We start from the raw sequence: 72,089 nt of genomic DNA, 5'->3' as shown, positions 1-72,089 counted from the left end.
TTCACTCTTATAATATGTTTTAATAATTAAATATATATTTATATTGTCTTTTATAATTATAAAATAATGTAATATATAACATTTAATTTAATTTAATTTAAATATAAAATGAAATGAAATAAATGTTATTAATAATTAATTTGGTAAATTATTAAAGTTTTTATTAAAATATGTATACCTTTTGTTTTATACTTTTTAATATATTTCATTTTTATATAAATTCTATAATATTAATATAGTTTTAGTAATGTAATTTTCAAAACTTATAATTAGAAAATGATTATTTTTAAAATAATATTATATTTTATATTAATAATTAGGAAATAATTAAAAGGTAATAAGTATATATTAATTAGAACTAAAATTAAAATAAAATAAAATAAATATAGTAATTGTTTGTTATACCTTATCTCTTTTATCCTGCTTTTTTATGTTATTAAATCTTAATAAAAGTAAAAGGGTCAAGATAATATTTTAATAAAGAAGTATGATACTTAAAAATGATTATAATATGAAGTGGAGGATGGAGAAAGTGTTGAGACTGAGAACTATGTTGGATTGAGGAATGCAAAATAATCAATTGGATATGTCGTAAATAAAGTGATTTGTTTGGACTCCAATTTAGTTTATAAGTTTCTTAAGCTTTAATTTTAAAAGTATGTGCAAAATTTAGAAGATCAGTGCAATAGATAAATATAAATTCAATATAAAAATAAGAAAGGTTAGGAACTTTTTAATTGGAGTTAAGAGTTTAATTAGTTGGAGATTTTAATTAAATTAAACTTGTTAAACTTCACCATAAAATTAAATAAAATTAAAAGATTATAATAAGAGTTTAACGTGTTTATAAATAATTTTGATTATACGGTTTTATTCGATTTTACACCTAAAAATACAAATTTATATATTATAAATTAAAATTTATATATTATTTATTCAAATAAACTAATTAATATAATTAATTTTGTAAATATAACTTTGCAATTTCCTTATTGTTATTTTTAATTAATTTTATATTTAAATATTTTTTTTTTTTGTTAATTGTTAATGTGTAAAATACATAATTATATGTATAAATAATTATATTTAATTATTTTTTTTAAAGTTAAAACTTAAAATAAACTCTCATTTTTTTTACTAATTTATAACTAAACCAACTATTTTAAAGTAAATCTGACTTTAATCAAATGAATATTTGATTGTTTGCAATATAAATGCCTAATAGTACAAAATATCTTATATTTATTCTACTTGTATAGCAGTAAAGAGAAAATATTTTTTAAAATATAAACTATTTGTTGATTACCATTTTGTTTAAGAAGGTAACAAATTTACAGGAAAAAAGAACCCAAAAAATATATTCCGGATCAAGTCAAGATAGTATTTGTCAATAGTTTTCAAAAGTGTCAAAATATAATATCAAAACAAACATGAAGAAAAAATGCAACCAAACACCACAAAATGTTTATGGTATTTCTTCTAGCATAAACAAGCATCAATTCGAATCGTTTATGTCCTTGTAACTATATCATCTCATTGCTTCGCACACAAAACATTGTTAAAAATGAACTATATTCATATCCAATTTATCAAATCTATTTGCATCTAACTAGTGTCCAATACAAATATTAATTTATATATATATGGTTTAAATAACCAGATCACACTCAACCTATATAACATTTATGGAAACCTAATTTGATAAGTTATCTTTCAAAGTGAAAGGTCTCTTTCCATGATGCTTTAGACTTTGGTGTAATAATGAAGCAAACTCTATGCTTAAAAAACAGGTGACCATGAAACACAAGAAGTAGCTTTAATTGGGTGCATGCATGTGTGCTGAAAAAGCTCAAACAACAAATTAGATAAAGGATCTCTTTCCAAGATTTGATGGAACAACTCTGGGCCAAATCTCTATTCATCAATGTAACGAAAGAATAAGTCAAGAAATGAAGTAACTAAGCCGAAAATTAGTTGGTTCAGCGCATCTTATTGTTCAGGGTGGGGTAGTCTGGTAGACACTCAATTTTTATTAATCCAATTTGATAAAATTTTAATAAATTTTTAAATAATATTTTGTTTAATAAACTATCTGATTAAAACAAATAAATGGCCATATTCATAAATATAAAATAATTAAATACAAATTAAATAAATATTTTGGTTAAATGATTGAACTCGTTTAAACCTAAAAGAATTAAATTGAAGAATTAATTAATTAAATAATTATTATAACTATTTAAATCTCAAAATAATTAAAAATAATGTTCTAAAATACATAGAAATAATAAAATAGACAAAATATAATTTTGATGTTGAATTGATGTATTTTACCGATTAAAATAAAAGACAAAAGGATGAGAGAAAAATAATCCAAACAAAAAAATGTTGCAACATACTAGACAATCATTAAATGATTATCCACCCATCATCCAACAGACTTCGGCCTACAGCGTTATCCGCTACAACGGAAGCATCCGCGCCTAACCAGATCAGCAGACGACAGTCTAACGTCCGACACGTGGAACATTCGTGGCTGAAGGAACGCATACAGAACGCCGAGACGTCCGCGCCTAAACCAAAAACGACGTTGTTTCAAAACTCACCCAACACTCAAACGTGGAAAAATCAACCGACGTTTCTTACCTAGTTCGTTTTCTTCCTCGTGACATCAAATAAGAACAGCAGTGAAGTTTGATTTTTTTTCAATCTTCATGATTATTTGATTAAACGACAAAATTCAAAAAGTCAAATCATCACCCTAGCCTAGTGATCATTTCACATATGATAGATCGAATGATAACCTAAATACGTAAGGATAAATCGAACAAGACAAAAGTCATTAATAGCTTTCGTTCTTAATTCAATCCACTTGGTCGACGAACCAACTTAACTCAGCTATAAATAGCTCCCCAGCCAAGACGAAGGAAGAGGGTCAAGATTTAACGCATAAATCAAGCTCTAAAGAAGATATGCCAACTAAATTTTTAAGTTTTTCAAGTTTTTTTAAATCTTGTACGCTTCAAAGCTTGGTTCTAATTTATCCAAAATTTTGGTAGGAGTGTTCTATAACTCAATGTAAACTTCTAGTAATGTTGCAATTCATAAACAAAACTTGAAATTTTTAAATTTGTGTTTAAATGTTCTTCAACAACAAAATTCTTTGATTTCTAATCTAAAATTAATCATGACATCATTTACAAGTTATCCATTGAAGTGGAATCAAACAAATCAAACTACTTTCAATTGGTCGACTACACACCTAGCTTTCATTTCCTCTTTTCTATCGAGCTAAATCAGAAAAAAAAAAATTAAAAATTCTAAAAACAGGTCTTTGGTTCTTGAGCCTTAACTCAAAGAACAATTACTACATATTAAAGGGTAATAATACATTTTAAACTATATTAAGAATATTTCCAGATTAATTCCGTAGTAAACAAGACATGTTTATCTAAAATTAAAAACATCAAAATAAATTTTGAAATTTCGAATTTAAATATGGCTAAAACATGTATCCCGTTATGATTTTATGAATTGATTCGATTATATTAAACATAGAAAAGCTTTTGGGATCATCAAATCCTACTAAATCTTTTAAAATCCTATTTTTAGACATGTTTCTGTTGGAGCTCCGTCAACCTCTTTCCCGGTTGAATGACACCTCAAGAAGATGGTAGTTAAGTTCTAAATTGTGTGACACCTCAAGAAAATGGTAGTTAAGTTCTAAATTGTGTGACGAAGCTCCCCATATCTTCAAAATCGCAATTCAAGTCATCTAGCCAAAGACGTTTTGGTCTTGTCTAAAGGTTGAACACAACCTTCATTCGGCCAAAACTCGACCCTTACATCTGAATGGACCACGCGTCCCTTGTTCTACGCACTGTTGGATTTTGGATTTAAATATATATGTAGAACATATTATTAGATTAAAGTCATGGGCTTAATGATTATGAAATGAATAATTGTAGATACCCGTTTAGTATTTGTTTATTTGGTGACGTGACAAAACAAGTATTAATAATATGGTGGGTCTTCTAATATTGTGGGCTTTAACAATATATGGGCTTCAACTAGGGTTAGGTCCCTAAGATAAGTATTATTTAAGAAACGGGAGAGGGAGATTCAAAGAAGAACTCTCACGTCTTCTCTCTCTCAACCCTCCTCCGTTTTCTTGTCCTTTGATTTCTCCCATCAATATCAGAGGAGAATAGATAATACTTAGTCTTGGAAGACCTAGCCATTCCTTTCAAGAACAGATCAATCCAGATCTACAATGGGATCATCTTCAGGTACGCTTCCGTTGCGTTATAATTATAGTCTATATTCATGATTAGGATAATGATAAACATTCTATCACGCACTTCTCGGCTCCCTTGACCAGCGGTTAAACCACGTTAACCTTGACCCAATTCATGCATTATCCAGCCTAGTGCGCTCCTGATTGGCTTCTACAAATTGGTGGTGGCCCTATATTCTTATCATGTGGGTTTTAAATATTTTTAACATTTAAAGCTTAAATTTTTTTTTAAAGCTAAAATATAAAAAATATTTTAAAATATTTTTAGAATACTTTAATAAAAAATGGTTTGTTTGGATTTATTTATTTTTAAAATGAAAATAGAAAGTTAATTGGAAAACTTTCGGTTTTTCTTCCGAGGGAAAAATCGAGACATATATGGAAATCTCTCGGTTTTTCTCTATGAAGAAAAACCGAAAGCTTTCCAATTAACTTTCGGTTTTTCTCTCGGGTATCTAAACTAAAAACTCTACGATATCTCTCGATAAACGCCCAATTATATTTACCGAAAGTGTCAATACCGAGGAATGCCGTGAGTCACCCAAACTTTCAGTATTAGGTCTATACCGAAAGATATAAGGTCATTACCGAGAGTTTATACTCTCAATTTTGACCCCTTTTTTACCAGTGTTTAATTGATATTTTCATATACCATTTTTTATAATTTTCGACATCAATAGAAATAGTAGGTATTAATGTTTATTTAATATTTTAAATTTAAATATATACCTAAATTATAAGAAATAAACTAAATAAATAAAATATAAGGATACAACTTTTTAAATAAAAGTAAAATTTTATAAGGTAGAGACCGTTCTTTAACGCGTGCGGATGTTATAACGCGAAAACTATTTTCCGAGTATCACTAAATATCGAACCCAACAAGATTATCGGATGAAATTACATTTATATACATGTAAAATAAATCTATTTTTTTTGTTAGGTGACAACTCTTTAAAATTGGTTATTAATTTAATTTTGAATCAAAATTATTATGTCATTCTCTCCTAACATTTAAAATTAAAGAATATATAAGTTATGAAATTGTATGGTCAATAAAAAAAAAGTATTTATAAATTATCTGGTAAATTAACTAATTTTTTTAACTGCTATTTCTTATCTACTGGGGTGTTCGGTCGTTAAAGGGTACTATTGAAATTATTGTTTATCATCTTTATTGAAAAATCATTAATGAAAGTAGTTTTACGTCCTAAAAACAACCGACAGGAATCTAACAACAACAATGATTTCCCCTTATTTAAGATTGTACAAATTGCTATTTTAGGTTCGAATGTTGTCATTTTTTTTTATTAAATCAGTCTCAAATTATTTTCCTAAATGATAAAATCATTTTTCTTTTCTTATTCTAATGTATATCTTTGTTTTCTAATAAAAATTTTCGTTGTTAAATAAAATAATATTTACATATGTTTTGGACGTGTTTGTTTTTTAAATTAAGTACTAAATATTGAAATCTACAAATTTTAAATTGTTAAATGTGATTTGGGTGACTAAAAAATGTTTGATTTAAGAAACATTTTTAAAAAAATTCAAAAAAAATAAATTTGATATTTATTTTTTATAAAATTTCGAAACGACATAATTTTAAAGTAAGATCTATCAATTTAACTTGTTTTTTTGTTTGTATTGATTTTTATTTTGATATATACATGTTTTAAACCATTGAATGCAATTTGAATGTCTTCCAATAATGTGTGTTGTGGGAGAATAATTAGAAGAAAAGAAGAGAATTGTTATTTTTTTACAAAATTTAGTATATTAATTAGAAAAAATAAAATACTACATTAAAAAAATATGTGAATTCGAGTTTATAACAAAACTTTAAATAACTAAAATTATTATAGTTCAAACAATATATAACACAAATAAATAAGTTAACTTCATTTAATAAAAAAAATGACACAAGTTTTAGTCACAACTAGCAATTCAGTTTTGAAAGATTTTTTTTTTATTACCTAACAAATAAAAGGTTAATGTTTTGAGGGATATAAATTACATTTCAATTTAAGTTATTTTAAGTTCTGGTTCGGATTGGGTTATTCTAATAACTTAGAGGGGGAAAATAAATAATTGGTGATAATTTTAAGGTAGTGAGAATATTTTTGATAAAAATTACTTAAAGTATTGAAAATAATAATAAAATAATAAATAGTAATTTAAAATAGAGGGTATTTTAGTATTTGGAGTAATGAATTAAGTGATATAATTAATAAGAAGGGGAGTGAAATGATATTTGAGTGGGTTGGGTTATTTAAATAACCCTAACCGAACAAGGCCTAAGAGTATGGTTGAGTCATGAACTTTGAACAACAAAAAAAAAAAAAAAAAAAAAAATGACACACTAATAATTTGAAATAGAAAGGATTAATTATTGAAATGAAATGTTATTAATTAATACAATGGAGAAGAAAATAAATACAGATTTCCAAGATTATCTATATTCAAACTATGGGTGATGATGATGATGGGGCTGCTGGTGATTTCTAGGTCTATGAGCTCCAACAATCGAAAGATGAGAATCACATACTTGAGGTTTGAACTTACACCCAAACTTCTTCGCAAGCAATCCCTGTTTCCCTCCTCCTCCTCCACTTGTATTATTATTATTATTATTATTATTAGATGGCCCCATATTCTGAATCACCTTCTTCATCGTTGAACACTCTCTCTCTAACTCATGAACACGAGTCCTCATGCTATTCATGTCTACCTGATTCTCCTGTACAATCGCCGGCGACCTCCACCTCCTACCTACACCACCGCCACCGCCGGACCCATCAGGGGTCCCGACCGAGATCACTTGTCGGAGCTGCAACTGCTCGAAGAAGAGAACCTGAACTATTACTCGAACAGGAAGTCGCTCATTCTGAGCTGCATGATTGCACGCTTCTAGAGTTAGTTTCTCACAGTCCATTACTTCACATATCTTCTCTCTCTCTGCCTCTGACAGCCATGGATGTGCCTGCACTTAATTTCAACTTTCATATTCTTTCCATATAAATCTTATTTAACTATCTTAATTTGAAAAAATACAAAATAAAAATTATTAATAAATAATCATAGATTCATATGTATATATATATATATATATAAAAGTTATAATTAAATATTTAAATTTTAATTTGTTTGGGAGTTATTCGAATTCATTTTATCTTGTTTATGATAAGTTTTGCCATGTTATTGACTTGAATGAGACTTGTCACTTCTGTCTAGATCAAACATAAGAACAAATCAATCAGTAATATATTTATTCATATTTTATAATTATTTTAAGTATATTTATTATAATATTAATTTTTAATATATTAATTTATATTAAACATGATTCTCTCTTGTTGGTCAAAAGGTTACAAATATTATTAAGATTTTTGTATTTTAATCAATTATTTGATAATTTTATAGAGTGTAAAAATAATAAAAAGGGTTAAAACTGTTAATTAGCTAATTTAAAAAACAGCTAATTCGTTTTAAATTAGTTTATTAATTTTCATTTGTCATGAAACTCCTATTTTAAATTAATTTATTAATTTTCATTTGTCATAAAACTCCTATATAATTTGTTTTTGTATAATAACTTCAATAATAATAAATCTTTATGGAGAGGATATGAGTATATAAAATTTTACATTATTTTATTAAATTTTGAATGATTTGGTTAGTTAGGTAAAAAAAATTAAATTATAATGTATTTTTTTTTAGTAAAGTATAAAAAATATTTCTGTATTTGATTTAGATACTTAGACAAATGTTTATTTTGTCTTAATACTGAAATTTTTTTATTTTTTTTTAAATGTGATAAAAAATGAAAATATTAAAAGAAAAATTAGAATTAATAATTTTATTGTCTATTTCAAAAATAAAAATATGTTTTCTCTTAATTATTATTATTATTATTATTATTATTATTTTTATTTTTATTTTTATTTTTTATCTAAATCGCTTTCAGTTTCAGAAGACAGCACAAGAAGGTTGAATAATGGTGTACCTTGAAATAGACGTCTATGGCTCTGTAAAGACCATCGTCAAAAACCCTAGCTTGTTCTGGCAAAGAAACGGCCAGTTGATAGAATTTCTCCGGCTTCAAATTTGCATCGGAAGCAATTTCCGATAAGTAACCGTCCAACAATTTTCCGACGAGCATCACATTAGCCACCGCCTCCGTCTGTCTTTCCTCCATTAATTCATCCAAAAAGCATCCCAAAATCCTCTCAACACAGTAAACATCGTATAACGTTTCATTTAGATACGAATAACTCGGGATTAGTAAATCATCAAGAGAAGCTTGTTCAAGTTGCGATCCGATCTTCCTTTCAATAGTCACTCTACAAGTTTCCGACGAGTTGAGAATGATCGCCGCTCTCAATAATCCAAATAGAATTCTAGTTGTCGTTGACGATTTGATGGTGTTTTCAATTGGAAGATTAGCGATTACACTTTCCAGAATCTCTCTCTGTTCGCTTTGAGATATTGTTGGTGAAGACGACAGCGATTTCCGATTTCCTCGAGTGATTCCTGGAATATTCAATCTCGCGTAATGGATCACGCAATTCTCGATTACATCAGTTTTCAGATCTCGTGTTTTCATAGCGAATATTAACCGATTGAAAATTGGCAGTGTCAGATTTGCTAGATCGTTAATCCATTCCTCTTCTGATTTTCGTCTACTAAGGATTTTCCGTTCGAGTTGAGATGAATCTTCATGAGGCGAAGCTTTATCGGCTATCGAATCGATGAATTTCTGAATAATGCCGAGTGTTTCAGACAGAGGAGTTAAAGTTTGGCAGGATTGCAATGCTCTGATGGAATCCTTAATGCTGTTCATCAACATCTGAGATATGAACAACTCGGTTTTGGAGATCAAATTTCCGTCAGAATATTCATCAGTCATTCCGAGAATCTCTCCTGCACATCGTAGGGGACCGACGTTTGAAGAAGATAACTCGATCTTCATACCATAGCAAAACTTAACCGCTAATTCAAACACCTCAGCTCCGCCTGGGAATTCCGGAAAGGAAATGTAACAATCTTCTTCTTCATCTTGTTCTTCCTCTTCGTGCTTCGTTATCAGGTCGTGAATCGTTCTGCTTCTGGACATAAGTGGAAACTGAACAGATAACCGTTAGCAAATTAACGGTGAAGAAATGAGAGAAGATTTTGTTGAGTTTCTTCTATCTATCTAACCTTGTGGAGATGGAAAGTCATGGAGTCGATTTCAATTACGATGTCACTCGGCAAGCCAGTGGTGCAAAACCTATTACATTTTACAATGAACATGCATATTATAAGAAATGAATGATGAGAAAAGTGAAGAAACTAGAAATGAAATACAGTTACCATGATTGGCCGCCATTGGAGATGGAACTATGATCAGCCATATTGTTGTTGATGAAAGAGAGAGAAAGAGAATTGAGATGAATGAAAGTGAAATTCTATTATCATTATCAGGAAAGAGGAGAAGTGTATATAGATATCATTTTTGATTTAGCAAATATATGAGAGTGATTAACTTATAAGCTTGATAATTAAATATATGATATAAGTTTATAATTTCATCACTTTAAAATATTTGTATTTATTTATTTTATCATTTTATATAATATAACATTTTTATTAATATTATATAATATAATATTTTTATAAAAAGTTATAAATATATGTACACAAAGTAAACAAATTATTTCTAATAATATTTTATAATATAAAACTTTTATAAAGTATTATTTATTTTAATAATTTATTATTATTTTATTATATTATATTATTTTTAAAAAAATTATTAAACATTTTTAATATATATGTATATATTTTTTATAATATATTTATATTAAATATATTTAAAATTATATATTTATATAAATTCATATATTTATATCATTTATTTTAAAATATATTATTTATTAATTTAAATAATTTATTAATATTTAAAATTATATATTAATAAAATTTTATAAAAATTAATATATTAATATAATTTATTTAAAATATATTATTTTTTAATTTAAATCATTTATTAATATTTAAAATTAAATTAAAAACATATATATAAAATATTAATTATTAAATAATATTATAAATAAAAAATGGAATAATTTGATGTTAAAAAATATAAATAAGTTGAAATCAAACTAACTCTAGATGAGTTAAAATGAAACTGCAGGTGGGGAAATGGTGAGTGGTATGTCTTTGGGAATATATACACAACAGACAAAATGAAGAATTCCCTCTCTAAAAGTGACGGTATTTTCTTATTTTAGCAATGTACAATATGTTATTATTACACTACTTGTAGTTTTTTTAATGATTTTTCTTTTTAAAATTAAATATAGTCAAATTAGACTAGGCTTTTCACTTTTGTTTGATTAGAGATTAATTTTAATCACGGGAGTTTCAATAGAGTAAGAATAAGGTACTTCATTTTTTTTTTCTCACATTTTAGTGAGGGATAATGTTTTATATCACATTGCTACAAATTACTACACATTAGTGATAATGTTTTATATAATATTCTCCTTTTCTATTTAAAAAAAAAAACTAATCTCTAAACACTTAAAATAAACTTGAAAAATCATTCTCTCCATAAATTTTTTTTGGATGACTTTTTTAGTATTGGAGAATATATTATTTTTAGTAAGATATATATTAGTTGAAATGGATTTGTAGTTTCGAATTACTGAATTTGTAGTAATACTTTCAATTTTTTATGGGAGGTACTCTTTCATTGTATTAATGATCATTTATTGAGTTCGTATTTGTCTCATTATTTGCAACAAAAAAGATAGTGTTAACAGATTTTGAATTAATTTTTATTTTTTTAATAAAGAGTTTTTGAGAGTTTATATTTCATTTAGATGTGTTTTTATATGTATTATCTAATAATTTGTATAGATTTTTCACTATTTTGACTATATTTGTCCTATGTCAAAAACTAAATCAGCATTGTTATCAATCGGACAAAGAAATATTTATTTGAAAGTCATAATTTTGTGTAGAGATTCTTCACACTGATTAGTTGATATTTTGGATTGCTCTAATTCATTACTAATTGTTATGAAATTCACATCCGCTCATCTTTGTTTTTTACAAATATTTATTATTTAACATTTTTTATTTTTATTATTTGTAAATTAATGTTTTATTTGTAACTTCTTAAATAATTTAATAAAAATAAATTTCTTGTAAAATAAATAAATTAAATTATAATTATTTTCTCCTAATTAAGATGGTTTGAAGTTCAAATAAGACATTTGTCTATATTTTAACTTAAACTGTTCTCAATAAAAAAAAAAAAATCAATGACTTTTGATACGATTTTATCACTTAAACTATGATAATAATTAATTAATAATTTAATAAATTAATTAGACATTTGGACTCAATTATTTTTCAAAAAAGTTATTTAAAAAATTCAGTTTGAAGACAATTTAATTTTTCTTTTCTTTAAATGAGATTTGTAGAAACATAATTTGTAATAAATTTATATAAAATTGTCCTATATTGTTTTTTTAAGTATAAAAACAGTAAAAGAAAAATAACTCTAAAAACAGTACAGAATTTGTACAAATTCTGTTAAAATTGTTTATACAAGACTAAAAATATATATTAATATTTACAATCAATTAATACACAAGACTTTGCAATAATATTTTTTTTAAGATTGTGTATATTCATACTTTGTTGTTTTTAGTCATTCATAGACTGTAACAACATAATTTGTAACAATTTAAAATTATTTTTTTGAGTTTTTGTTTTCTCAAGTCGATGTGTTTTCCTTGGGAAATAATAGGAAGTCTAGCAATTAAATTTGAAGTCGTGAAAACGTCTAAGTTTAATGATACGTTACACGACCAATTTTGATCAAATGTATGTATTGAGCGTGTGAATATATATTTGTCTCTCTTTTTTTCATTCTTATATAACAATCACATGTCACTTGTCAATAAACTTTCCCACCGTTATCAATCTTAAGGTGAAGATATTTTTATTTATTTTCCATTAAGACTTATACAGTAGAGATTCTCGGACACTGATAGATCCTACTTAATTACGTTGTTTTTGTTCATTTTTAGGTTTTGAAGTTTGCACATTATAATCAAATTGTTGATTTTTTTTGTAATCATGGTATGTACCGACAATATAGTTTTGTTGGTTTAACGTTGTTTCTCAATTGTCCAACGGTGATTAGTTTAATACGCGTGCATCATACATTTCTTCTTGATGGTTGATTTCCATTATAGCTAGCTTGGAGGTGCATTGTATGTCATGGTTTTGTTATTTATTTTTAAGACTTTTATGTATTGTGATGACTTTGAAGTCTAGTTAGTACTTAAATAGTTTGTATGAAACTACAGTTCTAAAAATGAATTGTAGTAGGACATGATCATGATAAGTTGTTTGTCACTATACATGAGTTGTATAATTATAAAAAATCAATTATTGAATGGCAATAAGCCCAAATTGTGTGTCGTCATTTTGCGATCAGTGAGAACTGATTGAGGGCAAGGGCAAGGACATAGAGAGGGCCACCTTTGGTGTTCCAGTTTTTGGAACCATTTGTTTCTTCTTCTTCTTTACAAAGTTAAAGTTTTTTTTTTTTTAGTGATGAAGTTGCTGCAAATTACGTTTTGTTACAAACAAAAATGAATTATCAAGGGCGGAATTAGGATTTAAAATCTATCGGTTAAAGAAGTTTTAAAAAATTTATCCGAACTAAATTTTTTCATAAAATCTACCCGAACTATAATAATATAGTAACACGCAAACAACAAAATATATAATTAAAAAAGTTATTTAATTATATACCCACTGAATTAGAACCCTCGTAAGGGTAGATTCTCCCTACATGAGAATGAGATAATAAACTTAGGATCCCTTGGGACCAAAATGGTCTATGTGCCGTGTGCCCTCTCACAGGGACTGGAGTTTGATGTGACTAAAAAACAATAATTCCGAAATAATTACATCTGGTTTGTAAAATAATTGTGATTCAACTATTTCTTTTTCTTATATGAAGTGTTATATGTTTGAGTTTTGACTATCAGCCAAATTTATAAATTAAAATACAATTTATAAATTAAAATCAATTTTCAGTTACACTTGTTTACATCAAATATAACTAGAAATACATTCAAAAATTATTTCTCGAGAGACTCAAACTCCAGACTCACAATTGTTTTCAAACAGGCCCATATTTTTTATTTTTATTTTTAAGTAACACTTTTCATTAGTCTTCGATAATGGAATTAATTATTTACATTTAGGGTTGAATTAAATCAAATAAACACAAATTATGAGAGTGTTTATGATCATACATTTTTCTGTTTTAAAGAATAAAATCATTTGACTTATCTGCAATTTTATTAAAATCGATCAAAAAATTGTGGTGAAAAATAGTTTATCAAAAATATTATTGATCAAGTTAGGCAACCAGGTTTGTCTGCTACCAAAGGTTGTCTGCTCCCCTGTTCCTTCTCAAAGGAAGGGGGCAAAAGTGTAAATATGCTCTATTTTTTCTTTTTTTTGTGTGTTAAAAGTCATTTTTACCCTCTACATGTGAGAGGCAACAGGAGGAACATGGGATTTTTAGTAATAGAGGATCCGGCCCCGTTAGGACATGATGTGTACATAATGAATTCTCAAATGTATCAATGATATTTTAAATTAGACATCAAGAAAGTTTAAAAAATTCTAAAACTTTGCTGTGGTCAATCTAAGTTTCAAGATTCGTCCAAGATCTGGAATATTTTTGGATGTGATGCTCTAAAAGGAAAACTCTAATGAAGATGTCAATTGGAGTGGAGTAAGTTTAGATACAAGCTTAAGAAACACTAGGAAACCGAGTTTGAATAGACAAATATTATTAAATTTATTAATATATACAACATATTATTTTATTTAAATTAATATCCCAATAAATATTAAAAAAAAATGGTTTGCCCAACCCCCAAATCGAGCTTCAACGTTTTCAAATTGTACAAAGATAAAAAAAAACTTCCCATCATAATAAAGAATAAAGAAGGAAAATTAGATCTTAGGCCTTGTTCGGATTGGAGTTATTGTAATAACCTAAAGGGAAAAATGAGTAATGATTGGTGATAATTTTGAGGAGATGAAAATATTTTTGGTAAAATTATTTAATGGGTATTGATATATAATAATAAAATAATAAATAGTAATTTAAAATAAAGGGTATTTTAGTATTTTGGGTAATAAATTGTGTGATATGATTGATGAGAGGGGAGTGAAAAGATGTTTGAGTGAGTTGAGTTATTTAAATAACCCCAACCGAACAAGGCCTTTGACAAAGATGAGAAATTACTTTGTTTGAAGAGTGTTTGTGGCTTTTTGATGTATTGTTTTTTTTTAGATTTGTTAGGATTTTGTTCAAAACTCAATTATCATTCTATTCGTTATTTCAACTATTTAATCATTTCTTTTATATATTTAAATAATAAAATTGTTTTTTATTTAATTATATAAAATTAATTTATCTTTAAAAAATAAATGATAATTTTGATTTTTAACTATAATTTTTTTTTTTAAATTTATTCATACATGATTTTTTTAGAAATGTTTTAAGAAAAAAGATCTAGAAAAACTAAAATAACAAAGGATAAAACTAGTCATTGGGGATATAAAATCTAGACTAGGGAAGGATCAGTTGACTAGGTGATGTAGAAATGTCATGATAATTGATATGGATTTATGGAAGAAGAATCCGTCCCATATTTAGGCTAAGCGAATTTATTTTAAGGTGTGTTTGACGAGGGGAATTGGAATTGGAATTGGCATTAGAATTCTAATTCCATGAGAATTGGCATTGAATTACAATTCAATTCCTATGTTTGAAAAAAATGATATAATTGTAATTCAATTCCAATTCTTATGATAGGGAAAATGATAGAATTGTAATTCAATTCTAATTCAAATGTTTGTAAAATAAAATATCGGTTCAAAATGTTAACTTTTAAAATATGTTTTCACGTTTTAGCACGTTTAATACGGTTTTGACATTTTTTCACATTTTCACACGTTTTCATGTTTTTCACACGTTTTTCACATTTTCACACGTTTTCACATTTTTCACACGTTTTTCATACGTTTTTCACGTTTTTACACGTTTTTCACGTTTTCAAACGTTTTTCGCGTTTTTCACGTTTTTCACGTTTTCACATTTTTCACACGTTTTAACACGTTTTTCACGTTTTCAAACGTTTTAACACGTTTTTTACACGTTTTAACACGTTTTCACGTTTTTCACACATTCTAACACGTTTTTCACGTTTTCACACATGTTTCACGTTTTCACACGTTTTTCACGTTTTCACGCTTTACACACGTTTTAACACGTTTTTCACGTTTTTCACGTTTTTCACACGTTTTAACACGTTTTTCACGTTTTTTTACACATTTTAACACGTTTTCCACATTTTTCACACGTTTTAACATGTTTTCACGTTTTCACACATCTTTCATGTTTTTTTACACGTTTTCACACGTTTTAACACGTTTTTCACAGTTTTCACATGTTTTTTACACGTTTTTCATGTTTTCACACGTTTTCACGTTTTTTCACACGTTTTCACATTTTTGGCACATTTAATATGTTTTTGACCTTTTTAATATGTTTAACATGTTTTTCACACGTTTTGATAGGTTTAAAACGTGTTAAACCTATCAAAAGTGTAAAAACGTGTTAAACGTATCAAAAATGTGTTAAATGTGTCAAATAAGTGAAAAACTTGTTAAACGTGCCAAAACGTGAAAAACGTGTTAAACGTGTTTAAACGTGTTAAATGTGTTTAAAATGTATCAAACGTGTCAAAAACGTAAAAAACATGTGAACCGTGTCAACAACGTGTTAAAAATGTTTTAAACGTGTTAAAAATATGAAAACGTGTCAAAAACGTGTTAAATGTTCCAAACATGTGAAAAACTTGTTAAACATGCCAAAACGTGTCAAAAATGTGGTAAACGTGTCAAAAACGTAAAAAAAGTGTTAAATGTGTTAAAAACGTGAAAACATGTTAAACGTGTCAAAACGTAAAAAAATGTGTTAAATGTGTCAAAAACGTAAAAAAGTGTTAAACGTGTCAAAAACGTGTTAAATATGTGAAAAACTTGTTAAACGTGTCAAAAACGTGTTAAATATGTGAAAAACTTGTTAAACGTGCCAAAACGTGTTAAACGTGTCAAAAACATAAAAAAAAAATGTGTTAAATGTGTCAAAAACGTGTTAAACGTGTCAAAAACGTGTTAAATATGTGAAAAACTTGTTAAACGTGCCAAAACGTGAAAAACGTGTAAAACGTGTCAAAAATGTGGTAAACGTGTCAAAAACGTAAAAAAAACGTGTTAAATGTGTCAAAAACGTGAAAACGCGTTAAACATGTCAAAAACGTGAAAACGCGTTAAACATGTCAAAAACGTAAAAAAACGTGTTAAATGTGTCAAAAACGTGAAAACGTGTTAAACGCGTCAAAAACGTGTTAAATATGTGAAAAACTTGTTAAACGTGCCAAAACGTGCAAAATGTGCCAAAATATAAAAAAACGTGTTAAACGTGTCAAAAACGTGTTAAAAACGTGAAAATCATGTTAAACGTGTCAAAAACATGTTAAACGTGTCAAAGACGTGAAAAACGTGTTAAATGTGTCAAAAACGTGTTAAACATGTCAAGGACGTGAAAAACGTGTTAAATGTGTCAAAACATGTTAAACGTGTCAAAAACGTGTTAAACGTGACAAAAACGTGTTAAACGTGCCAAAAACGTGTTAAAAACGTGAAAATCATGTTAAACGTGTCAAAAACGTGTTAGACGTGTCAAGGACGTGAAAATGTGTTAAATGTGTCAAAAACGTGTTAAATGTGCCAAAAACGTGTTAAACGTGCCAAAATATGAAAATATGTTAAACGTGTAAAAAAACGTGTTTAAAACGTGTAAAACGTGTTTAATGTGTGAAAAACGTGTTAATTTGGAATTACAATTCCGACCTAAAAAGATAGAAATTGAGAACTATCAAATTACACTATATTGAATTCCATTGGAATTCTAATTCCAATTCCAATTCTTAATATTAAAGTGTCAAAAAATATTAATGTTTTTTTTTTCTATAACATTGTGGGATCATATTTCTATCATGAATAATATTATCCATTTTTAAGCACAAATTGGCTTAGTACTGTGATGTAAGTTGCATTTTATTTGTTTTCTTTTTGTCAAATATTGAATTAATTTATATTTGCTGATCAAAATATATATAGATACTGTCTTTCACAATTTACTAAAAGAGGTTAAATAATTAGCTTTCACAAATCAACAATTTACTAAAAGTTGTTAGATAAATCAAACAAGAAAGAAATGAAAGAAATGAGAGAGACTTGCTCAATCTTTTCTCTTTTACTTGAAGTTGAACACATGGAGTATCCTGCAATGTTTATATTCTTTGTACATAAGAATAATGTTTATATTCTTTGTACATAAGAATCTTCCCATTAATTTATAATATTAGGTTTTGTAATTTGAGATTGTATATAATATTTGTGTGTGTGTGGGTTGAAATAATTTATGTTAGCTCAATATAGTTGTATTATACAAAATTAATATATTAATCTCTTTTTGTTAAAGTTTTGTCTTTAAATAACAGTGTTACAAGAAAATTTAAATAAAGTAAAATGTAACATGAACAAAATTACCGATTTGAGAGGTTGATTCAATACATTTGCTTAAAACGTTTCCCTTAAAACAATTCAACTGTCTCTGATTGTGCTGGATTTGATTGTGCTAGAGTTTATCGTAGATGGTTATCTCTTAGGGTACAACGAATTTAGTAATGATTCAGCACTGGAATCACTACGCAACAAACTTGACAATGTACTTGAATTGATCACCAGGTTTTAACGTAAATACGTCGAGTCAAGAACTCAAAAAACACTCAATTAAGTGAAAAATTGAAGAACACTAAAAAACAAACACTAGTAAAAAAAAGCCTCTATACCGATCAGTAATACTTGATTACAATCGGTATAAGGAAATACCAATTGGATTTAATTTGATCGTCACCGATTGTTAGAACCTCTCTCAGTAATACGAATTGAAGGAACACTAATTGGTGAATAACCAATCGGTATAGGGACACCGAGAAATACTGATTGGTTATTTACCAATCGGTTTGGGCACACTGAAAAATAGCGATAACCAATCTGTATAGGTCACACTGAGAAACACTGATTGGTTGCTAACCAATCGATATAGGCAAGCAATTAAAAAATATTTATTTAATAAAATTACAAACCCTAAAATAGAAAAATAATTAAATTATAAACAAAATTAAAATATGAAATTGAACCAAAATGAAACCATATTAAAAATCTTATAACAATAATTGTTTAGTACTATACCAAAATTTGAATTCTAATTGTACATAACAAATGTTCTTAAACAAACACAAAATAATAATCATAATTACTTTATTTAAGATGCGTCTTCTTCTCCAGAATCATCGTCGTATTGTTGTTGTTGTGGCTGCATAGGTGGAATTGTCGTGGATGAACCTTGGCCCGATGATTGACCGATATTAGTAAATTTTGCAAACATTGTAGGATCGATTGATGAACCGCCAAATATAAATTATGACATAAGATGCATCATCTTGGCTCTCTCCTCCCTCATATTGTCTTCCATATATGCATGTTCTTTCTGCATCTTATCTTCCATTTCTGCCATCATCATTTCTTCAAAATCATCGAGTTTTCGTTGCATTGTCAAATTATCCCGGCGGAGTTATATTTTGAAATGCGGTGGCCCTCGAACTTGAAAAGATGAAAAAGATCACATCCCAATGATTTTTTTATTGTCTTGAGGGACAAAAACTTCTTCAACTAAATTGATATTAGAAATGTCGGGACATTCAACTCGCATATATCTCAGCTCATCCTACAACAAAATATGTTAATTACAATAATAGATAAAATGTAAAGTAAACATATTTTATACTTACCATTTTCTCCAGTACGTTTGGATCAACAAATTTATCATTTTTGGTCCTAGTCGCCAAAAAGAAATCTTCATAATTTGGAGTTGCTCCATTTTGCAGTTTCTAAGATTGAAAGTTCAATTTTAATTTATTTGAAAACAAAGTTAAAATATAAGTTTTACCATTTCTCGTTGTAGTTGTGTGAATGCTTTGCTACCAAACCGATGTATATATTTTTTTTGTTTTCTATGCTGGTAGCGCTTCGTTTTTGCAATTAATATATATAACGTTAGATTAAATTTGTTATATTAAGTACAAAATTTGAAAGAAGAAAAACTTGAAATTTATCAATAAAGTAGTGGTTCTCAAGCAGTCACTCAATAATTGTATAGACATAAAGTCTTTCGCTTAATAATATCAATATATCATTTGATAACAACATGATATTTCGTGTAGTGCAATTCACATCCTTAATGATTTAAGTTCGCCTCCATAGAACTCTACAGTTACACCTACTTGTTCATTTTTATCGTAATTTTCAATGATAAAAATATCGTACTAAAAGACACGTAAAGAAATAACAATTTTCATTGTCTTAATGATATACCCCAACTATCATATTCATTGACTAAAATTCACTTAAAATTATAATATGATCATTTTTTTATGTTATTATTATAAAGTTGGTTGTAAGTCATACAAAAACTTTATAAGTCAATTCTTATTAATCTATTTAATAAAATCTATTTTGAAGATATTAATTTCTTTAAATTTGTATGAAAATAATGTCAAATAAAATGAATCTTTTGATTTCAAAAACCTCAATTTTAAAAGACCAATTTGAGCACCAACTAAGCAAATACAAACACAATATTTTCTTGTCATTTTATTTTTCCTTGTTAAATTGCGCAACTTATCTTTTGTAAAGGACATATTTCTCTAACAATATATTATATTTTTATTTATCATAATATACACAATAATTTTTGTATTATTATCAATAAAAATATTTGCTCTCATATTTGTGTTGGTACCCTTTAAAATCACACACATCTGTGTGAATTAAATCAAAAGTTTTCTAATCAAAAGATTGCCACACAAATCTTTCGTTATACTTATCATTAAATTAATAAGATAACTATTATTGTGATTATTTAGTTAAATAAATCATTCATATATAATTTATATATAAGAGATTATAATGTTTATTCATATTTAAATTATTTTTCACATAATCTCTATATAAGAGAAATTATAATGTTGAATCAATTAAAATATTTATTTTAACATATTATTTTTATCAAATAAATATTCATCATCATGTCACATAATTTCTAAAAAAACATCATGTTTCAAGCATCTTTGGCCGAAGTCGCTTGCACATTTTTTTATGGTTTCACGTTTGCATCCGATGATGTTGGCATAAATACTGCATCGTTTCTCAAATTAATTAATATTTTTCCTTGTAAAGCTAGATCAAACAAGGTCTTATTATTGAAATTCAGAACCAAGTAGGCCATCATCTACTAGTGTCGCATAATTATGAATCTCTTTTTTTTGTTTCAAATTCAAGCTAAATAACTTTTTCAACTTCTTAATTTCCAACTTTAATCTTTCTATTATTATTACGACCTTCTATTTTATTTAACTCAACTCTGTCAACAAATTAAAATATTACACATTAAAAAAGATAATTTATCATAACCAAAATGTAATATATAAAACAGTCTATATATAAATAGACTATATATTTTTAGTTAACAATCACCCTATCATATTCTTATTAATTACTAACATTTTATAATTTGATATATATATATATATATTTGTAACCCCGAAAATCTCTTATCCCGAAAATGCTTAAGGTTTGAGAAATTTCAACATTGGTTTGAATGTTGAGAATATTTATTCATAAAAGCATTATTTGAAAAGATTTATAAAGATATGTCCCTGCATTTTGATATTAATTATAATAATAATTATTTTTTTTTATCAAATTTTAAATAATCTTTCAGATTTAAGATGATCAAATTATAATTTGATTAAGGGATATTTGTATTTAAATTAATTTAAAATAATTAATTTAAAAGATCATTTATTTGATGAAAGAATCGCTAATTGATTTTTTTTAAATGAAAATATTTTATATACGTATACAAACATATATTCTTTTGAATTCGATGTTTGGTGATATTCGGGAAAGGGTTTTCGCACTATATTCTTTATATCCGTTAAAGAATAGTCTCTACTTTATAAAGTCTTGACTTTGAAAAATTGGGTTTATAAAATATTATTTATCCAATTATTCTTCAGGTCTTAGACATGCATGTAGTTTTCTTACATTTAAAATTGTATAGTAATATTTAAATATTGGTATCTACGATTGATGTCGACGATTGTTGAGGAAAATATCTGGAAAATATCAGTTTAAGCCATTAAAATTTAAAAACAAATCTCAAACAGCCCCTTCTAAAAATATATTTTTATAAAAATATTCTTAAAATATTTTGAAATTGTTTTCTATTTTTTTTAGATATTTAGAAAATAGTTTGGGCTCCAATTTTTTTTTAAATATAAAAATCTCAACCAAACATGCCATATGAATGGTCCTTTTAGTCTATGGTGTCGATCTATCGGTCTCGGGCTAAAACCCTCAGTCTTAGGTCGAGACCTCTCGGTCGAGGTGTGGGATCTATCGGTCAAGGTGTGAGAGGCTCTTGGTCGAGGTGTGGGAAACTCACGATCCTGGGCTAGAGATCCTCGGACGGGTGCTAGGGGTCCTTAGTCGAGGTGTAGGGAGCTCTTATTTGGGGGAGAAATTCCTCGATCGTGGTGCGATGAGCTTTCAATCCTAGGTTAGGGATCCTTGATCGGGTGCGAATGGTCCTAGGCTAGGAGTTCTTGGTTAGGTGTGAGGAGTTCTTGGTCGGGTGAGAAATTCCTAGTTTGGGTGCGAGGAATTCTTAGTCATAGGCTAGATTTCATTGGTCGGGGTTATAAATTCTCAGTCGGAAATTGAACCCAGGTTAGACCCTCGGTCGATCGTTAAGAATGTCAAACTTCATGTTTGATGATTTTGATTGGGACCTGATCTGTTGATCCAAAGGCATGGGGAGCTTTGCCCAGTCTCATGGATCATTTATAACATCATGTAGATGCATTATTCAATCGGGATGATGTTCCATTCAAATCAAACCATCCTTGAAGAAAAGAAATAGGTTTTTCATTTTTATGGTTAGATGAAGCGTAAAGAGCTTGTCAATAGCCTTATTATACTTCATATGACTAGATGAAACCAAAACATGAACACTTACTGTTCATTTTGACCATTCAAAACTAAAATTTTATTTTTATAAAAAAAATTAATTTTTGATAAAAAATGATCGGATTACTTGGAATCAATCTGGATATACTTCTAACATCCTTCGAAACATGTTGGAAAGACTTTTTGGTTGTTGTTCTTGAGTTATAACCCAAGAACAGAAACCCAATTTTCAAAATTTTCAAAATTAAATTTGGGTACATTTGATTATATTGATTGATTTAGTTTTGTTTCGATAAAAAGCTTGTAAATGATATTAGGATCGTTTTCCAATCAAGAAATTGAACAATTAGACAGTATATAAGATCGATCGAATTTAAATGTACAAATTTCAATTTTAACTTGTAAATCGAATTACAACACGATTGAAAGCTTACTATGAGTTGGAGAACACTCCTGAACTCTTTTAGAAGTTTTATGAATTCTTAGATTCTAACTTTACAGCCTTACACGGAGATTCAAATTCTGTAAGAAACGCTTGGAAATTTTAATGGCGGATTTCATTTAGGATTGATTGAGGGCTTAAGATTGGATGCATTGCCTTCGGTTTGCCTAGAGGAGACTATTTATAGTCTCACAATGTCGGTTGATCGACGAAGTGAATCAAATTTCAATAATAAATCATCAATAAGTTTTGTCTATTCTTCATCCAACTTGATCGTTCAGGCCATGATGATGCCTATGATCGTAAGTGAAATGATCACTATGGTAGGGTGATCATTTTAGTTTTCGAATCTGTCAATTTGGTGAACTAGCAACGGAGTTCCATCTTTGAGAAATCAATGATTTCAGTTGTTGATCATGTCGTTCTCCGCGAGGAAGAAGACAAACAGAGGCAAAACGATGTCGTTTTAGGTTGAAATGCGAGCGCTCGGGCGTTCCATCAACGTCTGGGCGTTCTGTTGCGTCTAGGATAATGACATTGAGGCACACATTGTTTGATCCATTGTTGCGCGGAAGCACTTTTCTTTCATTGCAACGGGCTACGCGATCCACTATTGTTCGTTGGATGAAGCATGAAAGTTCATCTGATGGCTATAGAGTCTTTTGCACGAATCATTTATAGCCTTAGAGCTTGTTTGAAATTGATTTTTCTTTCATCTTTTTTGTTTTATTTTCAACCTACAAAATATACAAAATATTTTTAATAAATATTTTTCCATGTTTAACCCTCTTGTGGTCACATTTTTATCCTCTCTTCTAGCCTAGCGGCAATAAGAGTTGAATATCAACAGCCTCCTTGAGAAGTCTTGGGTTCAAGTCCGTCAGGCGACAAGTTCTACGTCTAGTTAAATGATTAAGTGTGTTTGCGGGCTATGTACTTAACCCCCTTGTGGCCACATTTTATCCCATCTTCTAGCCTAGCGGCAACAAGAGGTCGATATCCCAGCCTTCTTGAGAGGTCCTGGATTTGAGCCCGTCAGGCGACAAATTTTGTGTTTGGTTAAATAATTAAGTGTGTTTGCGGACTGTGTTTAACCCCTTGTGGCCACATTTTTTTTTTGTGAGTTTAATAAATACTTTATTTTGGATAAAATGAATACAACATTTATCCTAAATTATTTATTTTAATTTCTTTTAACCTCTTAAAATTAGTTTATATAAAATGAATACAACATTTATCTCAAATTATTTTATTTATTTTTCTTGGCCATTATCTTGATTAATTGGGGTTTAATTATTACAAAAATTAATCCAATTAATTATTTAATTGTGTTTTTGGTCTTAATTTGAATTATTTTGATTTATTTATTCAAAATAATTATTTTAAAATTTATAAATTGAATAAAATTTTAGTGCTTATAATATTATATTTTTTTAAATTGAAACCATATATTTTAATTATAAATAATTTAATGATTATTAATAAATTATATTCCTCATTAATTTCTTAGAAGGTAACTTTTCAGTTTTTTGTATTCTAATTAAATTATATAAACTATCTTTTATATATATATATATATATATAAAAGAAGATATTGACAATAATGCTCTTTTAGCGTTATTTAGAACGGTTGACCACTCTTTTTGAAAGCTTTAAAATTGACTTCATGGCATCCTCATCATCTCTCTTAGGTAAAAACATCAAACAGAAAATACTTCATTGGTGCAAGATACTAAATAGCTTAACACACTAAGACTATTTTTAAATTGTTATAAGTTTTGACTTTATATATATAATATATATATATATAATTTTACAAGAAAATGACTCGTTTTGTTATCAATAGACTAAGAAAGTGAAAAAGAATAACTGAAAGAAGGGAAATCCATAAGTTGTTCGTTAAAATCAAAATGTACAAGGAACAAAGTCATCGATTTGAGAGGTTTATTCGAGACATGTGCTTATCACATTTCTCTTAAAATAGTTACACTATCTCCCTTTCTGATGAAGTTTATCGTAGATGACTATCTCATTAGGTACAACGAATCTAGTAGTGATTTAATACTAAAATCACTACACAATAAACTTTACAATGTAACTGAATCGTTCACCGGGTTTCAACGGAAATATATTAAATCAATAACTCAAAAAACACTCAGTTTAGTGAAAACTCGAAGAACACTAAAAAAAAATATAAAAAAAATCTTTCAAATTTTAGAAATATAATAAGATGAATGAAGAAAATATGAGATATATAAAAAATATTTAACATGAAAGGGATATATATAGAAAAAAAAATAAATCATCCTAATAAATTCATTTATCAATCCAATGGCTAGTAATCTTTCTGAAAGTTGTCTTTCTTAGACTCTTGACATTCTGCATTGACATTCCATCTTATCCATTAACACAAGAAATTCACATTTAAATTTGGTGTGAATTTATATTCACTAGCATGAATCTTGTGCATAGAATAACATTAATCTCGTGCATTTGTACGGCTAAAAATATAAACATAATATTATTTATATATAAATATTTTAAATAAATAATATTATTCAAATATTTGAATTGATTTTAATTTATAAAATTAAAATAAATTCAAATATTTGAATTGGTTTTAATTTATAAAATTCAAATAAATTCAAATTTAATGTTAATTTTTATTTTTAAATTTATTATATAAAGTTTTACATGGTTTTGATATTCTTTACTATTATTATATACTTATTTAAAAAATAAAAATATTAAAAATTATCTAACTAATTCTTTTAAGTTTTTTTATATTTATAATAATTTTGATTATTTAATAACTAAATTTAATAAAAATTGACACTTATCAAAAATAAATAATTTGAATATAATAAAAAAAATTTAAATAAATAAATTAATATTATGAATAATTGGACAAATGTAAAAAATATTTAAAATTAATATATATATATATATATATAAATAATTAAAAAAATATATAGTAATAAAATTGTTGTATATTTTTTTTATATTATAAATTATTTTAATAGATAATTGTAAAAACATTAAAAAATAAAAAAATAAAAAATATATACTAATAAAAAAATTTCATACAATGTCTTAATTTTTTTTAAATAATAATAATTTTTTCAAAACTATTTAAAATAAATATTTATAGATCTATAAATAATTAAATAAAAAAATGTGGTAATTAAAAACTAATTCTCTCAAGAATATTAATTTAATTTTTTACAATAATAATTCGGACTCAAATACATTTATTAATAAATTTAAAACTTAAGATATTTAGTTATATATATTTAGAAGTTTTTTAATTTAAATATTTATATTAACTCTTTTTATAATTTTTATTTTTATTTTAACAAACATTTTTTTTATTTTTTTTATTTTAATCTTTTTAATTAATAATATATTAAATATATGTTGATTTTTTTCTTTTAAATTTTTCGTCAATTATAAAATATTATTTCAAGTATATAATGTTTTATTTTTATAATAATAAATAAATAAAAAAGAATTTTCAATCACTTTAAAAAATTAATCGTATTTAGTTAATATATTTTTAATTTTTTTTAATTTATATATTTTTTAAAATATATATACATCAGAATATTATAAATTAAAATAACAAATATTTATTATATTTTATAGATATTTGTATGAATATATATAAATATTTAATAATTTTAATACTAAAAAAAAGTACTGTGGTTTTTAAAGGTGTATTCTTAAACATTCGATTACACATTTCAGCATTATTTTAGGCGCTGAATCACCCTCCGTTGATGGACCTTTAGGTTTTCTCACAAGTGTTTGTTTTACTCAAGTCGAAATTCCCAACATTCGATTACACTTTTCGACATGAACTTAGACTCTAAATCACCATATGTGGACGAACCTTTATGTTTTTTCACCAATGTTTGTTTTACTCAACCCTTTGTGGACGAACCCTTAAGTTTTCTCACCAATATTTTTTTTATTCAAGTTGACACTCGCTTTTGTTTCATCTACCACACACCCACATATAATAATTATTTTTAGAGTGATTCGAGCTCTGATCTTAAGTATAAAATGTTAACACTTTGACCGCTATATCACTCATAATTGTTAAAATATTTTTTAATTTTATATATATATATATATAGATATATATTTTGTAAGTTACAATTTGAATAATTATATATATTTTTATACTTGTACCAAAAAAATATAATAAAAATAATTATATCTCTTAGCCTAATATTAAATAAAAATATTTTCGTTAATAATATATATATATATATAACATTATATATAATAAAAATAATTAAATTTCTTATCTTAATTTTGTTTATTAAGTATAAAACACATTGAATACTTATTTTAAAATTATTGTAATTTTTGTTGTTGTTGTTGAATTTATTTTATTTTTTATCTTTTTCGTGTGCATTCCACATGAACATTCACAACATTCGATTACACATTTCGGCACGATCTTAGACCCTGAATCACCCTCCGTTGACGAACCTTTATGTTTTCTCATCAATGTTTTCTTTACTGAAGCCGACATTCCCAACATTCGATTATACTTTTCGGCATGAACTTAGGCTCTAAATCACCCTTTGTGGACGATCCTTTAGATTTTTCACCAATGTTTAATTTTACTCAGCCATATGTGGACGAACCCTTAGGTTTTCTCTCACTAATGTTTGTGTTACTCAAGCCAACATTCTCGCTTCCGTTTCATTTATAAATGTTCACGCACCCACATATAATAATTATTTTTAGAGAAATTCAAACTTTGGTCTTAAATATGAAATGTTAACACTTTAACCACTAGACCATATTTATAAATATTGAATAATTTTATAATTTTATATATATATATATATATATTTTATAAGTTACATTTGAATAACTATATATTATATAATTTTTTTATACTAATAAAAATAATTATATCACTTATCCTATTATTAAATAAAATAATAATAATATATATATACCATTATTATTATATTCTATTTTTCTCAATATATTATATAAATTTATTAATAAAAATTATTTTTATTTTTTTTCTTTTATATATATATATCATTTATTTTTTAATATATAATAATTATATAATGTTACATATTTATTTATTTCATAATAATTATATTGTTATTAATATCGCGCGTTTATCAAATTTTGTGTATAATTTAAAATAAAAAATATCATATTAGCTTAGTTTATTTTACTTGTTTTTGTTAGAGTTGTAAGTTCGAAACATGCATTTACATTTTTAATTTTATTTTTAACCATTTCAAGTTTATGTGCGAGTCAACCCACGATCCAACTCAAATATTCATTTACTCTCACATATATATTCAAATTAACCACAACTCTCAACTCGGCAAACCAAGTAAATTCAAATTAAATATTATTATATATGTATAAATATATTGTTATTTATGTCACGCGTTCATCAAATTTTGTGTATAATTTAAAATATAAAGTCAACTTAGTTTATTTAAAGGTTTACTTGTTTTTATTAGGTTACAAGTTCGAAAATATATATAACATTTTTAAATTTATTTTTAACCGTTTCAAGTTTATGAGTGGGTCAACTCACGATCCGACCCAAATATTTATTTACTCTCCCATATATATTCAAATTAACCACAACTCTCGACTAAGTAAACAAGAAATTTAAATTAAATATTATTATATACATATATATATATATTAATATATATATATATATATATATATATATATATATAAATTTAGATTAAATTTCATTTAATATTTTATTTAAAATCTCACTTTCATTCCATTATTGGAATTAGTTTAAAATTTCAATAATTTTAAATTATAATGCAAAATTATAAAACATTCAACCGATTAACAACCTGATTTTTAAGGTACTCTAGGGCCGACAAAATTTTGTTCAAATTTAATATTTTATATTATTTTAAAAACATATATTAATTTTGTATTTTATTTAACAAATGTAATCTAATCTAAAGTTGGTTCATTTATATTATAATTTTGATTTTGGTACCAGCAGGGAGGTTCAAAGTCTTTTTTATTTTTTTATTTTTGTAGTGTCCGGACTCCGGAGTTTGGGTGGGCCGGGGGCCCCTAGACGATTGAGTAACTGGCCTCACTGAATCTGTAACCATCTATGATTTGGGCCCTTGCCTTCTTTTGTATCCCTTATTTCTTTTTATTATTATTTTTGTTTAGCTTATAGGAAAGTCTTCAAGAATTCATTCCATCTACATATATAACACAAAAGGACATTTCAGATGGTTTTCAGATGGCAGATGATTGAAAACTAATTTTTTTTACAATTACAATTGAAATAAAACCAAACCTTTACATTAATCTTCAACAAAAACAACAAATAAAAAATAAAAAATCATTGATTCTCTTAACAATTCCATAGTTCTATATGCAAAGTCTTGGTATGAAACTTGTTAATTTTCTAATCCTTTGAGGTACTAAATTGACAATTCAATAAATTTTTTAAATGAATTTAATTATATAATTATTAGTGACTTAATACAATATATATTTTTACATGAATACTTATCTCTCTATAATAATAATTTATAATGTTTAACTTTCAAAGTATTCAGATTGTCAGGTCGAGAACTGTGGTTAATTTGAATATATATAAGAGTAAATGGATAGTTGAATTGGATTGTGGGTTGACTCGTCCATAAACTTAAAACGGTTAAAAATAAAATTAAAAATATTTATCACATTTTAACCATTATTTTTTTTCACGATTTTTTATATCATTATTTGTACAAATGCACTGATTACATTCTACTCCAACTCACTAATAAAAAAAAATTTGCAAATGGTAAAGATAAAACACTATTTTCACTTATTCGGTTATACTCTCAATAAATGAATAATTGTTTTTTTTAAGTGAAAAAGAATACCTTTTATGTTTGAATAGATAATTGATTGTAATATTTATTTTATTTTATTTTATTTTCCTTTCTTCTTTATGTAAATATTTATTTCGGTCTTAGCAAAAATAATAAAATAAATTAATGATTTTATTTTTTTTATGTGAAACACAACTATAAATAAATTTATTAAAACACTTACAAATGGAATTAGATAATCTAAACGACGACGTTTTATCGTTTAACTGCCTGACTAGTATGTCTTCCAGAAAGACCTAAAAACTCAAAACCCTTGTGTGAGCCCGCCTTCGAAACTCCATAGCCAGAGTTACTACTCAGATCTTTCTCTGTTCTTAGATCCAAGGTTACATTCTCTTCCTCTCCTATATATCTAAGGTTCAAAGTCTTTTCACTCATCAGCTTTCCTTTCTTCATTCACTTTCAGGTAATACAAGATGTCACTCCGAGTTTTAAATCCAAATGCTGAAGTTCTCGATAAATCTGCTGCACTTCACATGAATATCAATGCCGCTAAGGGTTTACAAGACGTTCTTAAGACGAACCTAGGCCCCAAAGGCACTATCAAGATGTGAGAGACAACTTTTTCATTTTTACGATATATATTGGATTCTTTTTATTTAAATTGAAGTTTACATCTTGATTCTACAGGCTTGTTGGTGGAGCTGGTGATATTAAGCTCACTAAAGATGGGAACACTCTATTGAAAGAAATGGTTTGTCTCTCTGTTCATTTCTGGTGTTCATGTTATACAAATTAACAGAGCAGTCTATAGTTTGATTTGTTCATTTGGGTCTTAGTTAGTCTTGGAAAATGAAGTTACTTGATGTTGTTACAGACTCTATAGTTTGGACTCTGGAATCTGTTAGGAAACTTCAGTTAAACATGGACTTTTGATTGAATAACTTTCATATTAATTACAGTTTTGTGCAAGAGTAGTTCTGCCTATGAATATGATTTTGTATGATAAAGTTACCCTAGAAAAAGTGGATAATGACTTAGCAGAGGAGTACGTAGAATGAGAATGGACCTTAGCAAAAGACGTATAATCTTTGGGTATTATTGTTCCATTTAGTATTCTCGGCTTAATTTGGTATACTTGTCTTAATTCTTTTTTTACCACTAGAACTACAAGCTAACATATATTCCATGTTTTAACTCATATTTATTTGGTCAATTTTCATTGCCTTACTGCAAAAATGAATATATAATGATAGGAGAATAAATATACACAGAGAATGCCTCAAGCTTACTTCATTTAATTTGAACTACACTATTTCAAGCCTGTTAGGGTCAGATGTGAGCGTTAAATTTGAAAAATGCTACATTCTTACTTCCCATGTTTGATGATTGTAGCAAATTCAAAATCCTACTGCAATAATGATAGCCAGGACAGCAGTTGCACAGGATGACACAACTGGTGATGGAACAACTACTACTGTGATCTTCATTGGCGAGCTTTTGAAACAATCAGAGCGCTATATTGATGAAGGTGAGGCAAACCTTTTCTAGCATATTTTATCCTGCTGTTCCTTGTAAAATGAAAATATAAAAGAAAAGTTTTATGTTTATTTTGTACTCCGTATTAAAGTTTGATTGCTATAGATAATGAAAATCAAAACAGGTCCTAGAATGGACATGGCATGTAGATGGTCTTGCCAGCACATATCATGACATTCCGAAGATAATTGTCTTACCAAAATTTAGTTGATAATTTATTTATTGTTTCTTGTCCCTGATAGTGGAAGTATCGGCCTCAACCTTTATTCTCTTATTAGATTGAAAATCAACTTGACACCATGTTGTTGGACATGTGAGGACTAGAACTTGCACATAGTTGATGGGGTTTGAGTATGGATTTTTGGTATGTATATTGTTTCAAATTAAATAAAAAGGTCATTTAGGCAGGCAAATTGAAATTTAGAAAAGGATATTAGCCATATACTATGAAAATGGTCTAATGCTTGACAATATTTTTATCTAATGAATAATCTGCTTGCTCTATTCTATCACCAAGTACTTCATGATAAATATTCAATTGAAGCTACGAGTAACTGGAGGACCAATGTATAGACATCGTAAAGACATTTGGCTGTGTAAATTGCTCTTGCCGAAGGCTATAAAGGTTATTGCTAATAGCTTGGAAAATAATTTTCTTATGTTCTTTTTGGAAAAACTAATATGGACCTATGTTATTGCTTGAGCTAGGTAGTTTATGAATTTTGGGTTCTTATTCTTCCTCTCCTGTACTCACAAAAAAAATTATTGTTGGAAGTGACAATCTCAAGATGTGTGTGACCTATTTTAGCTAATCCATTGTATGTATGCAAGTGATGTCGAATGTTTTGTGTTGCTTAGCACTGATTATACTGTAGTCCGCTCCTAACAAGTTATTCATCTAATAGAGCTTATATGGAAACATTTTAGATCCATTTGTCAAATTCAAAAATCAAACCTCACATATTTGAACATTATTTTCAATAATCGTTTCTCTAATTCAAGTTAAAGTCCTTATGTACGTGAACATCATTTGCAGTAACCGCCTCAAATATTCAAAGTACACGCATACAATTTGCATTTGATTAATGAATAGAACCCCACTCCACTTCCTAATGGCGCCATAGTTTCCTCGATACAAATTCATCCGTGTATAGGTTTCTAGAATACAAAATTTCTTTGTTGGCTGGTTTGGGTTGTTCAGACTTCAGAATGTGAACCACAAGTTGATTGTTATGCACCATTTGATGGTCAGATTGTTCTTATTAGCTAGTTGCAATCCATTTAAAAGTATATAAGGAAGAAGGCATACAAATTTGATAGACAAAGCAATAGTTGTATGTTTGTGGTTATATTTCATTTTCACATAAGAGAATAATATAAGTGTTGTGTAATGCAAGCATGGGTAAGATACAAAGGGCAATGTTTGTAGATTATGGTAATTTGTAGATTGTATTGTTACAAAGAATTTGAGAATTACTTTTAAGAGTAACAAATTCAATACAATTAGATGGATGTAGTCTCACTTTTTTGGTTACATAGTCATGAATATAATTTATAATTCAATATAGCAGTGAAAGTCAAACTTATGTTATTTACAAAATCACAAATTCTTTTATAATAATAAACAATATTATATGACATACAAAATATTATCACTTTAAGTAAACACAAATTTATGATAATAAAGGCTAGGATATAGAACAAGTAACTCTTATGTCATATTGTTATTATTTTATTTGATAAATATTTTAATTATAGTAATACCAATTCAATGTGGTTTGATGGTTGAGTCGCTGAATGAACAATGTTTAGGTCACACGTTCATGACTTGGACACTGTTTAAATTATCATTATTATAAGTTATCTTCACCACAACCTCTATAATACAAAACCTAACATTTAAAAAATTTTTTATAACGATGTAATAGTAAGTATCAATAATTGTCTTAATTTATTATATTATAATAATGACACTAACAATGATGATGATGAGGGACACATGTAAGTCTTGTGCTCAAGGTGGCTACAGATAAGTTTATATCATATATAAGTTGCGGTTATATAATTAATTCCTAACAACACAGCATCACCCCTTCCTAAATTACCATCATATTGTAGATTTGAAAGATAGAGTTGGGATTTGAGTAGTTTTATCAGTTTTGGCTAGGCAGAGACGTAATATAATGTTATCGATCGTAACTCCTAGACAACATATTTATCCTCTTCAGGTAACACATTTTTACTCGTTCACCAATCTATAAGGATGTCAGAACGTCTCAACTCAGCCCTGTTTTAAAAACATTATAGTTATTATTTTGATATGTCATTAAATGCTTTTCAATTAGATTGATCTTGTGGTTTTCCTTACTATATTGCTTCACATTTGTTTCCTGTTCTAGATTTAACTTGAGTTCTTTGTTCAGGGATGCACCCTCGAGTTCTGGTCGATGGTTTCGAAATCGCAAAAAAAGAAACGTTGAAGTTTCTAGAAAAATTCAAGACCCCTGTAGTGATAGGTGATGAACCTGACAAAGAGATGCTGAAGATGGTGGCAAGGACAACACTGAGAACAAAGGTGTCAATTGTTTTACATATGACTTCATAAATATTCAAAAAAGTGAAGAAACAATAGAAGTTATGAATAAGACCAAGGAGCTAACTCATTTTCTTTGACAAAATCTTCTCTATTTGTTTGCTCTTCTCTTTTGTGGTTTACAAGCTTAACTTATTTACTTCTGTGCAGTTGTATGAAGCATTGTCTGATCAGTTGACTGACGTAGTTGTTGATGCAGTGAGTATCCCTGTTCTTACTAGTGTCTCTATCAAGTGTGGATAGTGACATTTCATTGTTGACCCATTTTTGTGTACTTTCATTTACCTAAATGTTGTAGGTACTCTGCATTCGCAAACCTGAAGAATCTATCGATCTTTTTATGGTTGAGATTATGCATATGCGGCACAAGTTTGATGTTGACACCCGTTTGGTATGTGATTTACTAATTGTTTTTGATGATTAATTGCTTTGTTGCCATATTCACGAACTTATTACTGGGTGACATTTTTTTGTGTTCTTATTAGTATTTGATTAACAAAAGAAAATATTAGTATTTGATGGTTGTCCAATGTGAAAAGGGACATTTTTGGAGATAATGAAGCAGTATAATATATTTTAGTCTAGCTAGTATAATAATTCTAAGGCCCCATCACGTCATGTATGAACTGGATTATTGTCCTGAAGAGTGAATAGGTCCATGCTGTATTGCTTGATATCTTGTCTAGATGAATATTATACCAGAAAACATCTAGGTTATGGTCATTCTCAGCTTCTTATTAAATATACTCCTAGATGTATATTTGAAGTACATACTTAATATTCTGCTTTTGCATCAAAGGAAGAAAGACTTATTTTGTTTTTTAAAGACCAGGGTGATTTTAGATAAAAAAAAATGGACCTATTGCAACCTTGTTTCCACTGCTCCTATCTTTGCATGTTCTTATGATTGGGTAGCTTCAGATTTTTTTTCCATCTTTATTTTCACCCCTGTTATATAGTGTGCTCTTTTGAGAGGCTGAATAATAAAATATCAGGATCTGTTGTTCAGCTCTACTTAGTTTTTATAAGCTTTTGTAGTTCCATATGAAGTGATAGCAATTATCCACCTTTTGCAATTGAGGAAGATTCTATAATGATCTGATCTGCTTGGATTCTCTACAGATTCTTAAAGGAGATCTCTGTTGATTCTCATCTTGTTATTTTCTATGTAATGTAGTTATAGTGTAAAATAATCAATTTTGTTCATCGTTTTTTAAGGTTGTGGCTTGGATCTTGTAATGATACTTAATCAGAGGGAAGAGTTCTATTCGTACTTCCTGTCTTATTCTTTCAATGTTTCTTCTTGTAGGTGAATGGTCTAGTCTTAGATCATGGTTCAAGACATCCGGATATGAAACGAAGAGTTGAAAACTGTTATATCTTGACTTGTAATGTATCGCTAGAGTATGAAAAAAGGTACACAGATAATATTACTGTCTTTGCTGTTCCTGTTTCCTTTTCTGATGTTGGGATTCTGGAACATTGATCGCCATTATCTTCTGGAAATTACTAAATTTGATTGTGTCCATAAGGCGGTCAAGTTATGCATTGATTCATTTGATTTGTTACAAAATATAATTTACTGGTCTTATCTCATTGATTGACAACTCTGGATATTTTTTTTTCCATCTAGTGAAGTAAATGCAGGATTTTTTTACTCAAATGCGGAGCAGAGAGAGGCAATGGTTGCTGCAGAAAGACGCTCTGTTGATGAAAGGGTGAACAAGATTATTGAACTGAAGAACAAGGTATAACTTGAGCTCTAGACTATGTAACCAATATTTTGATCACAAGGATTAATATTCTGTTAGAATGAAATTTACACGTGGTTGTATTTCTGTCTTAGGTTTGTGCTGGCACTGACAACAATTTTGTTATCATTAATCAAAAGGGAATCGACCCTCCATCATTGGATATTCTTGCTAGGGCTGGGGTAAGTTTTGCATGCTTATGTTTTCTCTCGCTCCTTTTATGTTAGTAAGACATGCTATGTCATCCACATACACATGCTTCTTCTCTACATATGGCTTTGATGGAGACCAAAAGTATCTCTTTTGTTTTTCTATCAGCATGCATTATTGCTCAGCTTTTATTCATTTGGTGAGAGAATGCTTACTTGTAAGACCTGCATGATTAGATTCTTCTGGGGTAGCATTTTCGTACCTATTTAATTGACAGGTAGTCTTTTCAGTGATAGATTCAAGTAGTAAGTTTGAGCAAGTTTTTGTGCAGGTTGGCAGCCCTATTACTGGTTCTATAACATCATCACTAGTCTTTGTGCATACATTTCCTTGGGCCTTGTTTGATTAAGGGTTATTTGGATTTAATCCTAATAACCCCTTATCCCTTGATTCCCTCCATCAATCAAGTTATTCATATCATCAACTAAATTACCCTTTATTATTATTATTATTTTTTTTTATAAAATTTAAAATATTAAATACAAAAGGTATTTTAGTCATTAATCAAATAATCCACATTTTCATCAAAATACTTTTTTCCAACAAATTATTTCTTAAAACTCCTACATCAACACAAGCTCTTGATGATCTGCATAATCAGAGAGAAGGATAGGAATCCTTGATAAGGGCTTCTGTAACTTTGAACAAAATAACTTACACTTCTAGATAGATCACTGCTTGTTCTCATCCTATTGACCATTTGTTGGGATTTATTTATTTTTAGATTGTTGCTCTTCGGAGAGCCAAGAGGAGAAATATGGAGCGATTGGTTTTGGCTTGTGGTGGGGAGGCTGTTAACTCTGTTGATGACTTGACTCCTGATTGTCTGGGATGGGCTGGACTTGTTTATGAGCATGTTCTCGGAGAAGACAAGTATACATTTGTAGAAAATGTTAAGAATCCTTTCTCTTGTACAATCCTAATAAAAGGTAATACAAATTTCTTGTTCTGTTAACTATTTATTTGACAAGGTGACTAGACCAAAGTAATGTAAATAGTACCACAGTTTTATGTTTCTAATTTTTTTTACGATTCTGAAGGACCAAATGATCATACTATTGCACAAATTAAGGATGCTATCCGTGATGGTTTAAGAGCAGTGAAGAACACCATTGAAGATGAATCAGTTGTGCTAGTAAGTACACTTGATAGTCAAATTTTCATTGATATCATTATAATTACTTTTCATATCGTCCATTGTTATGATACTTTTTTCTCTTGAATAGTTCTCAATATTTTGATAGAAAAAGGGATTCATGTCTTCCGTTTCAAAATTCAATAATATTTCATTACTTGGAGGTGATATTTAAGTATTATCACCCATCCAAGTTAGCTCAAGTGGAAAGAGTTTGGACTTCAGAAGTTGGGGTCACAAGTTCAATATCCAGTGTTAAGTGTAAACATTTTAATTGAAGTGGGGTCATGGTGGTGGATTGTTGTTCTAGCCCCCTCCATAGAATAAACCATGGTCTAAAAAAGTTAACATTCAAGCATTATCAAAATGAAATTCTTGATGCAAGATTAAGATATCCTCAAATAATTTTGATCATAAGCCAGAGAAAATTCTATATATATGCCAAATGAAGCAAACAATCATAGTATAATTTGGATTATGATATCACTGAAATTTTATGTCACATAAATCTCACATATGTAAAATCAAAACTTAGTCATAGTTAGTAGCATTGGCAATGTCACTCCCTACTTTTTAGTAGGCTCAATGTTTCTATCTCGAAACATTGAAAAATATGTGCAGTGTTTTGTTCTGTGGTCTTGACTTCCAAATTGAGATATAAAAGCACTATACTTCTTCCCCTGATTCATTGACATGTATGTTTCGGTAAATGAGTTTGTAAATTGCTTTGTAGGGGGCAGGAGCATTTGAGGTAGCAGCTAGACAGTATCTTGTCAACGAAGTAAAGAAAACTGTTAAAGGGGTAAATACCGTTCACGCAACCATCTTAATTAAATAATGGTTTAAGCCACTTTTTTCATCTTAATAACATCTTATTCGGTCTTAAATTTTGAACAGCGTGCCCAATTGGGAGTGGAAGCCTTTGCTGATGCTCTTCTAGTCGTTCCCAAGATCCTAGCAGAAAATTCTGGCCTTGACACCCAGGATGTGATAATTTCCCTTACGGTATGTGTATATATATAATAAAGAAGTTAAAATCAAGTTCCCTTGACATGTTTGAGTATTCGGCTGATAGAATTTTTTTCTTTAACCTGTGAAAAGGGGGAACATGACCGAGGTAACATTGTTGGCCTAAACCTGCACACTGGAGAACCTATTGACCCACAAATGGAGGGTATCTTTGATAATTACTCAGTCAAACGGCAAATTATAAATTCTGCGTAAGTTTAAAAGTTTTTTTTTCTTCTTTCTATTGGGTAAGGAATTAAATAGGAAATATGCAGTAGGCATTTGGGAGTAGTGATTCGCTTGTTTATTATAATTTTGGTTTCAGGCCGGTAATTGCCTCACAATTGCTGTTGGTGGATGAAGTGATTCGCGCGGGTCGCAATATGAGGAAGCCCACTTAGCTTGCTAGCTTAGCCTTGTTCATTATCTTCCCGAGTCTTTTTGGTGATTCCGAGATTTTGTTTGCTTGTTGCTTCTATCATACAGCAATCTTTTGTTCTCTTTAGGACAAACAATTGTAATGTTACAGGAGAGTTTGTTTATCCACATTTTTTTGCCACTGCAGACCATGCCAGTTTTTATGCAATTTGTTAAATGAATGAGTTTTTTTAAACTTGTGTATTTGGGATTGGTTTTAATTCAAATCAATCACAAGCTTACCATTTAGTGTCTGAGGTGAAGCTTATTTAATAGTTGTCCATCAATTCATTGCCTCTTTTTTTATTTATTATTTTTTCCTTTTATGTTATATATATTCATGTATTTGTTATTGAGTTAATATGTGCTTCATATTATATGTTTATTTATACAAAAAAAAATGTTTGTGTTTATGTAATTGTGGCTTTCATCATTTTGCAAAAACCAAAAAACTATTAAATTTACAATCAAATTCTATGTAAATATAATACTCAAGGATAAATAACTAAACCATGCCTTTATAGTTCAGATACTGATTTTGATTATATAAATGAATAATATTAATTCTAAAACATTGTAATAACATTTAAATACAAGAATTTTTACTTGTTTATACTAAATAAAGAATAGTAAATCAATGATAAAATATTTTCATTAGATTCAAAATAATTAATGTAAACCTAGTCTATGCCTTCTTCCAAGCCAACATCTCCTTTCTTTTATTTGATTTGTACAATTAAGGACTTGTGCATGTCCGTCTTGAGAATTGGGCTACTTCATTCCATGTAGAAAAATGTGAAAAAGAAAAATTTGTTTGTGAAAAAGAAAAATTTGTTTGTCCCAATTTTAGTAAAAAATTTCTTTTAGTGAGATTAGAAGTTATAATTTAAAACACTTAATAAAATAAAAATTACAATTTTTCATAATAAATCCTTAAGCTCACACTTTTATGTTAAAAAAATTAAACTAAAAACATTTTATTGTTTTTATTAAATGAACTGCCCTAGGGTGTGAGTTTCCCTCGGGCCCTATGCATGAGATAGTAACCACCTAAATTTGTTTAAAAAATATATAACTTGCAACTAATCAATAAGGTTAAATCAAATTTTATAATTAATTTTAACATTAACATATTATATATTTTCAATATTTAGTTAAGAATACTTGAAAGACTAAGAAAAAGTAATTTAGATCTATATAGCTCTCAACGCTTTTCAACTTTATTGGTTGTCACAAGTTACAAATTAAGAGATTTTGGATATTGATGAGCACAACAAAGAAATGAGTGGACCTATAATATTTCTCAATGAAGAGATCCTTTATGAGAATTTTTTATTATTAATGTCATTTAATTAAAATATCATCCATAAATCTGAGACTTAAAGTTAATATTCATCTATTGATGAAATAAAAAAGGAATGGTTAATTAGATGGTACAAACAATTATTTGGATCACTTCCTTTCAAATAATGTTTTTTTTTTTACTAAGTAACTTCTCATTTACCATTTTTTTGTGACATCCACTTTTAGCCTTCGATAGTTTAGAGTGTTGGAAGAGAAGATAAATACTTTCGGTTAAGTGTAAAGACTCGAACCCATGACTATGAGTTCCATGACCACGAGTTCTTGTGCACTACCACAGTTTCTCCGTGTCTAAAAATTTGAGGTAAATAGTTTGTATGATACATTTACAATGCAAAATGGTTTTGTTCAAAAATCAATTCTATTCCCCCATTTGGTATTAAATCATAATTGTTCTGAGAAGATCCGATAATTAGAACCAACATTTGGTATTAAATCCTATTCGAAGAACATGTCGTCAAAATCAACTAGAAATATGGAAGCAGTGAAGATCGGAAGAGAAGAGAACGTGACACTCTCATATTCGTTACTCAAGAAGAGTAACTACTCGGTGTAAGCATTGAAGATGCGGGTAAAATTACAAGCACAAGGAGTGTGGGAAGCCATGATGTTCGACGAGGTCGACGAGCGGAAGGATAGAATGACTCTCACCGCCATCTATGAAGCACTCCCCGTGGACGTACTCCTCATGGTGACTGAGAAAGATTCCACCAAACAAGCATGATAGACGCTAAAGACGATAGATGTTGTAGTGGAGAGAGTAAAGGAGGCAAAAGTGAAAACATTGAAGACACACTTTGAGGTGATTCACATTAGAATGGGTAATCAGTCGATAATTTTGCCATGAAACTGACATCCATTGTGACTGGTATCTACTCGTTGGGAGAGAAGGTGGAGGAGATCTCCGTCGTCAAGGAGTCCTTAGAGCTGTACCATAAACACACATGCATATCGTTACCGCGATCGAGAAATTTGGTGACCTCTAGAATATGATAGTCAAAGAGATTATCGGTCGTCTCAAAGTCTATGAGGAGAGACTTCACAACTACGGAGATTAAGAGGAGGAGCACCTATTGCTCACACATGATGAATGGATGTCATGAATGAAGAAAAACGGAGAATCCAAATTTTCTTTTAGATCGTCGAGTTGTAGCGACAACGGTGGAGATAATCGAGGTCGTGGCAAAGGGCAAGGTCGAGGTCGAGGTCATGGAGAAATCTCACCTCGACAAGAAGGCACCAAGCCCCACAAAGATAAGAACACATTTAAGTGTTACACTTGACAAAAGTACGAGCACTACACGTTCGAATGCCTTAACAAAAGGCCCGATGATGAGGCAAACCTCACTAGCTTCTATGACAAGGAGCCACCATTAATTGTTTTTGAGGTAGTGACAAACGCTTTTCCTGAAGATGAGGAGACAAACCTCGAAGAGTTCGTGCAAAAACCAATCAAGGAGGAACTAAAGGTGTGTTGCTAAATGAAGAAAAAGTCACGGCGAATCTCCTCGCAAGTGGCGATGAGTATAATAACAACGACGTGTGGTACCTTGACAACAAAGAAAACAACCATATGACGAACCATCGAGAGAATTTCAATGCGCTCGATGAGAAGATCACTAGAAATGTGAAGTTTGAAGACGGAAGTAAGGTGCATAAGTTTCTTGATCCAACTCATAGGAAAATCTGTGTGAGAAGAGATGCCGTATTCGAGGAGGAGAAGCAGCGGGAGTGGTGAAACGACAATAACGAGCTCGTACAAAATTCTATGGAGTTTGGAATCCTACGAGATGTTTATACGGAGGCACCACTAGTAAAGATAGATCGTGATGAATTGTTGTTGCTCACCACCGAAGAGACAACAACATATCACAGGGTGGCAGCCGAAGATCTGTGGTATGAGACAATGAAGAAAGAGCTCGAGTCCATCAGGAAGAACAAGATATGAGACCTCACCGACTTACCACCCGGTCACAAGATCACTGGGTTAAAGTGGATTATCAAATTGAAAAGAGACACCGAAGACAACATTCTCATACACAAAGTGAGATAGCAAAAGACTATGTGTAGAAGCAAGGCATTGACTTTGAGGAGACCGTTGCACCAGTGGCGAAACGTGACACAATCAAACTAATTCTTTCAATCGCAGCTCACTATGGATGAGAGATTCACCACTTATATGTCAAATAAACATTTCTCAATGGTGACATCGAAAAAGAATACTACGCCGCTCAACTTGAAGACTTCATCATAAAAAATAAAGAGCACACGATGTAAAGCAAGGATTACAACTCGAGCAAGTATCCGATGGAAGCAAAGTTGCAGGTCGAAAAGGATGTGGAAGGAACTTAGTGGATCTGAAAGAGTATAGGCGTATCATAGAGTGTCTCAAGTACTTGACACACACTCGACCCGATATTTCTTATGTAGTTGGAATAGTGAGTCGATAATGGAGCAACCTACCACTATATACCAACAGGAAATATAACACATTCTTCGTTACGTGAAGGGAATGCTGATCTATGTGATTTAGTTAAAAAGAGGACGAGAAGTTAAAGAACTCGTTGGTTTTACTGACAACGACCTAGGCGATGACATAGACGATAGGAAAAGCACATGAGAGATGATGTTTTATCTCAACGAGAATCTGATCACTTGGAAATCTTAGAAGCAACAAACTGTTGCTTTATCATTATGTGAGGCAGAGTTTCTGGCAACTACTGTAGCGTCATGTCAAAGACTTTGACTGAGAAACTTGTTGAGCGAGGTGCTCAGATGCGAGCCGAGGCTAATAACCCTCTATGTCGAAAACATGTCCGCAATATCATTAATAAAGAACCCAATGCTTCATGGACACATAAAACACATTGACACTCGGTTCCACTTCATCCGTGAATGTGTCGAGAACCGATAGATTGTCGTAGAGTTTGTAAGCACCAAAGAACAACGTGCATACATTCTCACTAAGGCGCTAATAAGAGTCAAATTCGTGGAGATGCGAGAGCCGGTCGATATGAAGAATCTTGAACCAAATCAAGCTTACGGGAGGAAATTGTGAGTCTAAGTATTGATTGTCAGCAAATTAAAAGTTGTTGGTCTTTATTATCTTTTATACAATTAGGGCTTATTTAATTATTAATGAGATTGACTTGTATATAAGTAGTTTATGATTTTTAGGTTAAATTACTCTTTAAAATAGCTGTTTGCAAATTTTGATATACAACACTTCATTAAGAATCTTAAAACTTTTCCTCTTTAACAAATATTATTGTCTTTCCCAGTTTTTTTAATTTTTAATTTCTTTATAATTGTTTTTAAAATATTCGATAATTAGAACCAAGATTCAAACTTATATAATAATGTACTCATTTATTTTGTTGAGGTTTTGTCATTGTAATTTTTCAAATTAATTACTGTATTGTTTCTTAAATATCTTAGTCATTTAAAAAAAAAAAAGTCTTTAGTGATTGGTAAAGCCTTAATGAGTAGCGATGGATCATCTACCAATCGCCGTGCCAATTTTGGCAACAACAAGCAGACCTTCTACCGATTGAAGACGGTTGATATATGATCAATCGCTAGGCATATAACGATCGGTTTGAAGGTTAATAGCGATTGGTTTACCAATCGCTATAAAGTCTTTTTTTACTAGTGTGATCTGGGTTAACTCCATTAAATTCTTAATTTATCTAAACTGAGTACCTCCTTAATCAAATACCTAGCTAAAATATATATTAAATGACATCCTTCTAAAATATAACAACACTACTTAATCCACTTAATGCAGTTAACTAATAAATGACAACTAAATTAATTTACTTAATGCAGTTCGGAACAATGAATAAAAGCAAATGTGAAAATTGCTAATTAAAATTTGAAAAAGTGATGTAGAGGCTGTATAATGTAAATTATGATGAGAGAAATAGAGCAAGGCAAGAGCATGTTTGTTATATGATTATGAAAACAAATTGTTTTGAAGTTAACCTCATTTCTTTTAAGTATCTCAATTATATATAAGGATGGTCGGAGAGTTTTGAAATTTATTTTTTTAATTCAATCATTTTGTTACACACTTAGACGGAGAAAACTCGATTTCTGCAAACAAGTGATTGGAAAGATACTCCATTAATTATAATTCAACTAAAAAGATAAAAACCAAAAATAAATGAGGTGGTATATATACAAGAGGATTAACAAATACACTATCAATGTCTTTGAGGTTTTATTATGTTAGTATTGTTTTGACATTTTAATGAAACCGATATCAGAATTTATATTACATTGGTTTAATTTTTTTTAAGCAAAATTCGCTAGATTAAAGTTTTAAAAAAGTGATACATATAACAATGTAAATTAGGATGAAAGAAATAGAGCAAGACTTGGAGCATGTTTGTGATGCTTTTGAAAAACAAGGTTTGAGGGTAAACACAATTCTTGTAAGAATCGCAATTCTAACTCTAGGTAGCAGTTGTTTTTTAGACTTTTTATTTTATTTTAAATTCCTAGTCCTCATTCTTCTTTTCCCAACAACCTTATTAGTTTGTTTACATTATCTCATGATAGATTGGTTCAGTTCTTACTGTAATCCATAAGAATATGATCCACGGCCTATTATTCTGCGGGAGTTTACACTGTGTTCTGTCCACATTCATCTATGTCTTTTCAACAAAATATATGTTTTATTCCAGTCTCTGGTCTCCGGCCTTCCCCGTTATGACTTAGAGCAGCTTTCACGTCTAATAAGTGACTTGCGAATGAATTGTCGGGAATCAGACACGTATAGATCCTTTCTCTATTTTTGATTGACAAAAAAAAAAACGCTTACCTTTTGAAACTGAGTCTAACTCTCCCTCGAGTTCACTTAAACTTCTTGTTAAATAAGAACAAAAATCAGTGAAGAAAAAGTTAATCTCTATATCCATAAATGTTGAACACACTAATAGATTGACGTGTAAATAGTCTTTGATAAGAGAACAAAAATCCTATTTTTATTCGCACTAAAAGATGCTATAAATTGAAATTGAAATAATAATTTTGTAAGACTAGGTTATTAAACTAAAAAAATATAATAAATATATCTACAAATATTATGAGTTTGAATTTTGTTTTTTACTTTTTTGAAATATTCACATTAACTATACATAACTAGGTTAATAAAAGAATTCTTATTGGAGTTTTTTTTTTTAAATCATATACATTATTCTTTGGAAAAAGAATTTAGTATGATCACAATGATCATAATTGTTGGGATTGATTGCAAATAGAGACGGAGATTTTACTATTGTTGAACGTTTATACACACCGGTTGATAATAACCCTGTTAGAGGTTGATTATCGATTTCTATTCTTCACAAGTTGTCACAAACTCTTGAACTGAGTTTAAGTACGGAAGTGTTTGTTTTAACTTGAAGCAACAACTAAACGGTTTAGAAGGTAAGAGGAAGAAAAGACACAACACAAAGTTTATGGATTTTCGGAGTAAAATTCCTACGTCACCCCTTTTTCTCAAACTTTTAAGAGGATATTCACTAGAAGATTTGATTGAATACAACACCCGCACACAACCCAGTTGAATAACCATGACTTAATTACTTCCTGCTTTCGAACTCCTAGCACACACTCTCTGTTGAACAGAAACGGATTCTGTCAACTTACAATGCTAACAAACTCACGCAGAATATGTAGTATTGTAATACAGTTTTTGAGACTCTAACACACTTGAAGACTTATTAAACCTTTTGAGCTTGAGAGAGTTGATCGGTTGTGATTGCTTAAGGTTGGGGCAAGGATTGATCAAGAACTGCGTACTCAGCCAATTTTTCTTTGTTCTCTTAAATAAGCAAACGTCAACGACCATATTTTGCTTCTTCAACGGATATATTTTCTTCATAGGACACCTTTATTGATCTTGATTGGTTGAGGTTCAGAGTAGTACATTGGATGTGATATCCTTTGATCTTGTCTGTACTTTGATCATAATAAGCCAGGAAGACATTAATTGGATTATGATTTCCTAGGAACGTGCAGCATGAATAATTTGTCTTTAGGTGCTTTTGATAGTCTGAACTGTGTTGGCAGACAACTGCTACCAAGACATCTTCCTTAGATTTGCACAAAATGTAAATAGAATACCGATGTAGCATAAAGTTGATATCTGCAGCTACTAGAAATATGTTTGTATTTTGAGAAGCAGTAAGGATAATACCGGATGCCCTTCTACGGAGAACCGATTTATAAAATGCCGAAATGTAGACTACCGGCTCCGCTTTGGTAGAAAACCGACTTCGTAAAATACCGGCTACGCGTCTCAGAAAACCAATTTGCAAAAGTACCGGCTACGCGTCTCAGAAAACCTACTTCGTAAAAATATCTTCTATGCATCTTAGAAAACTGACTTGCAAAAGTACCGGCTACGCATCTTAGAAAACCGACTTCGTAAAAATACAAGTTATGCGTCTCAGAAAACCGATATGCAAAAAGCTGGACGCGCTTTTGTATAATACCGATATATCTGAAAGCCGATTCCGCTTCTTTATAAAACCAATATATAAAATACCGATTCCACTACTTCATAAAACCGATATCTAAAATACCGATTCCGCTTCTTCATAAAACCGATATCTTAAATGCCGATAATTGAAGTAACCGATCTTAAATGCTGAAGTATAAAACCGAGCTGACTTAAGAAAATACCAATCAACTTTCCTTCCGATTTTAATCTGCACAAGATTAACTCAGTTAAATTCTTATTTAATAGTTAATTAATACTAATAATTAATTATCTATTTTTACTTAACAATTTCTCATTTTTTGATTATTTAATCTAAATATTCAAAATCTTGTAATTTTGTAATCTTGTAATCGTTGACTGATTATGCTAAGTTAATTAATCATTTTAATCTAACAATAATCTTCCATTTAAATAAATATTTTTAAAAGTGAAAATTGAATATGAATTTTTGGAATTTTTAACCTTAGTTCAACTTGAACTATGGTTGAATATTTTTTGTTTATTTAAAATAGTCCAAATATGAAGAGAAAATTCTAATAAATGACCTTATAAAAATAAAATAAATTAGTGTATTTTATATAACTTAATTAAAATGTTTCACGCCTAAAAAGTTTCTAAATATTCTAGACAAATTTAAAATCTGCTGAGTTACCAAATATATTTGTAGATAAGTATAATTATATATATAGCATAGAAGATTATATTTTAACTCAAATATTCACATTTCACCTTAATTACTTATTAACTCTTCAAATTTATTGAATAAAAGTGAGACAATAATGTGTAAAGAAACAAAGGATATAATTTCATATACAAAATAAATCTTATCCTAAAATCATTTTTATTTTATGATATTATTTTTCAAGTATATAAATTAATATTAAGAATATACCAATGATCTAAAAGTCTTATTATAGTAGAATTTTTCAGAAAAACTTTTGGGTATAAGAATTTTGATCACCCAGTTCACCAACTATATAATATTTTTTTTTTTTGAAAAGGGAAGAACCTTTTCATCAAAGAAACAATATAACAAGTTAACCTAAACATTTAAAACTAAATTTTCTCTTGGGTAATATGGGGTTTTGACCATGGAAGCTAACAATTAAAGGTAAGATTCAATTTGTTTTTCTTTAACCCTAACTGTTTGCGCTATTTGCAACATCTTTAACTAATGAAAAAACGTCTAACTTTTCCAAAATCAAATTCAATCAAACTTCTTTTTATTCTTGAAGAATTGAAGAATCAACACGGAGAGGAATCAATTACCAAATTGAAGAGTTTTCAATCAGGAAGAGTGATTTGTAATGGAAGTAAATCGTTTACAGAGGTTTCAAAGGAAATATATATGCCTTAGTAATCCTTCTTCATGTCTTCAATAGTTTGAAGAAAGCAATATGAAAATGGGTTTGAGTTGTGTGGGTACACTCATAAACATTATGCATATATATACATAATACATACATATGAAAGTATGTTTTTTTTAAAACTATATGTTCTTTCTTACACATTTAGGCTTCATATATTCAAGTGATAATCTTCTTTGAAACAGACAGCTTTATGCATTTCCTAGTTATGAATGGGAGGCTTCTTTTTAGCTGGAGTATAGTCTATTGTGATCAAATCTTCATGCCCTCTTGTACTTACCTTCCCTAATTTTCTTGAAATAGTACTATGACCGCTCAAACCCTTCTCAAGATCATCGGTTTTCTCTCGCAAACAATTAACTGTAACAACCGAGAAAGAATTCAAAACCAGAAACTAGCTAGCTAGTTATATGTTAGTGTGTATTTATGATTTTACCTCGGGGCGAGCCTCTAAGGAAGAAAAGAATGAAAAGAGAAGCAAGAACTAGGGTTTTGTAGCGCTGCCGATCCATCGAGGTGTGATGCTCTTGCTTTTGATCATGAGTTATTAGAACGGAAGATTGCAGATTTTTATGTGTGTTGGGCAAGTAGGAAAGCCATGAGGTGATGGGTTAGACAAGTGATGTTGTATGTTTGTTATGTTAAATAAGAAGGATGCCATATGTCTCCCATATGAGGGTCATTGTCTACATCAATACTTCTAGTCTTGCCCATTAACTAACAACCAAGAAATTAAATTTGGATTTTCATTCCCTAAAACAAGATGGATCTTACTACATGCACCAAATAGATATCCTAACCCTTTGAAATGTATCATGGAAAAAGATCAACCACGGATTCTGAATTTGGAACTCATTAATCATTTCATTAGTTACGCAGTCACACAGAGATCACAACATCATACGAGAAAGTTGGAGAGAAAATTCATATCAATACAAACAATAGATGACAAAAAACTATCGGAGAAAAATAACACCTCAAAACATAATAAAAGGCTACATGAATGAAATTAAGTTAAAACAAGTGGTTAAGAACAATTTTCAGCACGATGTACAATCTTGGCATTCTAGGTTATAGGAAAAGAATGTTCATTACATGCAAGGGACGAGACATGAAAAGAAAAATCAAATTTTAAGTTACTGCAAAAACTTAGAGACTGAGATCTGGATATGGTGAAAATTGAAATGAAATAAAAAATAAAGTATTAATGAAAATATAATAAACTTAGTTTAAAAGAATGTGTTATAAATTGATGACATGACTACGAGGAAATGAAGACGGAAAATACCAATAATAGAGAAAAAAACTCATTATATGTCTAAAATTATGCTACAATGGAAGATATTAGAAAAATGAGAATCACAAATGAAACCAACAAAGAATTTTATATTTATGAGGTCATAACAAAGTTATGCAAAGTTCATAATTTGTTTTTAGCAAGAGAGGTATCAATTTTTTTTTAAAAAAACGACTTAGCGTAATTTCATTAAAAATTCTCAAAAACGGGAAAAAAAACCCACAAGTTTTAAGAGATCATTCTAAACAGTTCTAGAATGATTTCGAAGTCGTATCATTTTGAATAAAAGCAAAAATGTAAATGAACTATCTGATTACAAGGTTTTCGTTTCTAATGATTTCAGTAAACGGTAAATTCCAATTACTGCTGATATTCCAATTCTGTTCCGTACTTGGAACTTTTCTCCACGTTCCCACAAGTGCGCCACAATCTGAGACTATGTCTCTCCATAATCTTCAACACTTCTGCGGGTTCTGCCATAGACTCTCACATTACATTTCTACCAAATGTTGTAAATTACTGTTTCAATGCCGCACTTGAATACGTTTGTTGCGAATCTGTTTCCTTTGACTTTGAGTAGTGCTGCTTCTTTGATTTTTTTCGATTCCTTTGGGAAACTAATCAGCTCCGGAATCTTAGAAAATTTATCCCAAATTTTCAATGCTATACTGCAGCTCCCAAACAGGTGATCAATGGTTTCTTCACTTCCGTTGCATAAAAGACAACTCACGTCCGGGATCCTCATATACTTGCTGATACGGTCACGAGTGCTGTGTCTTTCCCAGAAGGCAAGCCATATGATGAACTGGTGTTGAGGAATGATCTTGGTTGACCATACGAGAGAGCCCATTCTACTTTATGCGTTTTTTCTCGGATTACCTCCCATATTCTCTTTGAGACCAGCTTCCCATTGTCTTCTGCATTCCATTCATTAACGTCGAGTCTGTCAGAGGTATCAATTTCAAAATAACCCATCGGATTGACCCGAAAGAGTCGACGTCATGCTAAAAAAAAGGATTTCAAGATAAGTGTTGAATAGATACATGTCACAACATACTTTATCTTAGAGCCTCATGTTAATTTGCCTTAAAGAACATGTCGTTTGAAATAAAATGCTCTAAAGACCTACCTTGCATCCAAATGTATTTTATTGATAAGTCAATGATTAAAATTTCTTTTGAAAACAATGTCAATAAACAGGCAAGAATATATTAATTGTTTGATAATATGCTATAACCTTTTTTTTTGTGACAAGTACGGGTGGATTACATGAACCAGTTATATATGACCTCTCTTTAAATTATAATATTTTTAACGAACCTTAAAGTTTATAATTCTCTTAATTTGTAATTGATGTTTATAGTGCTGGAAATTGATATGATCTTGTTAGGATGATTTGAGAAAATTTACTAGAAATGTCAATAGAGATCAATCGAATTGCTTGAAAATTTCGAATGTGCGCACAGTTTATTCTTGATTGAAAAATGAAGTAATACTTTTGTGATTTGATTATTGAATAATGAAGCTAGGAATTTACTTGACCAATAGATAATTAAGCTTCTTAATTATTGATGATTTGATAGGATTAATTTGAGAGTAACTTGTTGAATTAAATCAAACTGGTTGAAATGATTAAACTGGAATTCCAAAATACATTAATATATGTGATCTAGGGATAATAAAAGTCAAATTTCTAGTTCAACAAAATAAACTCTCTATTCGATTTTAATCGACACATTAAATATTATTCATGGTATGAATGAGAAATTTTTAACTACTCAAATTGAATAATCGATAAATTGATCCAATTAATCAAATTGTACATGAATTAACGCTAACTGTTGAGGTAATTTTCGATTATAATATCGACTAAACCAAAATGCTAAATAATGACTACTTTCATTTAGGACTTGTTTAATTGTGGTGCACAATCTAGTTAAAGTGGAACCACTTTTGATTAAGAAGCAACAATCAAATATTATTAACAATTTATTTTTCTTTACTTTTTCTCAAATTGATTTTGACATAATAATTCAAATAATTGAATTAAAAAGTTGATGAACCCTACTTTAATACAAAATATATTTTGGGTGAGTCGAAATCGAAACCTAAACGAATAATTTTTTGAATAATTTTTTAAATATAATTCTTTTTATGATCACTTGATCTAACCTTAGGGAGAATCTCTGAATTCAAGTACTTAATTATTAGAAAAATGATTGAGAGCACGATTTTGGGGGAGCGACTCGTACAGCGAAAGTGACCTCGCTGTTATACAAAAGGGACGATATCACTTTTGTATAACAGCGATGCCACTTTAGTATAACAACGATGTCACTTTCGATGTACGAGTCGCTTCCCAAAAATCGTGCTCCCTATCCTTCCTCTAATTATTATAATGTTAAATAAAATCATTTAATTTTTTTTCAAACATTATTATAGACAGTCATATGGATTATTGATTCTAAACATGCATCTATCAATTTAGCTAAGGAAATTGAAGTCTATGCTGGCCTGTCAAAGCGTGCCCGGTCTCCTCTTTCTATCTCTTTCTATATCTCCATCCTAAAATATCTAAAATAAATTAAACCTAAAAAAATTAAGTCTTTACTTATTTTAATAATCATTATTATGGTTTTCACATTAATCTATTGAAAGTCAAATTAGAAGAGTTTTGATATCTCTACATTTTTCTTTTAATTGATATCTTCCAGTCGTCCTCTAATTTTCTTTCATAGTCTTCTCTCAAAAAAAATTAGCTACATAGAAACTATCAGGAAATAAACTATAATATTTATTTTTAAAAATTTAGGGTTTTAAAATTTATAAGGCTTTAATTTTTTTTTTAATCAAAATATTCTCTAATAATTTTGGTAAGGAATACAAATGGGAGAAAACTATTATTGTTAGGATGCATAGTTTAAGATTAAGAATATATGGTAAGGTGTGAAAACATAAACAATATTTTCAAACTTTTCATTTTCTATATTGCAAATTATAACTCTACCAAAACGTGACTAAGTGGAAATAATTGAAGATATCAAAATATTACGGCCGGTTTGATTCTCACTGAAAATGATAGTAACGATGTGGAATGTAATGCTAATCTTCCTTATTTTAAAAAATAGTACAATTTATATTATTATTACTTTCATTCTAGTTATTGGTTACAATATTGTAGGTTTTGAGTTATTGTTTTATAAATTTACACTAAAAGAACTTTGTTATTGATAATATGACTGCATAATTTTATTTGATAAATATGCATAGTTAAAAATGATTCATTTAATATATAATTATATTATATATATAAGGACCGATTTAGAAAATATAGTGAATATGAAAAAAAAAAATTGGACTTAGAAACAAAATAGAAAAAAGTTAAATAAATATTTAATATTAATATTAAGTAGTTAAAATTAAGTTTTATTTTATTATTTATTCCACCTTTTACCTTAGATGTTTAAGTCATCGATATTAAGTATTTTTTTTACTGTATCCAATGAAGAAAAAAAAAAGCATCAAGGTGGTTTTTCAAACTAATTATTTAGTGTTCAACTTACTAAACTAAATTATTTTGTTTAATCATTTTTAAAAATAACTTAATTTATTATTCAAATTTAGTGATGAATTGATATGGTATATTTTAATTTTTTTTATACATATCTTATACCTTATCAAAAGTTTTGGTATAGAAAAATTTTATACATTTACCGTACATTGATATCGAGATACCTTAATTTAATACGATAATGATATTATACTTTTAATACCTAAAAACACATTTATTTAAACAAAAAATTAATTTAATAGGGTTACTACATAAATGTTAGATAAAACAAAAAAATAAAATATTTATCATAAAAAATATTCTTTTTAAGAATGCAACATATGTAGAGACTAAAAAATGTTAAAAACTAAATTTAGTTACAAAAATTGAAATTAACATTAATAAATAAAAGTATAGTTTTTAAGTTAGACTAAAGTGGAGGTGATAAAGGAGGTTTCAAAATGGTCTTCAATTGAATTTGTATATGCAAAAAGTTTTTATTGATAAACCGTTTGATCTTGCTTAAAAGTTGAACATCATGTTCGAAGAAACAAATAAATTTACTAAACTTGGTTGATTCATTTATGACCGTTTTATCTTGTTAAATTTTTTATAATTGATGCGTAAATTTAATTTTCGAAATGAAAATTAAAGCATAAATATTTTTAATTTCATTAGTAATTATTTATTTCTTTATAAATATTATATATATATATATATATTAATTTATAAATATTATTTTGATATTTCGGTATATACAAATATATATGAAATTTTAAAATCTCATACATTTACATATAAATAATTTTGAAATCGGTACCATAATTTAAATTTTTTTCGTTATACCGAAAAATCGATATTTTTGATATTTTGCGGTACGATATTTTTGATATATCTATTATATCAGTATTTTTTCGATCCCGGTTCAAACATACTTTATTTTTTTATTAATATTATATCTTAATATTAAATACATTCTAAATTTAATTTTTATTATTTATTGAAATTTTTATTTCTGTATAATATAATATATATTATCATCACTTGATATTTTTATAAATTTTTATTTAATACATAATTAATTTATAATATTTTAATAATTATAATATAATAATTAATAAAATTATTACCATCATCTTATTTAAAAATAAATCTTCCTATATTAAATAGTAATAGTATAATATAATAAATATTGTTATCACTTAATATTTGTATAAACATTTATTTAATACATAATTAATTTAAAATATTTTAATAATTATAATATAATAACTTACTAAGAATAAAAAATATTATAATTAGCTTATTTTATTGTATGTTTAGACTAAATTAATTATTTTAATTCGAATAAGTTCACTTTGACATGTTTATTTTTTTTTTCATAAAATTATTAATTTTATAATATGAGTTGGGTAGGTAAGTTTGAACGGTAAACAAAGTTTTGTGAATTATTAAACAGTAAATTAATATCATTCACAGCAAATTAATTTGAGAGATTGAATTCATTCATTTGAAAAATCAACAAGATCTAATTCGAATAAGTTGACTTTGACATGTTTATTTTATTTTTTTCATAATATTATTAATTTTATAATATTTGTTGAAAAATAATAATTGTTAATAATTTTGAAGAGAAATTATTTTTTTAATAAAAAAACTTAAAATGTATTAATATATAATGATAAAAAAACATAAAAAATAAAAAATATTTAGTACTTTAATAAATGAATTAAGTAATGTGATAGATGAAAGTGAAATGATATTTTTTAATTATTCAAATAATTCAAACCGATAAAAAAAATGCTAGAAGAGAAATCAAATAAATAAAAATAATAAAAACTGACTTCTACCAAAAATCCTCCAGAATTACAATGAGGTTAAAGGAATCTACTAGTTTCCAAAACAAAGTTTATTATCTTTATTTTTATTTTTATTTTTATTTTTATGATAACATTTGATTATGATTCTCTACTCCTAATTTATTTTAAATTTGGTATTTTTCTCAATTGGGATTACATTTTTAATTTTATGACTTCTCTTTTGCAAACAAGAAAGTAGAACCAGGGCATGCCGGTCGTACCTGTCTTATTAAGGCCCTTGTGTAGACAAGAGTGTGTGAGAGGGTGCTCCACAAGACAATGACAAGGATTCTTTAGGAACCTCACATGCATTTGTTGCTCATTTAAGCTACAATCTATTTGACCCAAATAATAAGAAGGAAAAACTAGCAATCTCTAAATGACAAATTTGGTACAACAGTTATTGTTTTCAAAAATTAAAATCACATATTTATTATAAAAATTGACTATTCATTTTTTTAATGTAATTTGAACTAAAACTTTATAAAAAGATCACTTTTTTTTTCTTCCATTTTTTAATTATAAAATTTCATCTAATTCAATCCTATCTTTCAAATCAAATCAAAACAAAATCAATTTCACCTTTTATTTTGTCAATTTTAAAAATTGATTATAACTATGATAGTGACAAAATATATACTAGTTTTTAAATAAACAAATTATTCTAATAATAAATTTATGTATTTAGAGAACAAATAATTAATAATAATAATAAATATCTCAAAAATAAATCCTTGTGTAAAGTCATCGTTGATAGATGTTTCTCAACATAAATAAACTTTAAAGAAGGATATGCTTGTAAACTTACAAGATTTCCACAAAATATGAAAGAGTGAGAGGTGTAAAGTCACAACCTCAAAATAGCTATTGAAGTCCTATCTTCAATGCACCTGCTATTTCCGATGATAGAAACTCAATTTCACTCCCTAATTATAATTAAAAATAATAATAATAAGGTAATAATATTTCATATTTAAATAATTCAGAATATTATTATATTTAAGATCTTTGTTTTACTTAAATAGTTTTGGGAAAATATCTTTTACCATTAAACTTTAAAATTGATTTAGGATTTTAAAATAACTCTTAGTTTATAAATTGGTTTAACAAATTGATTTTATAACTAATATTGACTTAGTCTCTTCCTTATACATTAAATAATTTTTGAAGTCAAATTATAGATTAATTAGGATTTTTGAAAAATATTATAAAATTGTCTTTGAAAGAAGAACAAGTTATTTTTGGAAAATATATATATGATTAGTTATAATTGATTATGAAATAATTGATTTATGATTAATATATTTATTTAATTTTATAGGTTTTCTTTTTTCTTGGAAAAAAATAAGGAAGTCAAAAGGGCTCAAACCTAGCCACCCTAGGTCAATGACTCTTTTGAGTATAAAAGAAAGCCAAGGGATGTGAAAAAAACACATAAGAAGACACTGAAGAAAAACACATCAAAGACACACACACAAAAAAAAAAGAAAAAAGCTACACCTAGAATCTTTAGGTCTCAACCTAGCCCACATCTACTCCCACTTGTAAACCCTAAGTAAACACCAACATTTTTTTAAGACTAACACTAGTTTTTCTTAGTGAATTTTGGATAGAGTCACCCCTAGATCAAAGGAGCAACCCCATTGTAAGCCTCTTTTTTATCCCTTTTATGTTTGCATTTTCTAAAAACCAAAACCGGCTCAAGAATTAACCATTTGGATGACTATCGGTCAAAACTATCAAGTTCATGTTTGAACTTGAATCTTTCTAGGCTGGAAATGTTTAATAAGTATTTTGAACATTTAGTTTCGGGAGGATTTAAGTTTAATAATGAACAATGGTCACTTGACCGAAATTCCTCCCAAGAAACCTAAAAATTGACAAAAAAAAATATATAAATAGACCTAGATCTAACATCTAGAAAGATTCAAGTTCAAACATGAACTTGATATCTTTGAGCAATAGCAATTCAAACGGCTAATTCTTGAGCCGATTTTAAAATCATTTTTGGTCAAGGGACCTTTATTTATATATAGTTTCAGTGATAACCCCTTTATACGTTGATCGAATCCGTTTGGCTAGCCTTGTGGATGTTGGAAGGCTAGTTATTTAAAAGACAAATTCGGAGAGATTTAATATTGTAGACACTCATTTTTTTACCCTGATTTTATAGTTTATACTTTCAATAAATTCGAGCTCATGCCAATTTTAAATTTATACACGGGCTCATAGCACAGATTATTTTAAGGGAAATTATGCTTAGAACAATTGAGTTTCTTAAAATAATTGATTTTGGATTTTTAATAAAGATAAAGTGATAATTTGCCTAAGTTATCAAGGTTTTTTTTATTATACTTATAATGTTAAAGGCTATTTAAGTAATTAAGTTATATATATATATATATATATATCACTTAACAAAATTTTCAATATATTTATATGAAAATTCATTAATATGAAATATAATCTCGTTTTCTTTAATTAATTAGTTATTTGATTAAGTTAGAATAGTTTTGAATTTAAATTAATTAGTTTGTATTTTTATTTTCCATTAAATAAAATTTTTTACGGTATAAGACTAAACAGGGTCGGCTATTAGGGTGGGCAAGATGGGCCACCGCCCAGGGCCCCAAAATTAAGAAGGCCCAAATTTTTTTATGCAGTACTATAAGAAAAATAGGTTTTATATTTCTGTCTACTCGGCTCTCTCTTTCTAAAAATATTTATGCAGTATTAGAAAAAAAATTAGGTTTTATGTTTCTTTCTACTCGGCTCTCTCTCTCTAAAATTTAGGCCCCAGATTGCCCAGGCCCCCAAAATGAACGAGACGACTCTGAGACTAAGTGTCACGGCCCATTGAGATGGGGTGAAGACGGCCCATTGAGATGGGGTGAAGAAGTCACGCCCACAAGGTGCACTCTTTGGAAGTTTCTAGATTTTTGTGGTCTTTTCCCTTTTGTGAAACTCTCTAGAATTCTCTAGGAGTTCCAAGTTGGAGGCAAGGTTATGGAACTCTCTATATTTCTCTAGGAGTTTCTTTTTGTAAGTAGGGTCATGGAAGTCTCTAGAATTCTCTAAGAGTTCCTAAAGTATGTATAGATAGGAGAACTCTCTAGAATTCTTTAGGAGTTTGAGTTAGTAGAATTCTCTAGAAGTCTTTAAGAATTCTTAGGCCTATGATAGGTAATAAAAGAGTCTAGAAAGTCCTAGGTCAAGGAGGATCTTGAATGATCTCTCCACTTGTATATAAACAAGTCTTGACCCTAAACTAAGACACTCAACCATGTACAACACCCCACTCTTGTAAAGTAATAGACAAGATATTCTCCAAGCTTTTTCTCTCTCAAGTATTCTATCTTCTTGCATCCTTTAGAAAGTTGACTAGCTAGGATTGTGGCAATCTAGCTTAGTGCCGCGCAAAACGAGGAAATATTTGGTGACCGAGTTTCTGTCTGTGACATAAGTCTCCCTTTAATAACACGTTTGTTTTAATGGTTAATTTAGAATTGTTCCTTTAGAATATGAATGGTTAAAATGATTTCTTTCCTTTTATCACTTTTTGTTTAAGTGTAGGCAAAATGAGAGAAACCCTGTGAACTTTAAGAATTGCAAGTTCAAGAAAGTGGTAGAAGGACCTAGAAGGTTCCTAACTATGAGAAAGAAAGGTGGAATCCATGACATGCTCACCATTTTTAAATTCAAACTCAAGTTCAAGGCCTAGAAGGTGATGGAAGGACCTGTAATACCCCTCCCCAACTGTGAGCAAGGATGAAGCCTAGTCCTTAAAAACTTGTTCTTTTTAAAAAATAAAAAATAAATTTTGACAAAGTCTTGAGGAACTTTTCATTCGTGACGTTAAAGTGTGGTAAATGAGCCTTGAGACATAGGGTTTCCATTGATTTCCCTATAAATAGACCACCCTTAGCTCCATGGAAAACACAAATTTTCACTCACTAACTCCCCTAGGCTTCCCATTTGTGAACCTTAATGAAACACCACTCTTGTTAAGTTGGTCATAAATTTTTCTTAAAGAATTTAGGCTAGGATCACCTAAGAGATTAAAGGATCAACCCCACTATAAGCTCCCTTTTGATCCTATTTTTATTTTTTGTTCATTTGTCTATAACAAAAAAATATTTGCAATGCTTTAAATTAATTTATACTTGGCTTTAATTTTCTGCATCATGATCATGTAAATATGTAAATTAAACTAAAATGTAAATAATAAAAGAATTAAAAAATAAGAAACTAAAATGAATCAAACTATTGACTCAAAACCTTTTTTAAAACTAAAATCAGCTCAAGAACTAGCCATTAAAAAAAGACCTCGGTCAAGAACATTCAATCTTGATTTGAATTTGGATCCTTCCGAGCTAAAAACATTTAATAAATATTTTGAACATTTTGACTCGGAAGAATTAGAATTTAATGTTAGATTGGAGACTCTTGATCGAAAACCTTTCCCAAGAACGCTAAAAACTAACCTAAAAAAATATAATATGTATTGTTTTTGTACAGTTTGATTTTAATTTTTTTATGATTGTTAGATCTAAGTTTTGTGTTGTATAAATTTTTATACACGTGTTATTAATGTTTTTGCAAATTTTTGTGTAAGTTGGGATCGATTTATATTACCAAAAGTCTAGTTAGCTAGGGTTAAATTGAAAAGTCAGAAGAACATCAAGCTAATGTTATTAGCGGCACATATGATCTTAATAACGCACCCTAGAGCGAGTGGAGATGTCATCTGACCGAGGAGCTCTTCTACATGCGAAGATCGACGCCTTCCCAACACTTCCATCACTTATGGATGCTGCTGCGCACACAGGACTGAGAAATCTAGTCAATATCAGCCTCTAGCTAGGTTTCCTTACGCTTAGGACCGATAAAACAAACCCTAGGTCTGTTGCAGGTTTCCCACCCAACTGAGAAAACATGCATTCTCCTTTCCGACGCTTAGGACTGAGGAATCTCCTTTGCTGCTGATTCTACACACCCAGGACCAAGGAAAAAGAGATTGTTTGACACCCATCAGGACTGGTAGTATGCACCTGATAGGAGCCTAGTTTACACTTAGGACCGAGAAAGAGGACCCTCTTGACATCTAACGATTATGCACTCTATTGCATTCCACGAATGAGAGCCCCTTCACTTGCTGTTGCCGAAGGCGACCCTATTTCCTGTACCCGATAGACAATCGTAGCATCCTAGACTAACGATTTTGCACCCTACTACATGCCACGACCGAGAGCCCCTTCACCTGCAGTTGTTGAAGGTCAAGACCGACGTTTATGCACATGATAGACCGAGTAATCACGCGTGATGGATGCTAGGACCAACGGTTGGATGCGGCTGCACTATAGGACCGACAAAAGAGACATACTCAAACGTCTGACCGAGTTGGGTTCAACTTGCGATCAAGGGCTAGTTTTTCGACCGTGGAGGCTTCCATGGTCCAATTCTTTATTTTTTAAATTTCTGCATTTTAAACTTTTAAACTTAGGTTTATTTTTGTTGATACTTTTTATTTCTTAGATAGGTTTATGCCTTGTTTGATCATATGTTAGAAAAAGTTTTAAATCAAACCCTTAAATAAAATTGATCATAGCCATAACTTAGACTTAATAATTTTTTTATGAGTTCTCTTGAACTCCAAATTTGTTATAAACCCAAATAAAAATATAAATAGAGCCTCTATTATATCTTCTATTCACTTTAACAAGATTTCTAAAAATCAATCTAGACTTAAGCCAACTAAATGATGATTAATAATGTGCTTAGTCTTGATCCTTTGGGAAAATACTATTTGTGGATTATTTGTTCAGGCTTTTAAGATTTTTCTTTGTCTATTTTATTTCTTGCCTTTCATCTCATGCAAACCCTTAAAATGTTAAAAATATAAAATTCTAAATTGTAAAACGTAAGAAATTTAAAAAATGACCATAATTAATTAGTAGAGACCTTTGGGGCATTGTGGGACATAACGTCTAAAAAACTCTTTCACACACGTAACCAGACACCGAACTCACATCTCTTAATTTCCTAATTTTTAAAATTAGGTGGCGACTTTCTAGTCATGAGGTTAATTAATATTAAAAAATCTAAAGAAGGCCTATGACGACTTCCAATTAAAAAGCTCTAAATCTCTCACAGATTTTACGGGAATGTAAGTTATGAAGTCGTCTATAAAACCTCAGTTTTAAAACTCTAAATTTTCAATAACTATAAAATTATTTCTTCTCACTTATTTTTTTCAAAATCTAAATTTCAAGAGCATCCTAGATTTTCAAACATGTCGATTTTAAAATGTTGTAGAAATCGATCATAAATATGGGCAAGAGGAATGTCGTGCAGGTTGAGGAAGGATTAAATGAGTCAATAGGTTTTTGTGAGACTGAGATCGAGTATATGTCTTCACAACCCTCAGGTTGCGATGCCATCCTAGATGTTGATAAAGGGGGGTGCGAGTAAGAGACTACTAGTGACCAAAAAGATTCCCCACATTTTACTTGGCCGAGTCTGATCTGAATGTAACTTCAGAAGACTCTTCTCTAGTCATGGGATCGTGTAAAATGTTATAGTGGTGGAGTATTAAAAGTTGAGGTCATCAACCTTTCTATTTCGAATTATTTATCCGAACAAGAAGCGATTGATCAAGTAGAAAATGAACGTTGGTCAAATGTGAAAGACATAATTCAAGCCACCCATATTATAAATTTTTATCCTGAAATTAAAAATCATGAATTTCCAGTTTTCATTCGCGATGTGACCGATGAGGAATTGGTGGATTTAGAGCCATATTATGATGCCAATTTTTATATTATTTTGAAGAGATACTTTGAGAGAGAATTGTATTTTATTATTGTTTTGACAATTAGACTTGAATTAGAAAACTTTAATAAATAGGTTAGAAAATATCTAAATATCTTGCTAATCAATATGAAGATTCTAATATTTCGCTCAAAATTGATTTAAAATAAAAGATAAGAAACTAATGTAATTAATTGTTAAAAATTTCTAATAATATGTAATCAATATGGTGGAGGTTACATCACATTAAATTTAACACCCCCTTAACGTGTTGTCGGATTCCAAGCTTAGCTTGGAGTTGTTGGAACCTTTTTCTTGGAAGTGTTTTTTTTGAGAATGTAAGATACATGTTCTTTAGATAAACAAAACTTAAGTTGAATTTCTTTTTCTTCTATCACTTGATGGATAAAATGATTTTTGAGTGATATAGGTCGAGTTCGACTATGGTGAACTGAGTTCTTAATCATAGCAATTACAGACTTATTGTCGTAGTACATCATGACTCATTCATTCTGATGATGACCGAGATCAACTAAATTTTTTTGAAGTTATATTACTTGTGAAGTGGCTAGTGATGCTGAGACATACAAGACTTTAGCGGATAATTGTGCAAAACTTTGTTGTTTCTTGGAGAACCATGAGAACATCACTAAACCAAAAGAAAAATAGTATCCCAATGTGCTTTTCATGTCATCTAAGGATCCACCAAGATCACTATCACAAAGACTTAGACAAGGTTAAGTGCATGATTTTTCTAAAAGCATAGACCAAGGTTGATTGTTACTTGGACATAGCATAATACACGTTTTGGTGCACCTTGGTAGAAATGTCTTGGGCTCTACATAAATCTTGAGAGTAGGTTTGTAGAATACATGAGATCAGGCCAAGTTAGTGTAAGATATAGTACATTATTGATGATTCTACAATTATGAGTTACATCTACTACTTCTCTCCATCTTGTTTCTTCAACTTCTCCCCCATAATTAGTGGTGTAGAGACACGATTACATCCGAACTTCTTGAATTTCTTCAAAATCTTTTTTGCATACATATTTTGGAAGATAAAGACTATATATTCTTCTTGGTAGATCTCCATGCCCAAAAAATGTTGAAGTATACGCATATCGCTCATTTCATACTTTTGAGTCACGCCATCTTTGAACTCTTCGATCATCTTCTTATTATTTCTAGTGAAAATAAGATCATCAATATACAGAGTGAATATAAAATTATCTCCATGCCCAAGAAATGTAAAGTAGACGCATATCGCTCATTTCATACTTTTGAGTCACGTCATCTTTGAACTTTTTGATCATCTTCTTATTATTTCAAGTAAAAATCAGATCATCAACATATAGAGTGACTATAAAATTATCATTACCTTGTCTTTTTACATACAAGGTTGCTTCACTCTAAAAACCCTAAGTGAAGTGCGAACTGTGCGATCAATGTGTCGTGTGCACCGCGATATGCCGACAATATTGTCGCAGTCGTAATCGTCGTTGAAGAAACCCTCGGTCGCAGTCACAAAAAAATCACAAACCGTTCGTTGTTGTGCGAACTATGCCATCTGTGTGATCTATGCGATATGTGTACCATGTGCGTTCATCTCTCGATCAGAAGCGTCGTCTTTTCACAGAAATTAACTAAATCTTCTCATCGATCTCTCTCGATTGACAATTGATACCATTCTCGGTCAAGACTAGAGTACATCAGGAAATCAATTTCCTTGAAATTTTACAAATTTCAAACCTATGTGAACTATAAAGTTGTTAAAAGCTTCGCTGACACGAATCTGTCTGTGTCAGTCACTTTAAATATGACTTTTGCAAACATCGTAGCTTCAACAGTATGTGCAATTCCCTCTTTACCAACAGTTGGTACAAGCCCGACCAACTCTCTTAATCGGGAAATAGGTGAATCCAACACCTGCTCCCCTAATTCTAAGACAGAAAATTCGAATGTAACTAACCTCCATAAAGGCTCAGGAGAGAATCTCACGAATATCCTCCTTGAAAATCATGGATCTCCAAAGCCATGAGGAAAAGGTGGAGATTAGACTAACGTGAGCAAGAGCAATGATAAGGATTTTGTAGTCAACACGTCAGGTATGTTTTCTACCAATCCCAATAACACTCATGAGATGAATGCAAATTATAATAGAACTGTTAGTGGAATACATGCCGATAGCCTAGATTGTGATAGTCTAGGACATGCTCTAGGAAAATATAGAGTAGTTCAGAAAAAATAGTCTAAGAAATAAAAATGCACATGTTATTAAGTCGGATTCCAATGGGAATCAAATTCAACTTGAGACTATTGACATACCTGACTTAGATGAAGAAGCGGGGAAAGTAATCTAGAAATAATTGAAAAGAGAAAGAATTAATGTAGAAAATCTGGGTGAAATAGAAAAAATGCAGAGAACGGCAGCGAAAGCATTGGGTAAAGAAATAAACTCGAGGAAATGGAGGGTCGGTTTTAATGAAAGGGCCAACCTGAAAGGGCTTAAAAATTAGATAATGAAATTATTGATACTAGGCAAGAAAGGTCATATCATTATTTTAAACAAAGAGAAAAGCCAACAGTACATAGAGCATCTCAACCTACATTACCTACAAGACTGGAATCTCTTTAAAAAAGAGAAGTACGATACTATTGGGAGCTGGTTTGTTGAAACTTTGAGAGAGATCTCTAAATATCCCAAAACCAATAGAGTCTACTTCATAAAGAACAATTCCAATTGGAATGTAGACCAGGTCTAGAAGAAAGTTGAAGAACAGAGAAAAACTCAAAAGAATGATCAAAAATAGATAAAAGGCATAATGATGATCAGAAAACATGGCAAAACAAGAGTAATGAGCATAATGAACAATAGAAACATAATTCAAGATAGAAGAACAAAGGGGAAACAAAAACTGATAACCCAGTTCAAGAAAGGGGAAAGATTTTCCTTGGAACATTTAAGCCAAAGGATGTCAAACATTCATGAAGGAAAAGGAAAAGGCTGAGAATGAAAGGTAGAAAGAGGTTACTAAAGAATCAGTATTGAGTAAGTAGAAGGATGAAGATAAGGAAGGAAATTCAGAACATGGTTTTAAAGAACATGGAAAAGAAGAGTGGTAAGTGATTCAGAATTAAAGGCTGATAATGAAGAAGTAACAAAGAAGTTTGACCCGGAAGCAAGAATCAATACTGAAGAGGTAGTGAAAAAAAAAAGCATCGGAGAAAGAAAGAAAGGGGAAGTGGGTGAAGGAAATGGGAAAAGATAAAGTATATGCAGCTGAATCAGGTAAAACTATGCAATCTCCAATTCAGAAGAAGGTTGACCAGAGAAACACGAAAAACCCAATATAACAAGGTAAGCAAATTAAGAAAAATACGTTTCCTTATAGCCCTACTATATGGGAAAAACAAAAATCAAGAAAATGTAAAGGAATGGGAAGTAAAGTTGGAACATCTTCTTTTCATTAATGTACTTAATGACATTGAATATTAGAGGGTTAAATGACCCTAAAAAGAGAAGAGAGGTTAGAAAAATAGTAGAAGTGCATGAAATCCCAGTATTTGGAATTATTGAAACAAAAGTCAGAAAAAGTCAAATAGAGAACATTTCCTATGATTGCTTCAAAGAAGAATGAAAATTTATTCATAATGTTAGGATCGGGATCGCCGAAGGAGACTAGGGGTCTCTTTAGGTCGAACGCTTACTCACACGCCGGTTGATACTAACCTTATTAGAGATTAATATCAGTATCAATACTACGCAAGTTGTCACAAAGTCTTGAACCGAGTTCAAGTGCGGAACTGTTCGTTTCAACTTGAAGCAACACACACACAGTTTGGATAACAATTAGAAGGTACGAAGTAGAAGAGAAACACAACACATGATTTATAGATGTTCGGAGATAAAGCTCCTACATCACCCCTTCTTCTCAAATGTTGAGAAGGATATTCACTAAGAATATTCAAAACAGTTTACAATACATTGAACAACCGAGACTTATTTACTACTCGTTTTCAACTTCTTGTTACGCTCATTCTATTGAACAGAAACAGATTATGTCAACTTACATCACTCACTACTCACACAGAATAAGTGAACTCATAATACACGTGAAATTCTAACACACACAGATTTGATTGCTTAAGTAATATGTAAACGTCAGCAAGTTTGAGAGCTTAAACAATTGTTATTGCAATGTTGTAGGGTTGTCAAAACGTTGAAATCAGGTGTCTCTTCAAGTTGAATTCTGTTCTCTTAAATAGTTGGTGTGACAACAGTCATATTCTTCACTTCAACGAATCTATTTCTTTGATAGTACATCATCTCTTGAATCTGATTGGTTGAGAGTTGTTGTAATACGTTCTTGGGATATCTTTTGAAATTGTCTTATGATAAGTCAACAGGATCATTAATTGGGTTAATGATTTCCGAGGAATATGTCATCATGCAGATTTGTCTTCTGATGATTTAGACATCTTGGGTAGTGTGAAGGATATCTACTCCAAAAGACTATCTTAGACTTATACTAAAATGGAAATCTGATCTTCTGTGGCAGGCTTCTGCTTCCAAAAAGGGTTTCATCAAACTTATATTAAAATGGAAATGGAACAGTCTAATCATATGAAAACTTCCTTCTGTATTTGCCGAAAATGTTCTGTTGTTGCACTAAATGGGAAACTGTCGGTTGCTCTTAATATAAATCTTTCTTAGCAAATAGCCGGTTTCGCCTTTTTGGATCTAAGCGAAAAATCTGAATTCTGAGACTTGATCGAAAAAACCGCTTTCTGAAACTTGAGCGGAAATCCGACCAGAAAATCCGATTTCTGGCACTTGAGCAGTAATCCGATTTCTGGAACTTGAGCGGAAATCCGATTTCTGGAATTTGAGCGGAAATCCGATTTTTGAGACTTGAGCGGAAATCCGATTTTTGTTACTTGAGTGGAAATCTGATTTCTGGAATTTGAGCGGAAATCCAATTTCTAAGACTTAAGCGGAAATCCAATTTCTTGAATTTGAGGGAAAATCCGATTTCTAAGACTTGAGCGGAAATTCGATCGGAAAATCCGATTTGATTTTATCCTACACCAAGATAAATTTGGTTAAGTTCTTTTAGATAATTAATTTCTTGTTAATGTATTATCTAATTTATCTAACACATAACTCTGATAGAGTTAAAAGCATAATCTGAGTAGGATGAGATAAAAGAATGGTTGAAGTCAAGAATTTTTTTGAAAGCAAGAAAGTTATTTTAACAGAGGTTATCAATCTGGTTAGAAGGGTAAAAATATTCTTTGCGATAGTCTATGCAAGCAAATTTGGGACAGAGAGGAAGACACTTTGGAATGATTTTAGAAAAAACATTACGGACGGTGAACATTGGGTTATTATGGGAGATTTTAACGTTAAAAGATTCAGGAATGAAAAAGAGTCTGAGACAAACATAACAAAAGACATGCATTATTTTAATGAATGCATTCGAGACGTAAGCTGCATTGAACCGTCTTCCTCAGGTAATCTATTTTCATGGTCAACTTCAAAAGGGAAGACAACATTAGAAAGAGAAGAATTTATAGAGGCCTAGTGAATGAAAAATGGGTGGAGTTTTACCCAAGAAGCTAAATCCAGTTTTTGCAACCAGGTATCTCTAACCACTGCCCTTTGAAATTCTTTTGGAAGACGGGGAAAAAACAGAAAAGACCCTTTAAGTTCATCAACTTCTGGATGAAAGATGAATGATTTAATGAAATCCTTAATGAAACTTGGACATCAAAATTAATGGAACAAAGAAGTTCAGAGTTTGTGAGAAACTAAGATTACTGAAAGGAAAGCTGAATAAGCTAGACCGGAAAAAATATAGTGGGATTTCTAAAAGAGTAGAGAAAGGTATAACGAAACTAGAGTTAATATAAATAAAAGCAATGAGAGCCCTAAATCTACCTTTAACAGGGAAGAGGAAAAAGAGGCTCTTCGCGATTTAGAGACCTCTGTTCTAAAGAGGAAAGCTTTGCTAAGAAAAAATCTAAAGAAAATTGGCTTTCATTAGGATACAATAATACTTATTTCTTCTATAAAAAATGTTCATCAAGGAATTTCATAAATCAGGTCCTAAGGCTCACAAACTCAAATGAAGATGTTTTACATGGACAAAATACAGTTCATGAGGAAATAATAAATTTCTACAAAGAGCTGGTTGAAACATAAACGAGCACAATAATAGAGGACGACCAAAGATTGCTTCGACAGATTGTGCAAAGGAAAATCAGTGAAGAAAGTGGCAACCAATTGATTACAAAAGTCAGTATGGAAGAAGTCAAAAAACTAGTGTTTTCGATGAAATGGGGTAAAAGCCCAATGCCAGATGGTTTCAACGCGAACTTCTTCAAAGAAAACTGGGAAAATAGTGAGTAATGATGTAAGCGAAGGGGCTTTGGAATTCTTCCAAAACAGGAAAATGTTGAAGCAATGGAACGTCACACAATGTGGAATTTGATTCATAAGAATTCAATTCCGGAAAAAATTCAAGACTTTCGTCCTATTTCATGCTGCAATGTTATTTACAAAATTATTTCAAAAATTCTTTCACAACATTAAAACAGTTATTGATAAGCTTGTAGGATTAGGACAATCATTATTTATTCATAAACGATCTATTTCCCATAACATCCTACTCATGCAGAGCTTATTGAATGGATATGGCAAGAAAAACATATCGCCACGTGTGGCTTTCAAAATTGAAATTAGAAAAACTTTTGACTCGATCAGATGGGGATCAATTCACGAATTCCTCCTTGCTGCAGGTTTTCCAATCATTTTCATTTTGGATCATGCAATGTGTTTCTACTCCTCACTTTGTTGAGAGCGTGAAAGATATTCATGGAAGATTTTTCAAGGGTGAAAGGGGAGTAATGTAAGGAGACCATATATCTCCTTACCTATTAGGCTTAATAATAGAAATTCTTGACTGCATTTTTAAAATTATTTTGAGAAGTCATCATTTCAATTTTTACCCGTACTGCAAAGAAGAAATAATAACCCATATATGTTTTACAAATGATCTTTTTTTGTAGCTTATGCGGATGTTGAATTTGTTAGTATAATCAAAGAAGTTCTAACAATCTTTTCGAGTATTACAGGTTTATAAATCAATGAGGACAAAATCCAAGCTTTCTATGGAGGGGTTAATGAAGAAAGAAAGGAAAACATATTCAATATTATGGTAATCAAGGAAGGTGAACTACTAGTGAAATACATTAGAGTACCCCTGTCATCAAAACAACTCCGATATAATCACTTCAGACAACTGGTAGGAAAGTTAGAAATTTTGTCTTGGGTTGGGCTAAAAAACTGTCTTATACAAGTATAATTGAGCTCGTTAAAAGAGTCATCTTTGGAATTATTGGCTACTAGGCACAATAGATAGTCATCTCAAAGAAAGTAATGACTGAACTCGATAGAATTATGAGAGATTACATCTGGGGAACACAAGGAATAAGAGGCAAAAATTAAAATAGGAGGATTTTCCTCCCATAAAAGAAGGCGTACTGTGTATAAAAAGTTGTATTGAATGAAACAAAGCCCTCACCATCAAGAGCTTATGAGAGTTGAAGCAGAAAGCGGACTCCATGTGGGTCAAATGTGTGCATACAAGATTTATAAAAGAAGAACAGAGTATCTAGACACGAAGCATCAATGAAAGAATGACATGGTCATTGAAGAAGATCCTAAAAACAAGAAAAAAATGCCTTTCAAATGGTACAAACCACAATTGGAAATGGAAGAGGGGTACTATTTTGGCATGATCCTTGGCTGGATAATATTCCTATTATATTCAAAGAGGAAATGCAAGGATGCAGAGTTAGAAGAGAATGCATCAAGTACTCATTTATAAACGTCTATGAAGGTAAATGTGATTCACTTCTGAGACGTACTCCATAAGGTGATAGAATCTTAAACCTATTGAGGCAGAAGCAACTCAATAAAAGAAATGATGAAATATGTTTGAAAACAGAAAGCAATGAGAAGTTTATTACAGGAAAGACATGAGAAATAATTATAACAAGAGGACAGGAGGTAGATTGACATAATGTGGTATGGTCTCCAAAGATTATTCTTTGTCACCAATTTATTCTCTAGTTGGTATATAGGAAAATGTTGACAACAAAAGACAGAATTCGAAAATACATAAACATTCCTGATATCAACTATGTCCTATGTTCTGGAGTTGAGGAAATCATAAACCATTTATTTGAGAATTCTTTTTTGTAATACAAATCTGGAGGAGGTATGCTTCAAACATGAACATCATCAACTTTCCAAGAACATTAGAAGAAATCCAAGAGTGGATGAAGAATAAAGAAAAATGAAGATTCTTTTATGTAAGTATGCTGGAATGCTATTTTGGAGCAGTAATCTATAATATATGAAAAGAAAGAAATTCAAGAACTCATAATGGAAGAAGTAGAACTTCTGAAGATATTTGGGGAGATATATTTTCAGATGGAAATGCACTTATTCAATCCTGGAGAGAATTGAAAGGAATGAAGAGAATGGAAAGTTCTTACAAATATGAGATATTTCGTTTGAGAAAGTCACAAGTAGAATCAAAGTAAAACGCTATAGGCGTTAATTAATTGTTGTTGTCTGTAATTCAATTCTTGTTTCATTGTCAAATCTAGAAATTGTCTAGATTTGATCTTAAATTTTTGTATTTTTCCCCTCTTTTGTTTTATTTTAATGAAATTACACTAAGCTGTTTTCCCTAAAAAAAGGTTGCTCCACTCTTACTTCTCTCGAATCATGTTCGGTTGAAGTAGTTGTCAATCTCACTATACTAAATACGATGAACTTGTTTTAGTATGTATAATGCTTTTTTGAGCTTGTAGACCTTATATTCTTTTCATTTAAAATTGAATCCTTGAGGTTGATCTACTGTTAGGATCTAGGTCGCCGCTGGTGGACCGGGGGTTGGACCGGTTAGCGGTTCTTACTCGTAGGGTGGTAGTTAATCCGGTTAGAGATTAACACCGGGGTTTCAATACTACACAACCTGTCACAAACCCTTGAACTAGGTTCAAGCGCGGAAGAGGTTTGCTTTCAGATTGAAGCTGCACGCTTGTATGATAGGCACAGTCGGTTTCGGATGATGAAGATTTGGAGATGGTGGGTCGGTTTCGGTAATCTGGATATTCGGTATGGTTAGTATAAAGTCGGTTTGAAGCGATATGGTTAAGTTAGTCGGTTATATAATGAAGCCGGCAGAAAGTAAATAACACAACAGATTTTATGGATGTTCGGAGATAAAACTCCTACGTCACCCCTTCCTCTCGAAACCGCGAGAAGGATATTCACTAAGGAATACAAGTACAGGCCGATCGAGACTTATTTCCTGCTCGATAACACTCTTACAATTTACACCGAAATTGTAAAACACACTTTAATTTTCAACACTTAGGCTTTCTAGAATAGCACACTCTTATCACTTGTAGTAAATGCTCTTAGCGCTCGTTATCCCAATGTATATCCCGCATTTACTCTTCTGCAACTGCCTCCTTTTATAGGTGAAATATGCCAACGGTCATATTTCACTGCCTTGAATCTGATTGGCTGATCAGAGGTGCAGTGATTCAGTGTCTCAGAGGTTCAGACCTGCGGTCGTCTCCTCAGACCTGATGGTCAATCTCAGACCTGGCATTATGTCTCAGACCTGGCGGTCTGTTCATTCGGTGTGTAGGACAAGCCTGCCGGATTTGTCTTTTACTTGATATAGGCACTGTCTGTTTGGACAGTTGTCTGTACTTTGAAGATTTCCTTTCTGGCTTATCCCGAAGTAGAAGGATCCGATAGTACTGTTTTCTGCAGCCTACGGTCTTTCCTCAGACTTGCATAGATATGGAAGTATTCAGTCTGTTCCTTTGGTATCATTCTCAACAGATACCCGAAATGTCTTCTTGTACTGGTCGGTCATTTGACTTGGCCGAATGTCTTTTGGTATTGATGTAACCGGACTTCTTCCGGTTATTCTTGTCTTGTGGATGATCGGCTGTTTGATGGTTCCGGTTTTGAGCTTTGGCCGATCCTTCCTTTGTGCGGTCACGTTCCGAATACTCTTGATCGGTTTGGTAGCTTGACCGGTTAGGTTTCTTTAGTTGGTTCTCTTGTTCATCTGGTCCGGTTCCTTGTTCCTGCATGGGAAGTTTGATTAAGTTAGGTTTATTTGAACCGGTCTGAATTTATCTAACAATTTCTCCCTTTTTGATTATTTTATTTAAAATTGTCAAAATCATGTAAGTTTGCAACCGTAGGCCGGTTGTTTTGTTTGGCCGGTTTTTTGAAAAAGACTTAGAGAATTTTTCGAAAAATTTTGAGAGAAAAGTTTTGGAAGAGTCTTTATCTTTTATCTAACAATTTCTCCCTTTTTGATTATTTTATTTAAAATTATCAAAACTAAGTAGAAATGCAAAATAAGGCCGGATTCAAAAATAACTTTATATATTTATATATAGATGACCGGAAAAGACAAAATATATAGAAATACTAAGGCCAATAAGAAAAGAAGGATAGTCCCTATTCAGAGTCTGTGAAATCATAGGCGCTCTTCTTTTTCTTTGGTTGCTGTTGCCTGGTCTGTTCGGAAGATCGTTGCCTTTTAGACCGGGACCGCAGTTGTTCCTCGACTTCGTCCTCGACTAGGTCGGTTTGCTGCGAAGTACCCGTAGTGACCGGTTCAGAGACCCCTTTGAGCATCTCGGCTATCTGAACTTTCTTAGGAGCCTCCCTCTGTCTCTTTTTCGGTGCTGAAACGGAGGCGGCCGCCTTCT

The 72,089-nt window shown here is 29.8% G+C and overlaps 2 protein-coding genes across 2 annotated transcripts; one reads left to right on the top strand and one right to left on the bottom strand.

The window, feature by feature from the left end:
• Positions 1-6,668: 6,668 nt before the first annotated feature.
• Positions 6,669-9,790, bottom strand: LOC124940306 (BTB/POZ domain-containing protein At5g66560-like). The gene is made up of 4 exons (XM_047480815.1): positions 9,653-9,790; positions 9,500-9,569; positions 8,304-9,422; positions 6,669-7,280 (listed from the first exon to the last, which is right to left on the bottom strand). The coding sequence occupies exons 1-4, from the start codon at positions 9,691-9,693 to the stop codon at positions 6,765-6,767; spliced, it is 1,746 nt and encodes a 581-aa protein (XP_047336771.1). The 5' UTR covers positions 9,694-9,790; the 3' UTR covers positions 6,669-6,764.
• A 20,327-nt stretch (positions 9,791-30,117) lies between these two features.
• LOC124938484 (T-complex protein 1 subunit zeta 1-like) lies at positions 30,118-38,714 on the top strand. Its single transcript, XM_047478926.1, has 16 exons — positions 30,118-30,242; positions 30,324-30,467; positions 30,548-30,611; positions 31,253-31,388; positions 33,820-33,971; positions 34,140-34,187; positions 34,288-34,380; positions 35,299-35,405; positions 35,623-35,737; positions 35,836-35,922; positions 36,675-36,879; positions 36,991-37,085; positions 37,819-37,887; positions 37,983-38,090; positions 38,187-38,305; positions 38,419-38,714. The coding sequence occupies exons 2-16, from the start codon at positions 30,334-30,336 to the stop codon at positions 38,492-38,494; spliced, it is 1,608 nt and encodes a 535-aa protein (XP_047334882.1). The 5' UTR covers positions 30,118-30,242; positions 30,324-30,333; the 3' UTR covers positions 38,495-38,714.
• Positions 38,715-72,089: the final 33,375 nt, after the last annotated feature.

The sequence above is a fragment of the Impatiens glandulifera genome, chromosome 5, assembly GCF_907164915.1.
Source record: "Impatiens glandulifera chromosome 5, dImpGla2.1, whole genome shotgun sequence".
Classification (NCBI taxonomy): Eukaryota; Viridiplantae; Streptophyta; class Magnoliopsida; order Ericales; family Balsaminaceae; genus Impatiens; species Impatiens glandulifera.
This window is presented reverse-complemented; position numbering and strand designations above follow the sequence as displayed.

Bases quoted from the DNA above. Each gene is read 5' to 3' on its own strand.
- LOC124938484 (XM_047478926.1), top strand. From the start codon at position 30,334: ATGTCACTCCGAGTTTTAAATCCAAATGCTGAAGTTCTCGATAAATCT. The intron at 33,972-34,139 runs GTGTCAATTGTT...ACTTCTGTGCAG, and splicing joins GGACAACACTGAGAACAAAG to TTGTATGAAGCATTGTCTGA. The intron at 38,306-38,418 runs GTAAGTTTAAAA...TTTTGGTTTCAG, and splicing joins CGGCAAATTATAAATTCTGC to GCCGGTAATTGCCTCACAAT.
- LOC124940306 (XM_047480815.1), bottom strand. From the start codon at position 9,693: ATGGCTGATCATAGTTCCATCTCCAATGGCGGCCAATCATG. The intron at 9,570-9,652 runs GTAACTGTATTT...AAAATGTAATAG, and splicing joins TCCAATGGCGGCCAATCATG to GTTTTGCACCACTGGCTTGC. The intron at 9,423-9,499 runs GTTAGATAGATA...TTATCTGTTCAG, and splicing joins TGACTTTCCATCTCCACAAG to TTTCCACTTATGTCCAGAAG.